Below are 72,089 nucleotides of genomic sequence, written 5' to 3' on the forward strand. Positions count from 1 at the left end.
TTAAGGGCACATTCTTTCTTGTATGGCATTTCCTCAGGAGGAGTGAAGTAAATCTGACTTCCCCAGAAGAGGACACCCTCCATGGTGTACTGGCAACAACCACGACACCCAGACCTTCTCCCACCTCAGCTCTGCCAGAGCAGCTCCAGCAACACCCTCTGGGGTAAGCCAGCCTGCCCCAGGCCAGCAACACTGGCTCCAGAGTTGCTGCAGCATGTTAGGGAAAAGGGTCTTAAAATCCATTTTTACAAACCACGTGAAGCAGCAAAAATACCCAGAACTGGTTAGCAGAACAGCAACATGTTCGTGCATTTATTCCTAATGGTCTACACAACCCAGTCCTAACTTGAAATTTTATTGTTTATGGGCACAGCATGTTCATTTTATGGGAACAGACCTGCTCTGTGCTGGACAACTTCCTGCAAGCAACTGTGGTGTTAATTTAGAAGATGGCTTTCTTCCCAAACAGTCATCATTAAACCAATAACCCTGTGTTACCTCCAGCATCAAGGGGCAATGTGCTGTTGGAGGCAAGACAGAACAAAGGTCCCAGCAATAGTAATTGCAGAAGGGCTTAGGGGGCTGTTCTCTTCAGAGAAGGGAGAGAGATGCAGCCTGGCCAAACTCCAGGGTGTGCGGTTTTAAAGATCCTCACTTGAGTTGTATTGTGTTGATGTGCAGCATTACAGAGCTGCCACTTCTGTACCCATGCCTGGCTGAGTTACAGGAACTATTTTCAGCATCTCAGCCAGAAACTACATCTCTCATGACTTTTATCGTGGAATGAGTGCATGTTAGTAATCAGCTTGGAAAATCTGTTTCTGAGCTTAATCCTACAGCTCCATCTTTGCTACAGAAACAACTGTACTCAGTGACACAGTGTACCCTCCCTTCAGCAGCATGGGGAATGATTTGCTGTCCTGGGAAACTGGTCACAGCATAAACCCACAGGGTTTTGCAACCTCAGTGTTTGATGCCTTTGGTTTAAGTGCTGAACTGTATAAGCACAAGTGGACAGCCTGAGCTGGGAACTCTTCTGCAGTGCTGAAATGCCAACCATTTGGGTAATGCTGTAAGCTAATCATAGTTTGTGCAGTAATTTTATCAATTCACAGAGGGAGGCAAGGGATTAATGCCAGGGTCAAAATCACTACAGAATTTCTCTCAGTTCTTTCAATTTTGGTAATCTTAAGGATCAACTTGCATGTTCCTACAGCAAACTTGCTCAAGAAACTTTTTATTTAAATGCCTTCATAAAATGTCTTTCTGAAGAAACAAAACACCCAGGCTTTGTAAGGGCATAGATGTCAGACTCCAGCCTAAAACAAGGCAGACCAGTCATGGATGCATTGCACGGTGGTTGGCCCTGCTGTCACTGGAGAACGCAACTGTTCGTGCTGTATCTGTAACTGAACTGAGGCAAGCTGTTCCTCAGGGCCTTTTTTACAGGAATCCAAAAATTCAGTCCTCCCAAGCTGCTCAGGATGCAACATATCCACATAGCAGTCTGTTTGTCTGTACTTCTGCAAGCAAATAGGTCGATGTATTTCTAATCATTTGGTTTGGCTTAAATGGAGCATCAGCAGTTGTCTTGCTGTGTTTCTTCAGTGTGGAGATGACTAAGTAAACAGCTCGCCTAGAGACGCTGAACTTCCATCACTGTCTAACCCATTTTAATATTGACAAACATCTGGCAGGAATGAGTTTAGGGAACCTTATTTCTGCATGAGGCAGTGTGACAGGCTTAAAGACGGGTTGAGGTATCTTCTAGTCCTGCCCAGACTGATGATGATTTGCTGTCTAAATCAAATTGTGCTGGGATCACACATTAGAAACGCATTGACAGGGCTCTGCCATGCAGCTAATGATGAGACTGCCTCCGCCTCTTTAATCTTTCTACATGACATAATTTCTGCATGATTTGCATTTTTCACAACCATTCAGGCATTCTACCTCCCTTAAAGAATCCACAGCTTATAGATAGGAAATATAACTGTTTTCAATATCCTTTACCCCAGGTGACGAGAAGGCTGTACCAAACCTTAAAGTAGGTCTCAAGTCACAGGTTTAGCCTCCTTCCTTGCTTTGGACTGAAAAGCAGTGCCATGCTCCACAGTGGCTGTGAGGCCGGTTGTTGCATAGACAGAGATCCCCTCACACTGGGTGACACTGCCCAGATAAACTCCCCTCAGCCCACTGTCACTGTGCCCTATGGCTCTGCTACCGGCACTGAGATCCCTCAGCAAATCCAAGACTTTTGTTCTGGTGTTTAGGATCACAACCCAAAGACTCAACAGAAGCCCCATTTTTCTTGTTCTCAACAAGCTGCAGAAGTTACACTTGGGACTGTCAGGTTTCATGCTCAACTCCCTGTCTTGAGAACTGAGAAGTTTGAAAGCCAAGATCTTCTCCTGCAAGAAATGAGAACGACAGTCAACACTACAGCTGTAGAAGCACCTGCTTTGTTTAATGTGACTTTAAGTAAAGGCATCACAATCTAACCTACTGCCTTCATGTAACCATACACCACAAATTTCTCTGCACAGCCATGGAAACATGATCTACAGAACAGCTGTTTCTGTAAGATTTTTATTAAAAATGCAGTCCACAAAGCAGAACCCCCATACTCAGACATGGTGTACAGTGCCTGGGCATCCTGCTTTGCTACCGGAGAGGGCAGCTCAGGACTGCAAAGCCATTTACATAGCAGCAGAGAACCTTTCACAAGTGCCAGCACCCTCCCTTATACCAAGAGGCTTGATACCTGCCCAGGAATGCCATAGTTCTGTATGTGTCATTGGAAGCAGTTTCCAAAAGGTCAATTTATTGGAAAACTAAAGGATCTTTACCAAAATGAGTTACAGTGGCAGCAGCAAACAGAATGGGCAATTTCCTACTTCCTCTCATTTTAACAAACACAGGTTTTTCTTCCAGGGCCATACAAGTGTTCTGCAGAATTTGATTAGCCAAATAAAAACAGTGGTAGGTCATTTAGATTGTGTACGTGAAAAAAAAAAAAGAAAAATTATTCTGAAGTACTGTATTCTAGTGTTCTAGATAGAAACCATACCTACAGAATTTACTGGGAGCAGCAACTCATACCTCTTCCTTCTTAAGAGTACAGGCACCACAGAACAAGTTCAGCATAAGGTACTTGAAATCAGTTTTTACTATGCAAACACACTTTTCACCCATTAAAAAAATAGATTAGAGGAAGATATAAACATCTTATTTATTAAATCAAATAGAAATGCAAAATATATTTCACATGCCTTACATGGAAAAGAGATGAACTTCCAAGACTTTAAAGCAAAACTGTGTCAGTTGACACGCAGGAAATAGGAACATTATAAACAGTCACAAAGAGGAGGAAGGACTCAGGGGAGGTGACATGGGGATGCTGGGCAGTTCCTCCCCACACTGAGAAAGATCTCCTAAAAACAAGAATGGAGTTTATGCTAAGCAAGCATTAGAAGCCAGAAATTAACTTTAACATACATTTATTTTGGAGAAAATTGTCTGAAGAAGTACAGTTGGCTACTAACTAGTCAAAAAAGTGGTCTAAGTTATGTGTACCATACTCATTAAGTGGACATGGGTTTATTTTTTGAGTATACCATAGTTGGGTGAAATAGACATGGATTTATTTTTTGAACATCAGTAGGGCCAGCAGGAGAATCAGAAACACCAAAAGCACCTTTTAAAAACTAGATCAATACACAGCCACATTCTGTGCGACTCTGCTATTAAAAAGGGGGGAAAAAGATGAAAAATAGAACTGTTTTTCTAAATATTTTAATCATTTTCTGATCCTCCAACTCTTCCTCCCTCCTACACAAATTTCTTGGAAACTGAAATGACACTCAACAGCAAATACAAAGCATACACCAAAAGTATATTCCACAGTTTTTTCTAAAGAGTCAATAGTCCAGCAATTTTAAAGTGATCTATGTGCAAAAAATAAACAAATGAAAGAGTTAAAAAAAAAAAAAAAATCTGCTGCAGCCTTAACTTCTACTTAAAAAAAAGAATCTGAGGATTAGCACTAAGTTTCCCAGTGGAGGACAGATCAGTAACTCCAAGTACTCTGCCTAACCTGTGACTTTGTATTGCGAAACTGTCAACAGCCCAAGCTTACTACCAGCTGGCAAGTGGAAAACAGACTGTATCCCCATGAGAAGTAGGAAAACCACTACTCATAAACTGGTCTTCTGATATACATAAATATATGGGGCAGGTATGTACTCAGAGACCGCTGCCTACAGCTAAGAACAGTCCTCCCAGCATGACTAACAGTAAATTATTAACAATAAAATGTGCAAGACTTCTAAGAGCAGTATTTGAAAAGTTCCTGCCTGCTCAGTGCCTCTAGGCCTAAACTATCTGCTTGTTAATAGTGGTGTAAGTCAGGGCAGCTCTGGTGAAGTTACAGTAGAAATCACTGTGCATGAGGATTTCTGTGTGAGAAGAACAGTCCCTTGAACTACAGACTAGTTCAGTCCTGACCACACTACAATAGGGAATTGTGTTTAAACCATGAGTAATCATGCAATCATCTCCCAGCATAGTACTTCTTTTCTGCACACATGGAATGTAAATGACTGAGATTTACAACTGATGATTTTGCAGATTTAATGGATTATATTTCTCTAATGGTTCTGGCAATGCAAATTCAGTTAAAAAAAACACCACCAAGAAGACCAACAACAACAAAAAAATCCCAAACTCACTGCTGTCTGCTTTTTTCTTTACTGGATGACTTATCTGACACAGGGTTTTCTAACAGTGAGTAAGTGTTCAGACATCAGATTAGTTGGGCTGGGGTACGGCAAAGTCCAGGTGCGGAAGACACCACAACAGATGATAAAGCTTAATCACAGTTGAGTGAAAAAGCAGATTATATGTCTGTTATTAGTCTAGTAAATGGAGATGATGCCCCACAGCCTAAGCAAGGGCTGTGAAACAAAACAATCACCAACTCAAAAAATGCCTTGAGTATTCCAGATAAAAACTCAGAAGAGCAAAACATGAGCAGTAAAGTCACTTGGTGTTTAATGGCTTTCAAAGTCATGTTCCTAAAGAGTCCAAACATCAAAACTATCTCCAACTTGAAAGCCACATGGCAGCATTCTCCCAGTGCTACCCACTGCTGCATGGGGCAGAGGAGCATTATGGAGGCTGAGGGGGAGACCAGCTGCAGGAAGGTGATGGGCCTTTGCCAGTGTGAAGGACTAGCACACTGGACCACAGAAGGAATCTCACCCAGAAACATGAGGCCTTGAGGAGAAGAATGAAGGCAAACACAACCTGGCCTGGAGAGTGTACTTGAAGTACTGGAGAGGGTCCAGAGAAGGTCAGTGAAGCTGGTGAAGGGTCTGGAATGTAAGTCATGTGAGGACTGGCTGAGGGAGCTGGGGGTGTTAAGCCTGGAGAAAATGAGGCTCAGGAGGGACCCTTATTGCTCCCTACAACTACTTGAAAGGATGGTGCAGTGAGGTGGGGGTCAGGCTTTTCTCCCAGGTAACAAGCAATAGCACAAGAAGACACAAGCTGTGCTAGGAAAGGTTTAGATTATTAGGTAATATTTTTTCACTGAAAGGGTGGTCAAATATTGGAATAGGCTGCCCAGGGAAGTGGTGGAACCACCATTGCCAGAGGCATTCAAAAAAAGCGCAGACATGGTGATTAGGGACATGGTGGACCTGGCAGTGTTTAGGTTAATGATTGGACTTGATGATCTTACAGGTCTTTGCCACCCTAAACAATTCCATGATTCTATGAAACCACATACCTTAATGCAGGAAAATGGTGGTTCTGGTGCAGTTCAAATCACACCCAAACTGGTTTCATTTGCCAAGGATAGCTAAACACTAACAACACAATTCAATATGTGTTTCATGTGCTGTTAGGCCCATATCACATACAACATTTAGCCTTGGTTTGCCTCCCCATAATGCACTAAAGTAAAACCAGACCTTAAGGAATAACTTGCATAGTAAGAAAAGGTCATCAATTTAATCATTTACTTTAAGCAGACAAGCAAATTTGTAAACATTCAAAAGCGGCAGCATCCAAGTTACAAACAATTTAAGGAAAAAAGAATTGAGATTATTAAGGTTTTTATCCTCTCAAAAATTTTGGAAATGAACTTTTAAAACACTGCAAACATTGAACACACAGTTGCACTTCTTCTAATGCTGCTAGTAATTCTGCCTTCCAAGGAATTCTGCTTTTTAAAACCATGATCTCACAATTGCCGTATTTTTATCTAGCCTTTGCTGTTTTGGAAGCCAGCTACCAGAGCATTTCAGTCTAAATCCCATTAGCAAAGGGAATGCTTGTGTCTTGATTCAACACCTCTTTAACTTCTGAGGGTAAAGTGTCAAAGAGGTGATCTTCCACTATGAGCCCGCTTTTCCTGAGAAGCTGACACTGCCCCAGCATAGCTGGCAGACGGTCCAAGCAGTTTCCCTTCAGTTCCAGGTAAGTCAGCTGCAACAGTTGACTTACTTTATCTGGGATTGAGGTAATGCAGTTTTGTCCCAGACTCAAAGTCCTCAATTTAACACATTTAAACAACTGTTTTGGCAAAACGTCGACTTTGTTTCCTGTGATGTGAAAATGCTGAAGATTTTGAAGCAAACCAATTTCCACTGGAATCACCGCAATTGAGTTGTAGCTTACATCTAAACACCTAAGTTTCTGTAAACTGAACACTGCGGCAGGTAAGGTTTCAAGTTTGTTATTGGAGAGATAAAGAGACTCCAAATTTTTTATGTGGGTAATGGATGAAGGAATGCTGACTATTTTATTGTGCCACAGCTTTAAACAAGTCAATCTTTTTAAATGCTGGAAACTGATGATTTCTTCAATTGTGCGTATACTATTTGACTTTAAATCCAGTTCCTGTAAGTTAGAGAGACTGAAGATGGCATGGGGAATTCTCTCCAGTTCACAGTTCTGCAGTTCCAACTCCGCAACATTAGTCATTTTCTTAAGGCTATTGAGTACCACAAGCTTAGTGCCATCATTATGAATGACTAGTTTTGTTAGATGTGGTGCTACATCTGTGATATTGGGGGGAATTTTGGTCAAATTGCTCTTCACATGGAGAATTTTAAGGTGTCTCAACTCTCTAAGAGATTCAAGCCCTATCATTTTATTATTTTCAGAGTTCAAGTTGCCTATCAAATACAATTCACGGAGGGTTTTGAGCAAATACACCCACGCAGGAATTTCTGCAACATCTGTGAATTTCACATGAAGGCATCTCAAGTGGTCTCGGAGGAAGCTAAAGGCAGTCTGCTCGACCTTCGCAGGGCAGTGGTACAGATGAAGCTCCTGAAGATTCGTCATCTGGGAAATTTTGGCTGTAATTTTCGCTTCAGGAATGAGCTCCAGTTTCAACACATCCAGATCTGTCAAATCAAACACTGCATCAGGAACCCCTGACAGCATGAAGAGATGCAACTCTTGCTTGTCCTGGGCATTGCGGGAGACGTGCTGCCGAAGCTTCTCGTAAGTCCACTCATGGTTTAAACTAATTCCGCGCAGTTTGTTCTCGCTTACCTCTGACAAAAAGACACCAAATCGCTTAGAATACAGCTGGTCATACTGATCTACCATGTGCAAGAGAAACGCAAAATCATTTTTGACGTCGGGGATATCGCTGAAGCTACTCTCTTCTCGGACCTTTTCAAAAGAGTACTCTTTTAAAGGTATTCGGAACAGCCAGAACAGCGTGTAGAGGCAGATAAAACCATAGACACAAATGAGGGAAATGTAGCTGATAAGCAGCTTCTTCAACATATAAGCCATATTGTGTGTACATTCAAACTGTGTGTAGCCAATCAGGTGTTCCACTTTTGGGTTGCAGATGTGTTCAAAACTGATGGTGTTGACAAAGTTTGCAGTATAGCAGAGAATAAATATGAACTTGACAGTCTTGATGACAGTCTGGCCAACATAGAGCTTATAAATCAGATCACTGTCTTCCACGTGAGCCCGGAACTTACGGACTTTCTCAAACAGTGCTTTGGCTTGTTCTCCATCTTTCTTATCTAAAATCGTGACACTGGGAATCTCAATCATCGGCTTGTCAGCTGAAAATTTGAAGCCAGATTTGGTTATCATGGGAGTGCTAGCACTTGGGCTTCCTTCATCACTGCTAGTGGAAACATACTTGGGCAGGGACTGGGCACCAGTTAACCTCTGTTTGTTCTCCTCAGAGTCCTCACATGCCGTTTCAGACAATGCTTTTGTAGTCCAAGGAGACTCAAAGCACTTCCCCAATATAGACACGAAATGCTCAATTTTTGAGCAAGTCTTGGGATACTTGAACCAGAAATTACTACTGACTATTAAAATGATAGTATGGATGAGAACAAGATAGGGAAAATACTTGGAGTACCAAGGAAGAGCCAAATGATAGCACATCTGGTTAATAAATACGTACTGCTGAAAATCCAAATTTGTTTTACGGCCCGAGGAATCTTTCTGCTCCTTCTTCAGCTCCTGGCCTGATTCAGTGGGTTGATACTGAGAAGAGGTAGCTCTGCTCAGAAGAATGTCAGGTGTTACAGTAGGGGCACTTCCCAAGGAAACAGTTCTCGCTGATGATTCTTCTTGACCAGTGGTTGTTTCAACAGTGGTAAAGTCGGCCTTCCCTGATGTATCAGGCTGCACTTTTGAATTTACAGTAGACTGCAGAACTGGCAAGCAGACCACCTGGTCTTTTGTCAGCTGCATGGTTCCAGCAAAAATGGCAACCATTAACATAACAACAGCGAGATAATCCATAAATACATCCCACCATGGTTTCAAGATACGGTAAGTTGGCTGGATGTCATTGAGTGATGCAACTTCTGCAAGGGTGAACATTCCTACAAGAGAACAAAGACAAAATCAGTATTGTTGACTGGGGACATTAATTTTACCATTTAAAAACAATCCCAGCATGACATACAGATCCTCGGAAGGTTTCACTTTTCCTTATTTTTCGTTGCCTGTCACACATTGTCCATCATCCTGCTCAACAGTTTTCTCAAAGGATATGACCAAAACAGTGCATTACTTTAGCAAAACAGAAGGCTTCTCACTTCAAGCTAGATCATGTTTATATCTATCTTTGCCACTTCACAGCACCAGAGCCTGCTCTGTGCAAGTGAAATATCTGAAAGGTAAAATGCTGTAGCTGATATGTATTAATAAAAAGAACAACAATAGACTACACAATACAAAATCCAGTTCTGTAAAAATGATTGCTTGAGTCTCAGCATATAAAATCCAGTACTAACAGTATTTTGTGGTACCTTGCATTTAAAAAAAATAGCATTTTTCTAAATGCTTTGCACTCTGCTCATGACTTGGACAGCACATTTTAGGTCTTGTTATGTTGTCAGCAAGGCCTCTCATTTCTTTCCATCTAGCAAAACACAGTATCATCCACGTGTCTTATCAGATTGATTGGCTCCCTTCCCTTTTAAGTACCACTGCACAAGTGAAAGCCTTGCAGTTACTATGTGAACATTTGGCACATATTTTTTAACATACTTAGCTGTTTGAAAGTAAAAAACAGTTGGATGGGGCCTTAAGTAACCTGATCTAGTGAGTGGTATCCCTGCCCATGGCAGCAGTGTTGGAACTAGATGGTATTTTTAGGTCCCTTCCAACCCAAAATGTTTATTCTATGACTGGACCAAATATTGGTACTGTATACATATTTTTCCCCAACTGATTCAAGCCAGCTAACCAAGAACAAATCCCACAACTCTTTCTTAATATAATGGGGAAAACATTTTTTCAGATTATCATCACAGCCTAGTGATCACAGGAAGCTGGTTGGTGCAGGTAGCACAGGAGCCGACTGCACAGCTTTCATTTTATCTTAAACATATGCATGATGAGACAAAGCAGCAAACTGACCACATGAGAATCCAAAACCTCTCTACAGCTTTAAATAACTTGCTTTGCTTTTTGTTTTGACAAAATATGGAGGACTCAACTTACCAGCTTTAAAAAAAATAAGCTTCCTGCGCAAGCAGGATGTGGTAAAATCATCATATTAACTGCTGAATGTGTGACCCAAATTTGCCATTTCTAAAGAAAAATATCTAGCTCGTGTGCACACATGCAGCAGGGAAGGAGATAGTAGGTACTTTATCCCACAGAGTCTGTCTCTCTTTGCTTGGGAGATAAACAGCTTAGCAGAGCACAAGGAGATCAAAGCAAGCAGTAACAAGATGCATTCGATTTATTATTTTTAACTTGTAGCATAACAGATCAGACAGACCTGTACCTTACATACCCTGAAGCACAGTGTCACAGGCAACATAAATACAATGCGATGATTCAATTAGTTCTAGATAAAAGGCATTTTCTACACACAGAACTCAAATACCAGCAATTGCCTATATGGTCAAAGTCATGCACTAGCACCCCTCCTTCCCCACACCAGTGCAAGCAGCTCCCACATGTCTGTGGGAAAGGCCAGCACTTGTCTTTACTACCACAGAGCTCATGATCAAAGTCTCTCCTCCAACACAGGGAGATATCCAGTCCCTGGCCTCCCACCCACTCCTCCCAGAAGCTTTTACCAGTCTTGCATACCAAGCCCGAGATGTGGCAGAGGCAGCCAGAGAGGAGAGGACTTTATCTCACTGCAGCACTCATCTCAGTGCTCTTGGCACAGTTGCCAAAACTTAGAAGTTACAGCTCAGTTTCTCAGGGAACCAGCAGAAGGAGCTTCCAGTTCTCGTTTTATTTTCCAGTGGGAAAATGAATGTCAAATACTCCTCCCTCATCAGAAGTTTTTGATGTCTCAGTCCTCCCAGCAGCACAAGGACCTCCTTCCAGCAGCAGGGTTCCTGAGCCTGTCCCCACCCACCTCCCAAGGGCTACAGCTGCTGTAGAAAGTGCTGAAGGACACCAAGCAGTAACACACCCCAGCTATCAAAGCCTCCAAGTGCCTTACGTGGAAGTTAGCTACAAACTCCCACCTTTAATGTCTCCCAGTGCTTTACCTACACCGAGTCACAGCGTGACTGCTTGCCCTAGAATTGCTACCTTGGACATTTAAATAACAACAGTGTGCAAATGAACAGCATTAGCCATTTGTGCTAAAGTGAACAGATTGATATAAAATGACCCTCCTAACTCCTCGGGCTCAACTGTGTCATCTGCCCAGAACAGGAAAACCACAGAGCAGCAGTAGAGGTGATTTTTCCCCCTGAATGGATTTTTTTCTTTCCAGGAAATTCTTTGGAAGGGATACTCTCGATCTCCACACCGTTTTCACTGTGGTCTCACCTACCTTGGCTGCCACAAGAACTTCTTGCCCACCAGGTGAGTTCAGCAGGAGAGCACAAAGCCAAAGGTGGAGCAAGGCCAAGTCCTGCGGGCGCCCGGCAGCCGTGCCCCAGCTCGTGCAGCCATGCACGGTGCAGGGAGAGCAGGGCAAGTGGGGTGGGAAGGAGGAACGAGATCACTGCTGGAACAAACACAGGTAGCTGCTACTGCTTGTTCCTCTGGGGCTAGCCTTTTCCTCAACTTTGCACTAGCTAATTACGTGGGAAGTTACTTCACTGCATTTTGGGGCATGGCCTCCAGAATGCCTTTCACAGAAAGAAGGTGATTTTTTTTGCTTCTGCCATGAGAACATGTGGATTAAGCACTGAAACCCAAGTACTGCAGACATAACTGCTCTAAACAACTGAAATAATGGAAAAGAAATGACAGAGCACAAAGTGGCTCCAGCTAAAGACTTAGAAAAAACAGCAAAAGCTAAAGATTGCCTCTACCAGACCTCTGTCTTGCACACACAACATCATTTCCAAAAAGGTTAGGAGACACAACAGAGCCTGAGTAATCCTCTTTGTGGAGCTGTAGGCAGCATGGTGTAACAGGAGCTTTACACCAAGAAGTAGCACATTCAGTGTTCTGAACACATCTTTTCTTTCACGTTACTGATACTCAGAGAAGAGCTGTTGTTCTGGCAGAGATTAGCAGTTATAAAACACAAAACACTCCTCTGTGGCATTACTAACACTGTCTCATAAAAGACAGTCAGACCTTTTCCCAGCTAGCAAAAATCAATTCCGAGAGCTGAAAACAGGTTTGCCTCCTTACATGTCCAAAATTTTTAACGTTCTGAGTCTTAAAAACCAAAACGAAAAACTACGAACCTACACACAGTATAAGACACATTCTGACACCCTGCAAATAAATTTGATCTTTTCTCTCTTAAATCCATCACAACATGTATTGGTGTTTGATTTTACTAAACTAATAACCACAGAAGTTAGCTTTTATTATATTTCTGCACACACTTAGAAATCAAACTATTAAGAGGCACTCAGAACAACAGGGCTGTACAGTACTGTAATGGGTTTGGATATCTTTATTCCACAGTTGAATTTAAACTATTCAAAGCTTTTAAAACCTACTGTTTGAAATATTCCTTGGAGTAGGTGGATAGTATTTTCATCACTAATTTTCAACTCCTTTTAAGAGTGCCAAATTGGGCTTTGGGTTTCATTATAAGCTACAGTGATAACACAGAAGTAAGGAAAAAAAGAAAGAAAGAAAGAAAAAAAAAAAGACCCAAATGCCAGTCTTTGTCTGGCAGGCAGAGCCTGCACCAGCCTGCCATAGGTGGTCTCCCCTCAAGACCAGTCAGGGCGTGCTCTACTCACAACCCCAATGCAGAAAACATCTGTGAGCAGATAGCTGAAACTGAAGAACAAAGTCCTGTGCAGCTGAAATGTTAAAATACCTGATTTCTCATGGTGAAAACACACACTTCTTTCAGCTCTTTTCAGGGTTTACAAGGCACCAAACGGACCTTGAGGCTCAGCAGAACATGGGGTTTTGACACACCCAAGATCCAAAGAGACCCACACTAGGAAAGTGAGGTTCTTGAAGAGAAATGTTTTTTAATTCCCAGTAAGGAATTTTAGGACAGACTCCTTTTTCAAATAGCACATTTCTGTTTAGTTTTAATAATATATTTTAATCCAGGCCTATTGCAGTATGATCCTTAGGGCTGCACAGTTACATTAAGACTTCTATTTTAACAAATAACCTTTTTTCCTCTCAAACCCTGTCTCCAGCTCTGTAACATGGATGACATTCCAGGATAACATTAACTTCTTTCACTTCCACCTATCACTTCCAGCTATCTACTGGGTGTAGTCTTTCTCCTGAAACAAACCCAAAATCTTTAGCCTAAATAAATGCAACTGTTCTAAGCACAGCTGTTTCTTTGCTACCTTCTAAGATTTTAGGTGGAAAACCTTGAAGTTCTGAAAGTACTGCAATAGCATGATTTGGAGCTCTAGAATTAAACTTACTTTGTTTATTTTGCAGTTATACAAGTTACAGTGAAAATGGAATATAAAGAGAAAAAAATTAACAATGACAATACAATTGCTATAGGCCCACATTAAATCAGCAAGGGTAGCAACTAATTTAATAAATCGTTCTTTTTAACAATTACAATAATTTCATTAGTCTTAAAGAAAAGGTGTAATAGAAAGAGGTCAGAATGTGATTCGCCTGGTGAATTTCTGACCCATTTCAGACTATAAATGCTGAAATACAAAATGGACATATTTGGGATATTTCCTAAGAAACTGTTCTAGCTGAAATACAGAAGTTAGCGGAAAAGGAAGCAGCAGATTGGTATGTCACTAATGTTTATTTACATCCTACTTCTTCCTGTACTTACAGATAAAAGCTGTCTGTCCTGTAGCTTACTGGCCCTCCTATCTTAAAAGCATATTTAAAGTTAAAGCAAATTCAAAGTCAGAACAAACAAATATACCGAGAATCGTAGCACATGATACACTCCTTTACTGCCAGGTTCCCAAGACTCCAAACAAATCCACTTTGTTTCAAGAAACAAAAAAATTCCTCAATTTGCATTGTCACTGCATCTGGTAAAGAATTCCCTAAAAAACCTCAACATTTCTAGCTGAAAAGAAAAAGTGCAACCATGAACAATATTGTTTTCTCCCCACAGGAAATTAAGGAAAAGAAAAGTTTTCCCAAGGCTTTGCTAGCTTGTTTTTGATCAAGTGACCATAAGTTTAAATTTATTTCCACTGTATATTCTGCTGTCACTTTCCACCAACCATTTCTACTTCTGCAATATCTTATTAAAGCAGACTACTAGATCTTAATGTGATAAGAATGCATTATGAGATTCCTGTTAGCCAGGACCCTGCCAGTATCAATTGTTCCATGGAAAATCTGCAAAGGTCAAGAAGATGGCATTATCCTTTTCTTTTTCCTCCTTTTCTTCTCCACAGAAGCAAGTATAAGGAGGCCCAGAACCCTTGTGAAATAATGCACAAAGACATACAGGAAAGTCTCTGAATCATGACGAGTTTAGGCATTCTGAGCATACAGACACATCCCATACCTGCACTGGTTATTCAGTTTCTGAGACGAGAAGCTTAAAACAAACTGAAGGTTTAATCACCACTAGGCTTTGGGATCAAGTAAAAGAGGGAAATTGCCCTGCTAAAGTAAGTGGGAATATTCCAACTATCCCTAGCCTGGCTTGCAGCTCCTAGTATGTTGGCCAAGAGGACTTAGCTCTCTGCTGCTTTATTTCACAAGGGATTATTGTGCTTTACTCTACCTGAGCCCACTCAAGCTACAAAACCAGCTGTAGGTACAACTGCAACTACAGCCCCTCCTCTCAACCATCCTGCAAATTGACCCCTAAAATTCAGCCAAACATGGATTTGAGCACTGTCTTGTACTGCCTGAAAAGTCCAGGAAACATTTCACAGGAAAATACAACATGGGCATTTTTATAGTGTTTGTCTACTATAGGAAATGTTTTGCTGCTACTTTAGTGATGGAAGGCATTGCAGAACATTAACACCAGGATGGGGCTTATGTTATCAGATACTTCCTGATCAGTGCCTTTATCTCTAGAAAATCAGAGAAAGATTTAACATAAAAAGCTGCATAGAAAAAGATTTCCATTATTTCTTTCCACCCAATTAGAATGACAAGAATTCCCACTTACTGTTTCTTCCCTAAACATCTGACAGCAATCAAATATACCCATTTTAAATCAATCTGCAAGATCTAGTTTGGTTTATTTTTGTTTGGCTACCCTGTAATGGATCATGACTGGATAAGGAAAAGCAACGAACATAAAGCTGAAAGGATATTTCCTAGAGAGAAAAACATTTCAACTAAGGAACAAGAGATCCACAATAGCTTTTCATGAACTCACATTAGATAAATATATATAGAAACATATGATGCTCTTATTTGATAACACACTTAAATGATCAAGGAGGAATAATTAGCACGACTCATACACTCATTATTTGAAAACCAAAACCAAACAAAACCCCCCAAATCTAACCCATCTCCCCAGTTCCCACATCCCACTGTCCAAACTGCACAGCTATAATTTTGGACTTTCCCTTAAAGGGGATATATAATCTCCCCCTCTCTCTCTCTATATATATATCTCTACATATTTATATACATAATATATATAATCTCCAATATAGTCCGCAAATACATTCTCCAACTAAGGAAGCATCACCTTTATGAACAACATGAACTTCACTGACAGTAACTTGCAAAAAAAATTATCAAAATCTAATTTCTCTTAGACTGCATAAAGAAATATTAGGCTTCAGTAAGCTGGAGACAAAAATAAGATTCTTTACATAATCAATATCAAATTAGTACCATTTACAAAAATGAAATCTATAAAAAACCACTTTTTTCTTTTTTAAAATCTTAAAAAATGCTGCCCTTCAAAGCTGGGCTTTTTCAGGTTGTGTAACACTCTAACCTACTTTTGGATGCTGCTATTTAAGTGTTTACACTGAATCTTCCTTGTTTACCAGTTCTTTGAAGGTCTAGTGCCATACACCAAACTCCTACACAGATGGTTTTGAAATCAATGTGATATTTAGAAAGCAGTATTAGCAGCCATTATTTCCCTAACAATAAACTGTCAAATCTTACCTCATTCTTGCCTTACTGTAAATGACCGGAGAGGTCTGTTTAAAGATGACTTTCAAAACAGGAGCCCATTGTTATATTTCTGAGTAGCTCCCCAAAGTACCCAAAGATTACTAACACAATTAGAGCTCCCAAAAAAAACCCCAAATTATTAACACCATTAACTCTGTATTTGCTGCATGCAGATTCTGTGTCTACAGAGCACAGAAAATGAACAACTTCCCACTTTGCCTACTGCAGTACTCCTGAGCATGCTCTTATAAAAGAGCCGCTTTGGCCAAAAGTGCAAGCTTCAGTTTTTATTGATATTTAACCCCAGGCTTCAGAGTGCAGAGCAGATGCCCACTACACTTCAGAAAGCTCGGGGAGACCCTAAAAGCTGGATGTTCAGCAACACTGCTCCATCCTTACTTCTCACAGGTTAGCAGGGTCAGAGACCATGAAGGGCAGGAGAGAAGAGATGGGAGAAGCAAACAAGACTGGAGAGAGTGGTCCTTGAGCATCCCTCTTCATTGGTCTATATATCTGGTAAACAGCTCAGGATTAGATATGTTCCAGTTGAAGTCAGTTAACCACGTGTGATTTTACAGTTACAAAACAAACCACCTAGCAAGGCAACATGCAAGAAACCAAAAGAGATGGTTAATGAGACATTTACCAGTAGGGTAAATACTGAACTTCAGATGCTTTTCATAGCTGTAAGCAACAGTCCATGAATGCACAGGCATTTCATGGGCACAGCTGCCAGAACAGAAATCCTCCAGCAGAGTGGCAAGGACCTGGCACATAAAGGCAAAGAACACGCCTTGGATATACCCCGGCACATGCACTCCCGCCCTTACACTGCTGCTACAACCACTCTTATTTACACAATGCCAATTCATCCTTCTTTTATCTGAGGCAGCACATCCCCAGTGATCAAACTCGCACCAAGGCTGAGCAACCAAATTTCCAACAGCATTTTCTATTTCACCCAACCAGAGAGCAAAAATAGTGAGCAGACACTTTGTATCTCATTTCACAGGATTCCCAAAACAGCCAGACCAGTAATCTTGAAAAGACAGCCTAACTTGTGCGTGCAGTGCTCCCAGTTTAACACCAAGCACTTTTACTCAAGTGCAGACTCAGCTGAAAACTACTGAAGTTGATTTAACCTGTGCTGGCATGGATGTACAATGTACACTAAACTAACAGCTGCTTGCGCTTAAGTATAAATATTTAATCCTTTTGCCATTTCTAAATCTGTTGTTCCCCTGTCTTTTAGGCCGTGAGGTTTCTGCAGTGTTTTCATGACCACTATCAGAAGTAGAGGAACACACAGTAAACATCTGTCACTTCTACTAACCAGAGCACTTTGGGAATTTATCAAGTTGCAAAAGCAAGCTGCAACAAAATAAAAGCACATCTGGTAGCTCTTGTCCCTAGAGGCTGCTTTTTATCACTAAAAACAACCCAGCAATACAATTAAAAATAAATTAAAAGGATTGGAAGATGAAAAAAAGTAAAACAATAAAACAAACGTTTATTTCCTTTTTAGTTTAGAAATCTGAAAAATAGAACAGTTAAAAATGGTTTAGACCCAAGTTGTTTAAATTTGCTTTTACATAGATAAGTCCACATGGCTACAAAGTTTGTTACATGAAATTGCTTGATTTCAGATACAGATAGCACTCAGCAACTCATGCAATTCCTCTGAAAAATACTCCTTTCTCATGCACAGCCACACACACTGCCAGAGTCTGTCTCTCCTTCCGAATTCACTTGGAACTGTGGCAACTTCAAAGTGGTAAGAAATTTAACCTGGCATACATCGGAGCTGATAGTTTGGTGGTTTTAAGCCACAGAATGTAAAGATACAAATAATTTACAAACATATTAGTAGCTCTAACTACACACCCTAAATGTACCGAAATAAGGAGTGCCTACCAAAGAGAAAGGAATGTGTTGCTGTAGATCTTAATAGCGCCTCTTCAGGGCAAAATGACCTCTCCACCTTAACTCATGGTACTGAAGTCTTGTTTTACTTAATTTCTAAACTGCATTCCCATCCATATGGAAGCAGGTTTACCAAGTAACTACAGTAAACTATTTTCAATGAATACGTTCTCCTTCCTTTTATTTTTAATGGACATGTAAGCAACCTTGCACTGGAACATTAACAGCAACCTCATGGAGATCTACAGCCAAGAACAGACAAAACTTTCACTAAAGAACAGGCTCCATTATTCCCTATCTGAGCAGGTTCATCTCTTAAGCCTGCAAACACAGTGACTCTCACTGGGTTACATGCTGAACAGAAGTTTCATAAAGATTTGCACACATATAAGCTACTGTATTTTCAAATATCTGCAGTGACACTTTCATTATACCCATTATTTAAAAGCAATCTAGGAAAGGCCACACTTAAATTAAAAACTTAAAACAACGAACACAAATTAAACATGTGCATGCCCACAAAAAAGTGCCCAGTGACACAGGCAGCTACATGTAAACACAAGCCTCCTACTCACAATCAGATTTCCTCTATTTCTGCCAAGATCTTTTCTGTGGCAAGAGCAGTAGGAAGGTGCATTAAGTGCAGCTGAGAATCAGGATATGAAAAAACACACCTGAAGTCCACCTTTCCTTTTACCCACTCTGCTGCTTTGATAAAAAAATTAAAATGCTAGTTTACAGCTCAGTAAATAGGCTGTACCCTCAATTTTAAAATACACAGTCTCTTCGATTCCGTATGGGACAACAGTCTAACTTTGTTCCTATTTAAATGTCACACAGCTTCTTTTATCCCCAGGGAGAAGGGGATACTTCCTCACTCAAGCCAAGGTCCAGCTGTAAAGCCATGTCACAGAAACTACTCAACATAACAGCCAAGCAGCCCCTGACACCCCCCAGCATCCTGTCTCCCCCAACCCAGGGCAGAGACTACAAAACTGATAGCCTGCTGCCAACACTACCTGCTCTTTATCAAGCAGAGAGATCTTCTACACCTCAGACATCCTGCCAGATGGGTAACAACTATGACTTCTCACATAAAACTCTGATCAGCAGATGAAGGATGGGTTATTAATGGTTACCACATTCCTGCCAAGCTTTTAATAGCTGAACCTCCAGTGGTTTCATGCCCGGAAAAATGCCTGCAGCTGAAGCATTTATCCTCAAACGGATTTATTTAAGTTTACTATAATTCTTTTTCCTCTTCTAAACTTAAGCTGCTTTCTGTAAGAGATAAGCTATTTGCTTAGTCCATCTAGTCCCGTAATTGTTTGGTTCAGGGTGTGTACTACAGTACTTAAGCATAAAAAGAAATTGTGCTGCAACATGTATTTTGGGGGCTCTTTTGAAATTTTGCTGATGAGTTCAGATCACCTCCTTCCTTTTTATGCTTTATTTTCTCAAAACCCCATTCAAAACACTGCCTTAAGAACAGAAAGAATGTTCTAAGACTTGCTGTCCTCCCAGAGATTGCAGCACTCCTGCTCTAACAAGCAAGCTTTCAGCTCTGCAAAAAGGTTCAGTAAGGTTCCATTGTGCTGCTTGATGCCATTCACCAGCACCAGCAGATCCATACAACCTCCAGTTCAAATATTTACTATTGCTAAATTTATATGATTATTTGACTCAAATGCTCCAGCTGGAATTGTAACCTCTGCACTGAGGGCCCTCCAGCAGGGAGTGGGCAGACAACCCTTGCCCCTGAAGGCTCACAATCTAAAAGTGATTATTTGTTAGGCAATGATAAGCATGTTTATGGCTGTAACATTCAAAGCCAAAAACCAAACTCCCTCAGGCTTCCAGAAAAAGATAAAAAAGTGGGATAACAGCATGATTAAAGTATAATCAAATTTAATGTTTTAATGCACTGCCATCTTTGAGAAGGCTTAACATTATGTCCAAATAAATCCCTTTACAATTACGGCATTCCTATATACTTAGCCATACTCCTTCCCACTGGTTTGAGTATGATGCTATCTCAAAAATACGGTACTAAAAGTAACAACTCTTGCAACCTGCCTTTCCAGTGAAATGGACAATGAAGCTTTCCTTTCCAGTCAAATCTGTTTTAAAATAGATAATGAAGCTGAGTTTATACTTCAACTCGAGCAAAATAAAAATACAGAAAGGAGACACTTTATTCAATCCCATCTACAGATACCACTCCTGCTCCAGCACTTAGGACTTTTTCATGATTACTACAGGCTTACACACACACTTGCACTAAAATTTTTGGTAGCCACCTTCACAGACATGCATCCATGTATCATGTCACTGTCTGTCTTTTACAGCCAACACCTGCCTGGACGGCCAAATCAGAAAATCAGTGCAGAAGCAGCTTTTTTATTCTGCAGGCAGCTTCCCCTTATCCTAGGTACTTGCCATTTGAACTTGTTTTAGCAAGTTTCACATCACTTAAGGGTAGCACAATAGCTGCTCCAAAAATAAAAGCTGAGTCCCCTCTGACTGGAGGAAAATAAAACAGGTTTTGTTGTTGCCATTGTAAGTAATTTTCACATCCTTCAGCAGACCCCAGTCAGGTCCCCAGGAGATCCCAGGAGATTCTGTGCAAGCATGGATAACCAGCAAGGCAAGTTCAGGACACAGCACTGCATCATATTGACCTGGCAGAAGAAGGGTCCTTACCTTCTAAATCACCTTCCAGTCCTTCCACCAACATGCCAAGATTTCAAAAAAAAGGGGAAATGTAAAGTCTGAGCTTGCGCAAGTACATCAGTGATTTCAGCATTCTGGCTCTCACTGTGACTTCCATCTAGCATAATGCAAGGCTTTCAGAAAGAGGTGCAATCCAGCCCCCCTTGCTGCCCTGGTGTCCTGAGAAGAACAAGGACTTGTCCTAAGGCAAATTCTTAACATCACATCCAGCAGTATTTCTACAGGCATGTGTGATGCACTAGGCATCACCTACTCAAAGCAGGATGGAGCAACTGATGTTTTTATCTTGTAACATGTCTTGGGGTGACTTTATGATGTGTATCCCATATCGCTGCCCTATGCCCAGAAATTAATTTTTGTGCCTTTCTATGCCTTTAAACTGAGCCTGAGAGGGGGAAGGAAAACCTGAGCAAAATTTTTTCAAAGCAGTTTGCAGCTTGTTCAAGGTCACACAGAGACTTTTTCTCAGCTGCAGCAGGAGAGCGAGAGGGAAGGGAAGCACCTGGCTTGCTTTTCTTTCCAGCCAGCTTTCAGCAGGTTTTGTCCCTCAGCTCCTTTTCCTCTGGAGAGTTGAACTTTTGTTTTCCTGGGACTTTGTTTTTCCCCTTTTCTCTCTGCTGGATGGTGTCAACATCAGAATACATTGGGAGGACCTTCCACTGAGGCCTTGGCCCTGGAGGTGGGCCCACCACCCCATCCCAGCTCCAAGGAGGGGGACAGAGAGATCTACAGAAGGACTCTGAAATTTTCCCAGGTTTCTCTCAGCAGAGCGAGAGGTTTTATTATTTAGCATCATTATTCCTTTTCCTGTGTGTTTATTAAATAAATTGTTTTTATCTCTTTCACTTTCCTTCGAGGAAAATTTATTTTTACCCGAACCTTGTGGGGGAGGGGTGGTTGTGACCTGCCTTCTCTCAGAGGATATATTTCTAAATTTAGTCAAACTGGAACATAACACCACCAGAAAACACCAGTTCTGGAGCAGTGGTGGTGGTGAGAGACTGAACAACTACAGTGCTCCCCCGCCCAGGCAGGCAGAGACCTCCAGGCACTCAGAGTGATCAGGTAGCATGGCCCCATGAGCCTGCAAACACCCCTCTCAGAACAGGGTAGCCTGGAGGCATCCTGCAACTACCAGGGACAGCAGGCATTATTTGAGCTCTTGGTTTGCATTTCAAGTTGTTGACTCAACACAAAATAAAACACAAAATGGCCACAATTTCCCACACAGTGACCTGTATCACGTCATAGCTGAATGCAAGTCATCTTCGATACAGACCTATTTTTAAGTCTGTCTGGCATTATTTTCACAAAGATCTACTCAAGAACATTAGTACAACTAGCCATCCACTTTATTTACATTTTCCTGTTATCTCATTGCACACTTGGACGACTGCCTGTGTGTGTGGGTGTACAGCAATAATATACATATGACTACATAACCATCAGTCAAGACTTTAGGATTTGTCATGGCCAGACCAAAACACGAACGAAACCACCCATTTAATTTAAGATAAAGTTTTGTAACAGCCTGTCTTTGACCAGGAGTTCTGCCTGCCAAATCATGCCTGAAGTACATTTTTTTTAAACATGAAAAATTTTATCAAGGCCCAGAACTCTATGATAGTTTTTGTTCCCTTTTAGACTAAACAGAAATTCTAATCTCAGTTTCAAGTTCCTCAAAGGCTACAAGAAAAACTCTTTCTCTTAGATATAAAACAACCAAGCACCTTTGGATTAATGAGAATTTAAGTAAATTATTCACTGGTTTCAATTTCCCAAGAACAGATTTGCTCTGGGAAGCCAAAGTGAAGTACTGTTCTCTACCCCCTTCACAAAGCTTGGGACATCCACACACAGCACCAACTGACCTAGCAGGTAAGGCCCAAAAGTGTGATTTTAAGAAGGCAGGTGATGATGCTATGACTGTGAGCTCTAAATTCTTGCATATGGGCATAGCCATGTCCATGTTCACTGTGAAGAAGCCCTGGATCACAATACCAAAGCCGGATCCTTGCTCACCACACATAAGCAGGCACTGTTGTTGCAGCCTAGTCCTGAAATATGGCTGATAGCTTATTATGCTGCTTGCTCTGTTCTGAGAGGCAGAGCTCCCGTTGGGTTAAAACATTCTGTATGAGACAGACCACGACAACAATCCTGCTCCTGGCTCAGCAGGGGCACACTGTCTCTGCCTCATCATGCCACGCGTCAGGTGCCACTCACTACCGTTCACAATACTTGAATTGTATGTTCCAGGCACCTTGCGTTTCCATCTCTCGTGTCCTGATCAGTTTCTTCAAATTGAAATAAACAAGAAAAAAAAAGTGATTTTTGGACAAAGACTCTGCTAGCACTTGATATTTATATTGCATAAAAGGTTCAATTCCCTAATCTATATCAAAGCCTTACTGCATTATACAGTGTGTCATCCTGTTTCAAAAGGCTTATGGCCCAAAAATTCAGTTGAATTGCATCAGATTTCCTACTATATAATACAACAGAGAGTTTGAGGAAGGCAGAGTTTCAAGACTGACCAGTTATGAAAAGGAAGAAACTTTAAGTTTCTGCCATTAGCTAGAAATTGGAATAAATCTTTTATTTTCTACATTAACAACGCTTTGACTTCAGCAGTAATCACAAAGTAAAGTCATCCTAAAAAAAGTTTTCAAGTATTGGCAGTGTGTTGGAATTATTCTCTACTATGCAACTCTACTATGAAAAGTGATTTAACAAATGCATCATTGAAAGACACAAGGCAGCAGGAAATTTTGGTATTTCAATGCAGTTTACAATTCACAAATAAAACCATTTCTCTCCAGTCTCTGAAACTCTTCCTTTGGAAGTGGAGCTAAGTTTTCCACATAGTTAATCTGGGTATAGTGCTTCTTAAGTGTTCTGCATAGACTTACTTGCTGAAGCTGGCCATATTCACTGATACTTGCTTTGTCAAATTACAAGAAGCAAGTTGTAAATAAAGCTTTGTTTCCACCCCTAAAGGAGGAAGAAACAATTGACTGTATGAAATGAGTAATCATGAAGTGGTTTAAAACAGAAACAAAATCCCCATCAAAAATTAAAACAGTCATGGAGGTAAAGGCCAACAGGATTAGACTGCAAGACCTCAAATTATTTATATAAGAGCAATAATGCTATTATGACTCATTTATTACAGAATCTTTATTGCCCTCAGTTAACAAAAAATAATGTGACAATGGCATGCTTGAAATTAAGTTACATAAAATGATTTCTTGCCTCTGAGTTGCTGTTTGTGAATAGCTGCAATTTGAACAGAGATCTCAATAAATCTCCCTCACTGTAACACAGACTCAAAATTGAAGTTTTTTAGCAATGAGCAAAAGCATAATCATATTAACATAAAATATTCAACTTTTCCCCGTGAGAATTGAACTTAAGCTTTTTAATTACAAGGTCTACACCTCTATGATCCAAGGCAAGGATCAGCAAGGAACAATCAACCACATCGTATCACCACAGCCAGCTACTATAGTTTTCTCCAGTCCTCCTCTGTGACATCTGTCACTGTCAAAGCCACAACAGACTACAGGGTCTGACCCTCTAACTCCTAGAGAAGATCTCCTTGCCAACTGTAACACCATCTCACCAACCACTTCAGGGTAAACTATATCTTCTCAGTAATTTTAAGTCACTGAAAAGCCACAGGACATAAAATTATAAATTACCGTAACCATGCCAAACCCAACCATGGCCAAAACACAGCCGCAAAGTGTAGCTATTTCTCTGTAGATGAAAGCCAAGGGATTCCTAGTGTTTTATTTCCTCTAATGCACAAAACCTAAATGCCAGCAGCATGTTCCCTGGTAGAAGCCCAAAGACCACTTAAAAGTCTCCATTTTCAAGATGTCTTAAACTACATAACTTATTTCATTACTTTCCCCTCCTCAAAGTACAAATGCAGCTTCAGTTTCCTCTATGATCCCCTCTGACTCTTGGAACTCCTGTGGGCAGACAAAAACAGCAAGAGTTATAAATACAGCTCGTATTTGGCATTAACTGAACATCTTTAATTTATGGTTACAATTACATTACAAAATGCACATATACACAAATGTGTCTTACAGATCAAGCCATCTTTCCACAGTCAGCAAATGATGCAATTTATTCAGTCATCACAGTCCAGATCAGACCAGTGACACTGTAAGACATCACACAAACAATACAATAGCATGTACTGAAGAACTACTGAAAACTCATTTAACAAATAAAAGCCATCTCGTAAAAAAATCCCATGAGAGTCTTTTGCTGCAGTATATCATCTGTGTTTCAGACTCAGCATTAAAAAATATTTAGCTTTTTCTACAACAAAGAATTTAACTTGTGTTGGAATGACTGCATGCAGGGAAAAATATGGCAGTCATACAAAAGCCACAAAATATCACAATTTACTGTGCTTCTTGATGCAGCTCTTAAGAGCCAATTCATAGCGTCTATGACTTCAACATCGTATTTTCTTCTGTTCACAGCCCAGTGTCCTTATTTGCTTCTTTGCCAGATTAGCGATATATTAAGCTAGAAAGGCAGCCTGTGGAGGTAGGGCTGATGTGTTCCTTTTATGCTTGCAAAGAACTTCAAAGGAAGTCTGCTCACTGGTCCCCATCTTTAGGCCACAATGGCCTGACAACAAAATAACCATTCCCACCTACAAGGACAGCGATGCTAAAATGCTTCATCTTTCCTACCTGCTCAAGTTTTAAAACTTTTACTGCATCACCGTTTTTCTCATATTCTTGTTCTAAGACTTCTCTCTCTTTATAATCCTGCAGATTGCTTTCCACCAAGACTCGGGCGCTGAACAGACGTGGGTTGCAAGACCCATCCCGAGCTGACTGGTTTTCTTTGAGCATGTCCATGTGCTTCCTCATGGACACAGTGACAAACATAGAGGAGCTCTCTGCTCTTCACGTAACATCTCAGGAGCACACTGAGGTATACACTGCTAACAATGCCGAGCAGCTATCCCAGGGCTTGGAGACCATGAAAGGGAAGCAGCAGTGAAACAACCCTCACGGTCATTATCTCTGTACCTGCATCTCCCCATCAACATTTTCTGTCCACTTGTATTTACCAAATGCAATTGTGACACCAAATAAAGTTGTGGGTGTGCCTGTTTCACCTACATGTAACCTTGAGAAAGAAAAAAAGGGGAAAAAAGTAATGAAACTTACAACATTTGTAACTCTCTATTTAACAACAGAGAAGCTTTCTCCAAAACAACTGTCAAGAGGTAACTACAAAGGAAACTGAAGACTTTTGCCTGAGAAAAAACCACAGCTAAACCTTCTTTCTGTAACTTAAATCTCCTTGCTCTGTTCTATTTCTCTCTCCTCTTGATGGTATCAATCCTCAACAATGCTTCATTTTCCCTGCAGATCAATTAATTTAATACAACAGAGAAATACTGTACAGTTATCATCACTGAAAAGCTGAGTGCTCAAAGCCAGCCTGCTAACTCTGATCCATGTATATTCTATTTGTAGATCAGCATGTATGCCCTGCAATCAGAGGCACAATGACACATTTTAGCACACAGGGTGCGTTCTCCCTTTATCGCCATCTCCCCTTCATACACACACCCTCAGTGTTCCTTCAGCCTGAATTACGCTCCTTCTCATATTAAATTTAGAAACAGAACTCTGAATCACCAGTTCCTGTTGTGGAAGTAGCTAGAAACAGATACAGCAAAAGAAGTTTTCTAGTAAACAGCTATAGAATAATCAGTCCACCGCATTAGACCCCACTGTTACCAACTGTTTTATAAGCCTAGGAGAAGAGATTACATCCATTTATATAAACAAAATAATTTCATTTCCTGCACGTCTAATCCTTCCTAGAATCACATCAATTCTTACCTGTTATGGTATCATGCAGCAGTGAGTTTCAGAAATTAACTGTCCACTATAAAAAAGACAAAAAAAACCACACCCAAAACCCCTTCAAAAATATTACTCAAACTCATTGCTTGTGAGCCTGCTGCAGCACTTACTCCATTCCATTCTACCTTTTCTCAACCTTTCTTTAGAGGCACCTTCAAGAGGAGGAACAGAAAGATCTAAGCTGCTGCTTTGCAAGACAAGAGCAGCACAAAGATTTCAAAACTGATTATATGCAAAAAAGGTCAGTTCCAGAGAGAGAAGAGTTCAGACAGCATTACACACAAGTTAGTCCGCCCTGCAGAGAACGATTACTTCCTACCATAAGCAGCGTGGAAACGCACTCATGTCTGCCAGTTTCAGTCCATGAGGAACCACATGCATGGTTAGGAAACTCTTGGTCACCAATTGTGGATTCCAGTTTCTTCAGTTGCTCTTGAAATATTTAACAAAGGAGCTATGTATCTCAGGCCAAGAGGCACCACCCACGTATATGCCTCATGTAGCATGCATACACACACACACACACACGCTATATATAGATAAAATTTCTAGCAGAGACGCAAGCTGATGCTCAACTACACAGCACACATGAAGAACATTTTGGTTTGCAGGTTTGTATAGTCCCATCTATGACTTACTGAAGTCAGTGGGACACCACATAATCACTACACTCAGTAATTCCTGTATTTAGCAGGAAGGACACTTTCAGAAAATCTTTCAGGCCCTGGGAACATTTTGGGTGGAATTCACCCCTTTTCTCTGTTATTTATTTGTTCTAGCACTTATGCTCTCTTGCCATTACAAATGCACTTATTTCCAATTGCCTGACTGCAGCTCCCAGCCATCAGTTCTGTGTCATGCCTGTTTCTGTTTGTGTTTTAGCCTCCAGTATGCTCTCCCTCAGAAGGTGCTTCCCACCAATTATCAAGTTCCTCCATTCATCTATTAGGAAACAACAAACCCAGCAACAGAATGAGCCTTTCAGGCTCTCCTTGTAGAACATCAGTCAGCCTTCAAATATCTCCTCTGACTTATGTGAACTCACTCGATTTTCAACAGGCTGTTCATGACCTCAGAATTCTACACGATTCACCTTCCTTTGCCCATTGCCCCTCCTGCACCCAAAGTTATAGCCCTTTGCTGCCCTGTAAGACAGCAGTCATGTTCAGTCGTCGACTCACTGTAACCTCAGTCTTCTCCCCAAGCTCCTGTTCTGTCACTACATTGAAGTACAACACCTGCAGGCCCCATGATATTGCAGACTATATTAAAATGCACTTTTGATTGATACAGTTCACCAGGCTATGCAAATTCCTGTGTACAAGCTGCCTTGTCCTTGTTTACCACACTGCCTAGTGTGATATGGCCTGCCAATTTTATCAGTACAGACCCTATCCTTGTCTCCAGCTACTTGATGAAAAGGTTCAATGGAATCTGGCCTCACCTCAGTCCTTAAAACAAGACGTCTAGAAGCATTCCCATTTGATAATGATTCACCACAAGTGACTAACTTTTAAACATCAGTTAGTCAGTTCTTAATTCGTTTACTTTTGCAATATCCCAGAGCCATAACATGTCAGGACAGAAGTCCCCAAGGGGCACAGCAGTCCTCACTGACTACCTCTGCTGCTGCTGAGAAAGGGAACGAGAGACAGGACTTGGAAGGAGCTAGGGAGCAGCAGAGGACCACATGGGTTGAACTGTCTCCCTCCCCCTTACATGAGATGTCTTCGAAGACACAGCTTTACCAATCTCATAGAGTCCTAGTTGCTTTAACTTTTCCAGTATTTTGGTGACTCTTAATGTCAAGCTAGTTGGAAGATGATTAAGTCAATCTCCCACTCTTTCCCTGTCTATTCTGGCACAGTTGGTTTTAAGACACTCAAAACCAACAGTTACTAAAAACTGTCTGCAGGCCTAAAGACTTTTCATCAAGGTCTTTAAAACAATCAAGCCACAGTGCTGCTGATTTACACATGTGCATCCCTAGAAGGAATCTTAATTTATTAAATCAGACTTACTTCTCTGTTGGAATTGCATTGATGGTATCACATTCTACACCTTCCCAAATATGGAAGAGTATTAACAAATCTTTCTACTTTTTTGCATGAGCTACTTTATTATCTCTGTCTAGTAACTGGAATTATTTCTAACACAGCTCAGCTGAAGAAAATATTCAGTTAATTCTCTTACTTCCTAACTTCTAACTTGCATTCCCATGTATCCATTTCCCCCTTAATTACTGTTTTTTCTTTGAAATTTCTAGATGTGTCCTGAAACCAGAGGGCTATTAGTAGAGATGTCTTCTTTCTTTAAACCAGAATTTCAGCTTGTGGACTATTTAGTATCTTCTTACAGAGACCTGTTTTCCATTCACCTTTTTTTTCCTACAATAACATCAAGTTCTCTGTGATGACAAATATGCTCTTTTGAAGCATTAAGTATAATTTCTTTGGGGCTGTTCTCTGTTTGTCTATCCTTTACATTAATGGGTCACACTCAATGGTCCCATGGCAACCACCAACTTTTAGCTGTGTGATACCAAAGTCCACAGTAGCTTTCTCAGCTGAAGACCTGAAACAAGAATTGACCTGCAGTGGCCTAAATTTCCATGGCACTGAACATGTTTCCATGATGCCAATAGGATGTTCAGCACTCTGGAAGCAACCAGAACAAAACTAAACAGAGTGTACAAAGGGAAACAAACCTGTACATTTGCTGATCAGCCATTTCAGACACCTCTAAAAAGCCCTTCAAAATCTACTTCTTGAGTGTAAAGATGAGGTATTTACCAAGTAAGCAACTTGGTAAGTCAACCAGACTGGACAATATCCACATTTTGACTCCTCTCCATCAGCCTGACCCTCAATCCAGGTAACAGCTTCTGCACAGCCCAGCCATCTGCTGCTTGTTTGATGAACAAGACAAAACGAACCAACCTCAGTCTGATCCCAGTGGGACACTGCCACAGAAACTGCACTGCTCCTCAGTCAAGAAAGGCAGTGCAAAGCACATGCACTCAGAGTGTAGACAAAATATCCCACATCTGCTCAAGGTGAGAGGCATCTGTGCTCTACTTGGATTTGCCCATCCAGTCAATTAAACTTTAGTACAGAATCAGTCCTTAGCCTCTAGGACCAAGCCTTTCACAGGGCAATAAAACAAAGTATTCAGCAAGAAAACTACAACATTTGACATTTTAACTGCCTCAGCAGTAAGAAAAACATTCAGAACCTGCCATTTTCACAACTTTATTTAAATAATATTCTAAGTATTCATACACAGTGATCTGTTATGTGTTCTAGAAGCATGGCAGTAGCAGTCTACAGATAGAATTCTGCAGTTCAACATACACAATGGAACTTCCACCTAATCACACATGGCTGCTGAAACACATACTTGCATGAATTCAGTTAAATTAGAAATTCCTTACGATGTTTCACAAGCCTAAATTCAGTAACTGAAAAGGAAATAACCTGTGTTCTTCCTGCACATCAGCCACAGCAACTTATTTTGCAGAACTGAAAATGACTAAGGAAGAATACCTACAGTGGTTCAAACATTCCTCTTTTTATTAAAATAGGAAGAGAAGGAGAAAAAAAAAGACTGTAGCAGTGCATTAAAATGCAAAATGGAGAGCTCTGCCCATAACTTTTCCAACAAATTCTCCCTGAATTAGGCAGCAAATGTTCAAAACTGCCAATCTGCACAGTTTAGTCTAAAGTGCACAATCCCTGTGCCAGATTCCTCTGTCCCTTTCTCTCAGGCTTGAGGCAAACATAACTATGCAGGTTGCCAAAAGCCTCAGATAACAGAACATTCAGCCTCTTCCTACTACCCAGATTTTGCAAATGTTCCCTGCTTCGTACACATACCTGAAAAAACTTTGTATGGGATGGGAAGAATTTCAGTTTGGGGCGGAAGTCCAAGATTTGCTTGGAGGGCTTGTACTCTAACTTCCTTCACCCTCCTCCCATCAGCTTAGAAAAATCTCAGAAGACAGCAGCTTTACCCACTTAAGTGCACTCCATTCACCATAAAAGATTCAATATGTGAACTAGAAGTTTCTACTGAAATTTTCAGTCATTACACGGTTAGTGATAGCTTTAAAGGATGCTATTAGCAGCATTCCAAAGGTCTATTGCAAGGACTAAAGTCAGTTCACATCCTCTCATAATTTCTGCTTAAGGTTAGCAGAGTCAGAAGCTCAAATAATGAATTCAGATGAAAGTACAGGGTGACTTTAAATACAAGTGCTATTCCTGACTAGTAATACATCTGCATCCATATAAAGCTTCCCAAATCCTTAAGAACAGCCTTCCTATATAATATAATCCACTTTGAGGCTCTGTCTGCATAAGGCACTTAGGATTAATTCTTAAAACAAAAACCATGCAAATTAAAAAACTGATTGATTGAACTGCTTGAGACCTTCTTCAGATGTTCTTTTTCAGAATCAGAGTGACTCTCAATTATTCTGCCTCAAAGATGTAGGACAGTTGAAGCAATTCACTTGAAATTCACACCTTCAGCTGACTTGAATAATTTCTTAATGGCATGTGAAGACAAGACTTAACTCCAGAATGACACACAGAATTTACTCGGGAGTAACTGTCCAAAATATCTCCCTTGGGAGACAGGCCCAGACAACACAACACATCAGGACACTGGTTCAACACCAAACCATTCTAAGAAGAATGCAAGAAGCCACATAATCAGAAAAGCTTGAATTCTGGTAAATTGAATTTCTGGCTGTGTATTTGCCAGGTTTTAGAGAAGCATTTCCAGCAGGTGCCTAGCCTTAGCTTGAAAAGCCTCTTATTCTGACAATTATCCATGATTCTTCTCCATTCCTTCCCTTCCCTTTCTCCACAAACTGCATTCCCCAGCTGCTCTCCCAAACCCCAGCCTGTTGTCCTGACAGCTGACACATGGGGCACAATATAAGACAGAATGTGACAGCCCCTTCTTGACAGATTTTAAGCATCACCTGCCTACAATGCAAAGCAGCTTGGAACAGAAACTGCAGGTGCAGAACCAGCAGAGAAGTGCTTTGACTTTGGATGCTCCCTCCCCCACAGCCAGGCTCTCATTGTTTTTTCCTGGGGATACATCTTCAGATCAGAGCCACAGCCTCCTGCAGATATAGATCAGCATTGCGCATCCCACCATTCTCTGTCACTGACAAAAAATAGCTCTGGAGGGAGAGGAGGAGGTTTTCAGCTGTTTTCTTCTCCAGTCCTCTCTCTTCTCCCTTGCAATGAGGGAGGAGCCATTTTCTCATGTTCATGGCTTGATGTCAGAAGTAACTGTTTTCTTACTCTATGGAGCAGTAAATCCCCAGATGTGCCTGTAAAAGAAATTTAATAGTAGCCACAATGTTCCAGCAGCATCCTCAGCAACATGACTACCAGGCTTTTCATGGAAGAGCTGAAAGAAGCTGGCTGGCATATTACTTGTTTCCTTACCAGAGGCAGCCCAAAGAAGTGGCTGGAGCCAAAAGGAGAGGTCTGCATAGATGCCTCTCCTAGGCACCACTGATACTCTTACAGGGTTCAAAAGAACCACAGGAGAGGGACATTTTCCTAGACAGGATCAAAAATAGATGGAGGAAAAGCATGTAATATACGATTCTTTAATTTTCTCATAAACAGTAACTTTATTCTTCTTGAAACATTGATTGACATTTGATCCTGTTATGAACAATTGAGGCCTCCCCCACAGAGCATCTAAGCTGCATCACATTAAAGCTGTTCCTTTCTCCTTGCCTCTAGCATATTCCTAACATGTAAACAACTCTGCTGTGCACACAAGCAAAGGCAGAGCTAGCTAGTGAAAGCTGCAGCACTAAGGGCACCATAGGATCTCATCCAACCCTAATAACCCATTAATTTCACAGGGCACTGTATTTATTAACTAGAAGCCAACTGCTATTAATGCAAATGTACATGTGAAAAATTATCCCATTGGAAAAGCTGAAGGAACATTACAGACTGATTTTTCACAGACTGTCATGTTTCACAAGCTTTGTTACCCCCGTAACCCAAACATACAAGAAACACCAGTCTGAATGGTAGAAGAATTGTGACAGACTAGGAGAAAGGCAAGAGTCGGGAAATCCAGCAGCCTTACTGTCTGAGGATTTCAGCTGATGTGACACCACATGATAAGTAATGTTCTTGTGGCCAAGCCTCAAAACCCATAGGGACTATTTCCAGTTCAGCTTAATAAAAAGAAAAAAAAAACCAATCCTACTTCTCACCTATTCAACAGCCTTACAAAAGTTACCAAAGTTAATGCAAAAGGATTGCCCAGCCACATATTTTGTGTATGTTAACTCCCACTTCACAGGCTCTGGACCAAGACACTCAGGGGAGCTGCCCTGGTGAGTCTGGTTCCTTAGGGCAAGTTCCAATAGCTAGATTCACCCGCTCTGCCATGGAATCCTCTTACAGCACCATTACTCAACTCACAAATCTCTCTCCGCAGGCAAATCTGATAAGGTCTGGAGGAAACACCAATCCATCTCTGACCCCTGTCTCATTCATCCAGGGGTTCTGCAGTGGTCCCAGGAAAAGCTAATGTAACTGCAACTACTTCTCTTTAGGGACTTCTCCGCCTTAGGAGGTTTCCAATGGCAGGAATCCAGAGCGAAGTGGTGCTCAAGCTGTGAACTGAAAACAGCTGCACTGCCAGGCTGCAACATCAGGACTTAGAGCAGGCCAGGGTGCCTTGGGTGACCATTCCATTTGCAGATTTTGCCCCTTCAGATAAAACAAAACCTGGTGATTTCTTGCTGTCCTTCTGATTTCTGCTGTCCACACCTACTTTGTAAACTGGAGCAAATCAGTCATGTCCCAACACCCACTACCTTCCTTTGGCTTCTTTCTCACATTCAAAAATGTCAAACTATGAATTCCAGTCCCTGCTTCTTCCTTCCACAATGCAAAGTATCACCCTAGTCACACGCATCCTTCTCCCCTCCCACTTCTTGTCAAATTCCACTGCCCATACTGACACCAGAGCAAGTTTTATCTACTTCAAGCTGTGAAATCATCCACTTCTTCCCAGCACCCCTCAAAAGCAAACTGCTTTCCTGTCCTACTCTCTCTACAAGCCAGCAGGTGAACACCCACTCAATCCTGCATATGACGTTTACCAAAGGAGGTTTTACTGGAGTAAAACAAGCATTCAGGAAGGTCTAGTTTTATAAATAAAATTGCATATTCTTCCCTGCAGCTAAAATCTCATTTCCACATTTCCCACTTTCAGTGCTTTTAACACAAATTAAAGAGGCGGGGGGAGGAAGAGCTTTCTCCTTCCATAGTCTGTGCCCAGGCAAATGGCAGTTTTACTACAAAGGTCAAACAACCTCTTTTTAAAAAACTTACTAAAGCCTAACTCCAATGCAATCCTTGCAAAGGCTAAATCCCCACTCATAGTAACTCTGCAGTATGAAATAAATGCTGTTATACAGCATTTATAAAGCAGTACAACTAAATCTTAACTTTTGACTACAGCAAAATAATGGTCACAGCTAAAGGAAGCCAAAGTATTTCATTATCTGCAGGCTGGAAATTTTAGACGAATCTTCAAAGACTGAGGCTTTGCAAAGTGCAAGGGTCAGCTGCTGTACCCTACATACCTGACAACATGCAATGTCACGAACACCAACACCGGAAGGTCATAGCTACACCATAGTGCCAAATACCTGGCAGCCTTTCTCTTTTTACAGAAGCCTGATTAGAAGACTACAGCCAAGCCATAGTTCAGAATTTAATGATTAAGGGAACCACTGTACTGAAAATGTGAAGCATTTCAAGTTTAAATTATGAATGATAGCAATAGCTCAAGTTAAGATTATTACACATTTTCATTCACCTTTCACTCTTATAAATAAATAAAAATGAAAGGTTGGGCAGTGGCTTTTTGTACACTGTCAGCAAACAAATGCCTAAATGGATGTTCACCATGCACTAAACATTCACGATTCAGTACCAAAATTGCCCAGGATTGCACATAGCGTGCTTTTAATTTACCAAAAAGACAAAACACAGCTTATTACCTCTTCTAACATCAGAGTCACAAGACCTATCTTGTATCAAAGGTCTGCCCCAGACAGGAACACTCAAGAGGGTATCAATTAACCTCTTAAAGGATTCCAAAAGGTTGCTGAAGCTTCCATGTCTTTCATGGATTGGTTTTGACTGACCTCGCATCTTTGACCTACTACAATTGAACCCCCCCTTAAAACAGACATTATTTATGTTAATTTAACTGAATTCAGAGGGCTCATTTTGAGTCATCCCTTCAGGGTCACACTGCAGTCAGCAGCATTCTTCACTTTTACCACTATCCCAGCATAAAGGCAGAAAGCACCCTGGGCCCAGGGTTTCCCATTAGACACTGAGCTCAAATGCAAACCTGTAGAAATACAAATCCTTGACTGACAAATGTCTATTGAAGAAAAGTAAAGAACCTGTATGTGAGAATTCCTGAAAATCAGGAATGCCATTAGCCATGCAGCATCTGGTGTACCAGTGCACTTCAAAAAGGTCATGAGGTAAGCATAACCCTAACACACCAAATGGGAACATTTGGCTCCTTCAAAGTGCTATAACCTCATCAAAACACTTGAATCAAATTTGACATTTATATCTCTATAAATAATGTGTGAGCAAAAGCAAAGACAAAGCAACATTTGCAGTTCAGGGAAAGACATCAAAACAAATACGTTCCTAGTACTCAAATGTTAAACTACATGTGGGAATCTGATGATCTTTTGAATGCCTGAAAGCTAGGACACAGAGGAAAGGGCATCTTGTTTTTAAATTAATTATTAATCAATCTTTTCAGCCATCAAACCCCTGCAATGACTCATCCACTTGCTTTACCAAAGTCTAAACTGTTATGGGAAGACTGCAATTCCACTGGAACATTATCCTCCTGAGTGCAATACTTAACCCTATATACAAGAAAGGATTTTAGTAGATTCATTTCTCTTCCACAAGATCATCAAGTCCTCATTACACCTGGAAAGAAAAATTACAAAAAAAAAAGAAAAAAAAAAAGGCAGAACAGTATTTAGAATTTTACATTGAGAGAAACAAGAGATTAAGTCTATCTCAGTTATTCATTGCAAAGCCAGTATTCTTCCAGTGACAGTATACACTGTAAATAATAAAAGAATTCACATCATCAGAAGTCCTCAATTATCATGTCATTGAATGATAAAATTCTTCTACACTCATTCAGACACAGTTTCTACTGTCTGTAAAGGAATTTAGAGAACTGTGGATTGATAGGAGCTACTTTTTAAGTTTATGAAATTATGAACTTGATCCTATACCCCACATCCATGAAAATCTCTTTTCTAAGTTTGACAGCTCTACTAAATAAACCAAGCTGCAAGACTTGAGCTCAGTTGGTGATACCTATGTACAGAGCTTGCTCTTTTCCTCTGCTAAAATTATATCAGAACATTACAACACATTTGCATATCTCCCACACATGTAACTTTTTTCCAGCAGTAACAAGATGACATCAAGGCTTTTCTAGAAAACGTACCAGAGACAGAACGAGAGGGTGGAGTTTCCTGCAGGAACACCCAGGCTGAAGCCCAGCAGCTGCCACGGAAGGTGCTGCCTTTCTACCAGCACCGATGCCTTCCCATCAGGCTCCCACTTGCCAGTGGCAGATGTGGAAGCTCCACCCAGGAAACCAAAAGCTTCCTACTGTTTCTCCCCTCTCCACGGCCTCCGGGCTACTACCAGGAAAACCGGTATCGCTCCACCCTTTTTCCATACGAATGATTTACATCTTTTCCTTTTACTATGCTCAGCCTTGGAGCTACCACAGAATACAAGGAATAGGAAAAAAAGTCTCTGCTGAGTTATCTCCCCTAGTCTCTCCCGTATGGTTTTTCTGGAAATATTTCTAGTAGCAGCCCAGAGTCCTGCTGTTGATTTTAATCAGGCAGAAGTAATACGAAATTCACATGACTCCTGTCAGTTTTCCAGCCACACAAGTTTTGCAAAAACATCAATTAAAACAATCTGATCTTCCAACTTTTACCTAGGAAAGCTATAAAAAAATTACAGAAGTATCAGAACTTTGGCAAAAGTTTAATTTATGCATTGGTGCACATATCTTTTCAGAAAAGCTTTTCATTAAAAAATAAAAATTATGACAGCACTGAAGATTTTTGGCACTTTACTTCCTCCAAAGATGCTAGTGTGGAAAAAAAAAAAAATCTAATTGAGCCAAGTAAAAGCAAGTAATAAAAAGTCACAGGAAAATATCTGACCTGCCATGAATAAAGTGTTACTGAAGTGTGAAAGTGAGTTTAAGTGATTTTGGAAGTCAGTAATGGAACCCAGTGTTATTCAAGGTATGTACACACTAGAAATTCTAACTCAAATGCTCAAGTTATAGGGAGCCATGGCCTTCCTTCTGTATCTTTACAGCGGCCCATTTTCACCAGTCCCACCCTACCATGACATCCCAATAGCAAAGCTCAGTTAAAATGCAAATAGAACAAGACAATTAATCTGAAACTCAAGAAAATCACATATTGTGCAGGAAAATTTGAAAACAAGCCCGTACAAGTGCGACAGTGTAACAATAACTAACAGACCAAATACAAGTCCCCCCAAATCATTAATACTTGTTTTTTAATGACCATGTTAGCTGCAGGGAAAGTGCCTTTGTAACATAATGTAAGGCCCAACTAAAAAAAAGTGAAATAATCAAAAATTATTTTTGTTAGTATCAAATTAGGCCAAGTATACACCACATACTTGGGGATAAGATTACTCCAGGAAGCAGGCTTTTTAACACCAGCACACTTAAGATCTAAATTACCATGGACTGTGGAATGGAAAAATGCAGAACCGCATAAAAGGAAGGCAAACCCTGCTTACAAAATAGCAGTGAGTCAGCTCCTGAGGACTGGTCTATGACTGCTATGAAAACAAGATGCACATTCCTTATGTGCACTCCAATTGTAGAGAATGAAAACAAGCCCATCCCCTAAACAGGCTGTTAATAGGGCAGATGACATTGCAGAAAAGGTGTCAAGAAACATCAGTAACATCCTTTAACCCATACAAACCTCAGAAAACATTTTCAGCCAGTGCTGATCCACAGAGCCTTTTAACCATGCACTCATCTATTCATGTTTGAGGCATTTAATAAGCAAGAAACATTCGTATCCCTGGCCTCGATCAACCAGTAACAGCCTATCTTGGGGACACCTCTAACTCTAAAAAGTCCTTGAGATATTCTTTAGAGAGTCTCTTTCTAAAACGCCATGACCCTTTAGCCTGTCTAGTTCCATCATCTGTAATCAGACTACCTAGAAAACCAAGAATAAACTCCAAGGCCTTTTGTGACATGCTGTGAAACTATTAATATTAACAAGCCATTCAATATCATAAGGAACACTAAGTAACATAACTACTCCAAGCATTTATTTAGAGAACACAACTACATTTGCCCTCATCCAAAAATCAAAGGTAAATGGTGGGTTTTCATAAGTGTCTCCCTCTTAGCAAGTGCCCTTGGCTACAGGCAGCTCTCTCCTTGACCACATTATAGCTCATTTTGTTGGTGCTGTTTAGGGATATCTGGGGGTTTTCTGGTCTTCTGCTCATTTTGCTGTTTTCTAGATGTTATGGGTGAATGGGGCTTTTCTTGGTATATTTATTATTTCTGAGAAAAAAAATACATTCAAAGAATTAATCCAGCACACATGCAGGGGAAAAAAGTCTATCAGGTCTATCAATATTATTTTGTTGACAGCTATTAAAACAAGGTGCTGACCACCGAATATCATGCCAGCACACACTGAATGGAAGCACCCTGTCCAACCTCTCTGAAAAAACAGAAACCTTGAAACCAGCTCATTTCAGGGAAAGGATTAAAGGTTGTTTTTCCAGGTGTCCTTGCACATTGGATCCCTCTGCCAGACACTGCAGTTTATCTTTGCTAAACACTTACACTGCAGAAGTACCTAGAGACCTCAAGTAGGTCAGGACCTCAGCATGCAAAGTACAAAATTGATGCATAATACTTGACAGCCCCTGCCTCATCATATTTTTCCATTTCAAGTGTTTGCCTTCCCACTAGCGCAGCTATTTGAACAACCTACACAAGGAAAAGAAACTCAATGACACTGCAAAAAACCCACCCAAGTTCCAACACCAACGTATGAAAGTGCTATCCAACATACAAAGAAAACAGAAGCAGCCCTGCCCCTCATTAGGATATTATATATAAAGATCTAGGTGAAAGTCAAATCAGAGCAGGTTTGGGGCTTTTTAGGTTGGCATACCTCCAACTATTCTAACAAAGACAGAAGAGGCTGTTGAAATAAGCTTTGGTAAATGTTTATGGATGAGAGCTCCAATTCTCATTTTCCCATCTCCTACAACCTAGACATACTCTTTCAGTGAAGGGAAGAGTTTCTCAGTTGCTGCCTTCAGACTGAACCCTGGTTGAGACAGAGCAGGGGTGCAAAGGCAAATTAAAAGAAAGTTTAAATGAACTGCAGGGAGTAGAACATGAGTGCTAAGCCTCGTGTTTGCATCCCCTGAATTAGTTCCCTTAAAGGCGAAAAAATATGCAGTAAATCTGAAATTAAGCTTAACAAAATGACAGAGTTCTTGGCAACCTGATTATTTTAACAAGTTGACAGCCAGTTATTCCAAATTGTCTCAGTTTAAATACACATACCAGGACAGCACTATCCAGAGGAGAGGGCCAATACACTCCTGCAAGATCAGCAGTGCTTTACATTCCATGTTCTCCCTTCTGATATCTCCCTGCTCCATCATCACCCACCTGTCTTCACAAATACTCACCCAGATCCTGCAGCGGTTACCTGCAGCTCCCCATCCAGTTTCCTGAACTTAAAAGGAAAAGCTGGTATTGCTGTGGACTTGACTGCAAGTTACCACCAACCAGTGACTGCCCAAGGATTAGGGAGCACACAGACTAAGGAAAACGCAGCCATTGCTTATCAGCCAAAAGGTGGTGACTTGACAGGTGATTGTCTGGTTCTACCACAGCCCACTGCTTCTTGCATCTAAAGAAAAACCCATGCAGCACCACAGCTCTCCGCATCCCACCCATGGCAGAGGAATGTCTGCTGCTTCCAGCCTTTGGCAGCACTATCAGCATCTCAGCCTGGTGTCATGGGACGCAGCAAGTCACCAAAACACACGACCTGCTAAAGCATGGTCAAAGCATGTGGGACTGCCAAACCAGACAGCCAGATGCCAGAGTGCAGCTCTGGTGCAAGCAACAATCTGGTAGGATTTTTGGGGGGAAATAATAGGGTAGCATTTGAGCTCTGTCTCTAAAGCCCCAAACTACAATGCTTCCTTCATAGTAAAGACTGGAAAAAACAAACCAAACCCAAACCTGGGCAGTACTCCCCTTTACCACAGAACTTCAAAACAGCACATGATGGGGCCAGGGGGAAGGGGCTGTATGGGGGGCTTTACTTTCTTAAAAAATTTATTTTCATAGAAGTGTTTTTTCCCCAATGTTTCAAGTATCAGTAATACTAACAATCATTACATTCCTTAAATAATTATTTGAACTGCCCATGAAAATTGTTTTGAAGTCTGCCTGGAAAAACATTTTACCTCAAAAGTTAGCAGATTCAGTTTATGAGCAGAAAAAAAAAATATTGCTTTTTTTGCCCAGCTCCTGCAGAATATAAGAGTTAATGGAATGGAAAAGAGATTGATGCTTTATTGATCAAAACAATTCTAATTACACACAGAAGACTTTTCCATGTTTCCAGTAATACACTGAGCAAAAGCTACTTCATGAAATGCCGTCAGATAAGCAGAAAGTGGGAGCCCATTGCTCAGTAACAAAGGCCAGAATTTTATATATCCAGTTACTGGAGGCACTGGAATGTTATAATTGTAAGCACATTCTAGCACTTGAAATAATAAATAAAACTAGAGAAACGTATTATTTATGTAAATTTAAAATTTTTCTAAAAGAGGCCCATAAAAAGCTGTGGACAGAGTAACACAATATAACAGCTAAACCACAGCAGCACTAAAATAATTGAGCAACAAAGAGCTGTTTGTTCATTTTTCTCTTGCAAATCTCCCTCTTCCCCCCATCTTTACTATCTGAGGTGCAAGGCAATAATGTCACCAACATCTTATGGTATGTCCTTTTCACCACCATGTGCAAATACAGCATTCTGAGACGTGTTAGGCCCATCTACACAAGGAAAACCTGGTGCTGGAAAGACCAGCTTTTCTCCAGTCCAATCTCTCCTGTGGTTTCTCAGTTGCTGGAAGTGTTTCACCTCTCCTGAAACCAAACTGGGTATGGACAAGGAAAGGCAGACCTTACTCTTTGATGCTGCACCTCACTACACTGATTTAGTGCTCCACTGTTTGCTCAGCCTCTGAAAGAACAAGCACTCTGTGATGGTGCTACCTTCTTCAAAACAGCATCAGCTACCAAAGACAACAGACAAAGCTTGAGGGAGCAACACATTGAGAATCACTTCCCATCTATCCAAAAGGCACCTCCAGAGATTCCAGTCATGAAGTGAGAGCAGGTAGGTATTTCAAAACAACATTGTAATATGTTGAAACACACAGCTAAGAACACTGCAGCCTACTGAATTTGATACATGTCCAGTAGGAAACAGGTCTATGCACACAAAACCATGCAACAAGACATTACTCCAGGGAAGGTTTGAAGACAGCAGTGCTGCATTTTGACCCTGCTCAGATTTTTCTCTGCTATAGCAAGTTGGCGACAAACCCCGCCAGTGCTATCTCCTTCCTCCCCCGTGCTGTGTCGGTGCCACCGCCCGCGGGCAGGCTGGGTTCAGGCTCCAGAAGGACAAGCTGGCTAGAAGCAGCTCAGCTCACTGACCCGTGGCTGTGGGGACTGGCTTTTGCTATCAGTAGTGGACAAGTCTCCTGTCTAGGCAAAGAAATAGGAGAGCAAAAACAGTGAAAAAACCACCAAAGTAGGGCTATTTTCCAGCTATTTTCCAGTTATTTTTTAGTTTCTGTCTCTACCGATAACATTGAAAATTCTGCTGGGAGGACAGGAAAAAAGAAAAGATAAACCAACACAAAAATTGTAACAATGGAGTTAGATACACAGAAGTTCTTTTCATTGCAAAGAAGTACTCAAAATGACATCTCCATCTACACTAAAGAAAACATTGCTTCTGCCTTGAGGTAGCCTTGGCAATAACATTGTTGCAAGCAAAAGCCAGTTAATCATTTTGGAGGGAATTTCAATGAATTTAATTCATTTGTCAGTTAATAAGCTTCTAATTACTGCTTCTGGTATTGAACCACACAAGGCAAACGGCCCTTGCTCTCCAATCCCCTCACCATACCTGCTCCTGGTAGTGGGGCAACAGGACCAGCAGTCATCCTGGCTTCCAGATGAAGGTCGGCATTGCTGCTTTTTATGTGTGTGTAGTAAACAAATAGCTTATACAGATAAGTTGTTCTTAAAACAAACCAAAAGCACATCAAGTGAAATGCGATCTAAAATAAGCCAGCAATGTTTCAGAATATCACTATTTCCCCTGGCACTTCAGGATGCTGCAGCTGCAGATATTCCTCTAAAACAATTCAAGACTTACAAGTTTATGCTCCCACAAAAAGAGGTTTCCAGACAGAAATGTATTATAAATATACACACACACTTCATCACAGTAACCAGACCAGAACATTTGCACAGAAAAGGCCCTAGCCACACTTCAACATTTTGTTCACTTAACTGTATCAGCCAGTATTTTTTTCCTTGCTTCCCAACTGTGCCAGCAAAAACCTTACTGCAAAAGCCCTTCTAGTGATTGCAAAATTCTTCTGCCTGCATAAACCATTCCTTTCACAGGACATGGTGTATGCAGTATTAGCAAAAAAAATTCCTTCCACATGAGTAGAGGAACCTGAGAAAAAAGTGGTGAGACCAGGTAACAAAAGTGTGCAAGTGGGAAGGGTGAAAGCAAAGGAGAGCATTGCATCAGTCCAGCTTATGTGTACAGAAAAAGGCAGGAAGCAGTAACTGCCCTCACACCACTTTGTGCCAGCAGAAACTAAACTGCAAATTCACAACGCTACTACAAGAAGTAACAGCAGGAAAACACTGCATGCAGGTCAGACTGACCAACTTGACTTTGACAGACCTGGCATTTTGTCTTTTATCTGGATTTTTGTGTCATGTTTTGTGTAATGTATAATCTTGAGAAACAAACATTACCTAGAAACTTAAGCATAAGCTATTCCATTTATGTCAAGTGGATACTAATCCTATTCCCCCCAAGAGTTCAAGTGTCAGTTGTGTTAACTGTTTCACTACTGATAAGATACTTAGCACAACTTCTTTGCTAAAACCTATCTCAGAACTCCAAGCCATCTGTAAAAGCCTCTTATGAGCAAAACCATCCACGTATTCCCCATCCAGGAGTAAACAACTTTTCCACTCCTCCTAATGAGCATCCTTGTAATACAGACTCATCCTGGCTATGTAAAAAATACTCAATACTAAGAATAGAGAAGTGTGGGTTAGAAAATAAAAAAAAAATTTAGGACAGATTCAACACACTTTTAAGGACTTGCCTGTCTGTGTTTCCACGCAAATATAAATCTTCTCTGTACTTCCCCTGCTTTTTTTTTTTTTTAACCCCCAGATCTGCTGCAGGTTATCCAGCCTGCCACATCACATCAACACAGAAACCAGCAAGGCCTGGCTGCAGAATTTAGGTCAGCTTGTCTGTGGAGTACATAAGGTCTTCCACACAGCCATGAATTTCCTAGTAATGCTTCAGTAATCCCTCTTCATCCTGCTATGCAGCTATTTCACTAGGAACTGCTAGCTTCCCTCTAACTCCCCAACAAAGACTCTCCACAGGAGGGATGTTTGCAGGCGAATGAGCCACTATCTCTTCCTTGGGAAGCAGGAAGCTGGTTGTTGAATCAAATAATGCTGATTCTTATTTCACGAGACAAAAAAAAGAAAAAAAAACCAAAACAAAACCACACACACAAAAAAACCCAAAAAGCAAACAAACAAAAAAAACCACACCAGGAAAGATATAATCAGAGCTAGAAATTACCTCTACAAGATTAGGAATAATTTTCTTAATAGATTTTAAACAAACCCTCACTGCTTCCACCTAGGTCAATAAATAAAAAGATAACAAAAATGTAACTAATAAATTCAGGTAGTCGAAGCAACAGATACTGGTATTTCTGGAGAGAAAGCATCCCTTGAGGTGAAAAAACATTGTGCCTCTTCAAAAAATGAGCCCTCTAAAAGTGAATTGCATGCCATTGCCATCCCAAACGTTGTACGAGCCCACAAAAGTAGCAGCCCTGTTCTTAAGGGATGTCTAAAGGTACTTTGCATTAAAATATGTGAAGTCTTTTCAAAACATGGTCCTCAGAGCAGGAGTTCCACATAAACTAGAAGGTACAGTTATGTAAGACAAAAACCCCAAACTGAATACAATAAATCAAACCCTTGAACTTCTGTCTTCATACAAGATGAACCTAACTAAATCTTCTCAAATATGACAATCTGAAAGATATGAATGCAAGAATAAATACCAGTTTCCAGGAATGGTTATGGACATCTTGGCAAATAAAAACACAGCTAGCAAGCTAACAGTTGTTTTTGTCTTAAAACCCATCAGTCTGCTACCTCTCTGTGCTCTATGGTTCCCACAGAACATTGTGCTCATCGAATGCTAGCACTTAAGTCTTCCCACTAGAACAAAGAATAAAGCTGAGGAAAAACCTTCCCTCAAGACATCAAACTGCTCTTCAACATTCAAACATTTGTTAAGAGTACTCCTAGCCCATTCTTTACAACTTACATGGAGCCTGAAAATGGTTGTGCAAACATGTACTGAGATGTACTGTACATTAGATGTGCAAATCAAATACCCCAGGAAACGTTGCATTTGTTTATGTTCACCTCAGATTGGTTTCAGAACTCAGATATATAACATGCACCCATGCCAGGCCCACAGATGTGGCTGTCCTTACTGGACCTCCATTGCATCACACACGTTAACAAGACCTTCTAAAGAACGTAACTTCTAGAACTAATGGTCATCCATAACTTAACTCTGCATCAGACAACTTTTCCCATGACTGGCTCGGTACCTGATCAGGCTGTGCTTCTCCACCTTCCTCCTCTGGCTTCAGCTGGGCTGAGCGCTGGCTCCTGAAGGCTCCAGCAGCAGGAATACCAAGCCAGATTCTGATGATCACTTTCTCATTTTGACAAGCGCCACAGACTCCTCCTATATAAAAACAAACTGCTGTGAATGAAACTGGCCAGATAAAGCAGTCATGGTAGCGGGGGTCAGAGGAATGCCACTCTACAACACAGAAGACAAAGGTTACTCATCCTTTTGCTGACAGTGCTTCATCTCTGGGGAAGACTGAGCAGATCCTTGTTTTAATGACTTTGGAACTACTCTAAATGACTTGTCCTATTCTTGAAGAGCGCAGATCCCAAATGAGCAATTTGTAATTTCCCACATTCTTGAACATATTGGCTCATCCTAACTTAACCAAGAGCACTGCTATTTCTACATCATCACCTCCCTACACCACCACAAAAGCCAGACCAGACCCTAGTGACATGGCAGCTGCACAGTGCATGTGCTCCACACAGACACTTTGATGACACTTCAACTGCTGTATTACGGCCACATGCCAGGCAAGCAGACCACCTTGAGTCAAATGAACTACTTGGAAAATCCCAGGAAAACACCTCTATCCTCTGGGATAAACAAAATAGAGAAGTGGGATTGTCCCTCTCCTTCTTCAGCCCAAAACTTCCACCAGCCAAGACCCAGCATGGCTGCCTTCACCTCCAGAGACGCAGAGGCTCCAGGGCTGTGCAGAGCACACAGATGGAGCAACAACTCAGCAAAAAGACTCCAGCAGGTAATTCATGAATATTTATTTTAGTTTGCTGCTTATTAAGTATGCCTTGTTATAAATCAAGTATTTTACAGTAATTGCCTCCAATCAACAAACACAGGGAAAGCTGCTATGTAAACCAATGCTGTTCCATATCCAAAATGAGTTCCTTAGCAACAGGCAGGATTCTACAGGACTCTGGGTGCACAGCCGGCTGGCTGCCACTGCCTCCCTGCCCTTCTCTGCCCCTGGGGCTGCACCCCAAGCAGCACCACTGTGTGCCCAAGGCGTTCCTAGCACTGCCAACCACAGCACACTGTGCCAGGGTGCCAACACCAGGACAGCGGGCACTCACTGCAAGGATAGCAAACCCCAGGTACATGGTACAGGTACAGGAGCAGCCCTCCAGAGCAGAAAATGCTCCACATCAAGGGACAACCAGCTGCATCCCCTGCTTCAGACCCCAGCCCATTGCCTCCATCCCAGCAGTGGCCACAGCAGAGATGCTCTACCACAAGGGTCTGCGCCCAGCACCAAGAGCAGTGCAGATCACCCACTTCAGCTGCTCCCAAACCACTGCAAAAAAAACCACAATCCAAGCCCCCGCCATGTCTCCCCCTAATTTTTTTCCAAGCCTTTTTCAGGGTTGGCACCCACTGGCACTCAGAAGCACACAGGAACAGCCCTGTGTCAGGCTTTCCACTGAGATCATTTTAAAGGTCAACAGGAACCTGCTATTCCAGGTTTCTTCATAGCGGCAGAGACTCAGGATAAGGAGATGTGGAAAACTCTGTCAAATCCTCAAATAAAATATGCCTCCTAGACTTTTCTTCTTCAGAGGGCTCAGGGTGGTCAAGTGGTCTCAGGAGAAGTAAGTCTCTTTAAGCAGAACTAGACTTTTCAGAGACTCTTGTTTTTAAATACATGGAGGCAAAAACCTGCAACTAGATACTTTCCAAGGTCTATTGCACGCAGGTTCAGAACAGACCTTTGGATCATACTTGAGGTCTAACAGAAAATGTTCTCATAGCCACGGGGCCATTCACCTTGGCTGCTTCTGTAACCTTTTTTTTTATGAGTTCAGAGAGACACGCAAGAAGGGCCTAAACAGAGCTCATGCCCTCCAATCCCTCCTCAGCAGCCACTCCAAAGGCAACAAACCATTTCTGAAAACAGCAGGCAAAGGCAGTTCCCACCTTCAAAGTAGGAGCACTGTGTTTTTTGAGAATGTATCAGCATTTAAGGAAAGGGGCCAGGAGAGCTGAACAGCACCACCACCACACTTGGTAAGGCATGAAGAACAGGAGAGCTTGTCTTCAAGCACTGAATCACAATCTGAAAGACTGCTGAGGTCCATCACCACCACCCTCCCCTTCCCAGAACAGGCTGAGCACATGGATTGGATCATACCTGGAGGAGATGTAAAGGGAAACAAATAACAAAACACTTAAAAAACTTTCATTTAAAACAAACAAAAGAAAACAAAAACCAAACCAAAAATCAATCTAAAAGCAGAAAAAGCAATCACAGCAGTGCATAAGTAGATGTTTGGGCAGTGGCAAGACCAGTGAAGGGCTCTTCCCTGCAGTTCTTACCACAAAAACTCTCATGCATTTTGTTCCAAATCCCATTTGACAAACTCTCACTTTATGCTACTTCCTTCACCTCCCTCTCCTACTTTTGAAGTGACAACCTCAACTTATTAAAACAAAGCAGCATCTTTCTTACAGAAACATCTGCTTTGATACAAGAATACACACCCACTGATGTAGTCAGTATGTGGGACTGTGGCTATGAAGGAGATTAAATAAGGAGCACAGGCACCACCTCTCTTTTAACCTAGTCACCTCTAGCACTCACTCACTTCAGTACTTTTCTTTCAGGGCCCTACAGCATAGGGAAAGACACCAAATTTACACTGGGGTGTTGGCATCAACCAGTGCCAATTTAATCTGAATCACAGCCAGGCACTTGGCACTTCAGGCATAACACGTGCAACCTCCAAATGCCACGTCCCATATACAGTAGCCTACATGTGGCTGCCTCCATTTGTACAGTCACTTGATCAAACATCTTTTCCATTAAGGAGAACAATACTTCTGATGCTTTTAACAGGGAAATAATCATTGTTGACAGAGTGAAAAAAACCCAACAATGCACTCAGAACAAATCATAATGAACTCTGTAAAGAAAGGAAAAGGAAGGAAATCAAAGTATTTTGGGGAAGAAATGGGAAGAAGTAGAGATTTTGGAAAAAACCCCACCAACAACCTCAGCTAATTAAATAAGTGAAGAAGTTCCCATCATTAGGGGTTTAATTTCAGCACAACTGAATAATTCTCAGTTCTACATATATCTCCAAGTACCCAGACAACAGCAGACATTTGACAATCTCTTCAGTTAAAATGCCATCTTCCTCCCTTACTGCTGCATAAGAAAAACAACAAACCATCAGACAGGAAAAGTGTCATGCCATCAAGAGAGAAGAAAAACCCCAGCACAGATACCTACCGTAGAAATACTGTCAAAAGTAGCATGTAATCTAACTGGATAAATACCTGATGTTGCTGCTATCTCTGAGTCAAGTTTTGCAATCAACTGAAGCTGATTTGTGGCTACCCTGCTACTTAACATTCCTGCTCTCTCCATGGTGTGTGCCTGGGAGAGACATCTTGCCCGAAGTACAGGGTGGGCTGGGAGGCAGGACTTCCCCTTTCAACAGCAGTGCAAGCTCAAATTTGCTCCAGCTGGTCTTGAAACCACACTGCCCTAGGAAAGCACCGTAGGCATTGCTCCTGCTACATGGGAGCCTACAGGATCCCACTGCTGCTCCCTGCAGAGTTCATTGTCCATTCTAGGGCCTTGCTGCAGATTTTCACATAACACCCAACACCCCCCTTAATTGGCAAGCTCACTGTAATTCCTCCCTTCTCTTGGTGACCACCTCCTCTTCCCCCATCCATGAGCCAGAGGCTGTGTGCAAACTTCTCCCCACTTCCTCTCCTCTGCTGCAGAAAGCAGGAATAAAACCAAGACATCAACAAATCAAACCTTGCTGGTCAAGCAGGCAAAACTTCTCACTGCTACAGCTAACTCATTGTTTGACCCACAGGCAGTAAGAGAGGGGGCTGCTGCTGGTAGCTCTGCTGGTATCTCTAGCAGATAAGCAAGCCAGATCTAAGATTTTACAAGTTCAGACAGCAAACAGGTAAATAATCAGACACTGAAGAAGTCTTAACATGGATGAGGTGACAGAAAGCAGCAGCTATCAGTGTGGAGGGCCATCATCCTCTTTATATATAAAAGAAACAGCAGAGAAGGGGCACTCTGCTCCTCATACTGACCAGCTGCACACTGGTTGTTTCCAGGCTGCTCCAGGCCACTGTGCACATGGACAGACTACAGCCTTAAAATACAAATGAGGCACGTGCAAAACCATTAGTCAAAACCAGGCTTGTACCAATTCAACCTGTAAGGTTCAGGTACCCATTACACTTCCTGCAGTGAATTTTTTCAAATAATTTGCTTTCAAAGCTGACTCCAAACAGCAAAAACTTGGCCATTCCACTGTGAGCTTGAAAGTCTTGTTTCTGGAATGAGGCAGACTCAAACAAACAGAATTCATACACTTTCCACTTGTAGAACAGAATATATAACCTCATGCTTTATGATTTTATATTTACTCACTTCTCTCCACAGCTTTGTTATCTTCTTTTCTTTGCCTCACTTTTACTATTTTCTTTTGTATCTTTGCATGTTTCTCATGCTTTTATTTTCAGGAGTTACTGTCTGCTCTCCTGTAACTCTGGCCTCAGTGGTTTCTTTCTTTAAAATTTGTTTGGGCTAAACTGATCAGTGCTTATAAAGACACTCTTAAATTCACTTTTCAATCTAGGTACATCCCTAATTAACTTTCACTAAAAATAAACATAGCATAAATACAAGTTTCAAACACTAGAAATAGAATCTTGTCCAAACCTGTGCATTTTTCATTTCCTGATTTATTATTAGCACGATTTTGTTTCAGTCTACTCCTTTTTTCAAGAACACTTTTCTTCTATTATTCTTCTGTTAAGACACTTTCCTACCCACTTTTCATTGGGACACCAGCACTGGTTAAACTCACAATTTCTGCAGCACCAACAAGCATTTATGTACCTGCATTTCTTCAGTTCCTTGCTTCCAGAACCAACAGATCTGCTGTCAGGATAGAAAAGGAGAGGAGCAAATCTATCAAGCCAGTTTTCCCTTTCTCTCTGCTAACAGTGCTAATAAGGGAAAACTGTGAAGAAATCTAGTATGGGTTATAAACCAGCAAACATTACTTTAAAAAACTCAAGCACATGAAAAGTTTCATTTCCCTTTTGTCAGTTCCTCTGCTAAGCTAGGTAGGTTAGGCTTTGTTTCTTCATTTAATTAGTCAGAAAGTACATAAGTTTCTGGATGGCAGCCACTGAGAGGAACCCTGTATGTGGACTTCTCAGTTTGTATTTTTAAACACCAGTCAGATTAACTGTGAAGGCTGGCTCCTCCGTGCATCTTTGATGAAGGCAATTGCTAATGCATGCGGAAAGTGTGTGTAACCACAGTGGTGCTTGGAAACAAAGCAAGCCAGTGCACTACCTCTAACACTGCTCACTCAAGTTTAATGCAGAGACTGCCATTGCTATCCTGCCTTTCCATGATCTGTGCACAAACCACCATTTACAAATATGCAATGCAGACTTTTTTTTTGCCATTATTCACTGATATTTGCATCGGCTTAGGGGACAAATTTATACCGAACAATCCAAACGACATCAACTTAACACTGTGTTCCTCCATCCAGGACTGCAAAGGCAACAAAATGTCTATTACATAACACTTCTGTATAAAATATTAATTTTCACAGAGGAAGCTCTTGAACCGAAAGGTTATTTTCAATGATTAACAAATCAGTGTTGTATAAGCTCAGTTATTTAATCAGTGTATATGAGACAGACAACAAACCATACCTTTTATTGGCACAACATGAAAAAAAATGAACTTTCTATGTGCACACATCAAAATACATCTGTTCCTAGCACACAAAGATTCAGCAAGCCTGCACACTGGGGTAATTGCAGGCGTCAGCATTTTTTATACAAGTTCTCATACCAGCTGAAAGCATGTAAGCTTCCTTTCCTTCCAACAGATGAAGAACAGGTAGATATTCAGACATCATATTCATATACTCATCCCATGCACTTCTTTTCTCCTTAGTGCAATAATCCCAGGTTGGACAATCACTGCAGTGAAAGTAAAGTTCTTCAAAATTTTTTCCACACAAAAAATCCTCATTTTTAACAGGCATGCTGGTATCTGTGCCACTGGCCAGACTTGAAAACACTAGAGGTGTGGCAACCCTGGCTTCTATAGGACCCAAGAGCAATAATGAATACCTTTTATAAAGAAACTTATTTCAATGATGACTCGTAAAGAATGAAGTTCAAGAGAGGAATAAAAGACAAACCTATCTATACCTTGGCTGTGACTTTGTAGCCATGAGGTTGCATGAGGACAGGGAGGAGCCTGACTCACTGCTTCATCAGAAGGACTATGAAGGGCCTTCATGTTGGGTTTTTTTTCCTTTCTCTGTGTATCTTTACATACTGAATGCAGGGAGGAGGTTCATCCTGAGCATCACTGGTCTCCAGCAGATGGTCTCATCATATTTACCAGCTCCATGCGAGTGTCACAGGTGAGACATCTAAAACAGCAACAGACACTTTGGTCTGCCTCATCCATGGTCCATCCCATGCAGGGGAAATCAACAGGAGTTATGATTCAGACAGAAAAATCCTGAGCAAATTAACAGAGAGATTTTGAAACTCCAGTTTGAGAATTGTGCAATTTTTTTTTTTTTTTTCAAATTTATATGAACAGCAAACAGTTTGGAGAGATATTTGACAGGAAAAGGTAACAATAGCATTTAACTATTTGTAGCGCCCACCCCTTAGCTCTGAGAAATGTTCCACTGCAATTTTCTGGTCTTCAAAGGAGAGATGCCTAACTGACAAAAAGACCACATACAGAGGGTTCTTTTTTTTTAACACGAACAAGGAGCAAGGCAGATCTCAAGAACCAGACTATTCCTTCTTCTACTGATCACACAATACAAAATGCAAGACCACGATGAATAAACACAAATGCTAGCCTCACCCACTGCTGGATGTCACATGATTTCAGCCTGCGTATTTCTTTCTGCTGCTTAATCAGAGTTACCTTCAACAAAAAAGGGCCTCGGAAAAGAAAAAATATCTGAGCAACAACTATCCTTCCTCCTCCCCTAAGGGTGGCTGTATTTTACACCACGATTGCTTCTCAAGTCTTGAATGTCGCAACTACTTCAGTCTCGGAACAAATCACTTCTGAGGAAAGAACTCAAGTGGAAAGAAGGAAAATTAGTTTTGAGGCTACATGAACAATGTGGTTTTGTATCCTGATTTATACTTGAAAAGGAAGAAGAAGGAAAACGAAGGTTTTTCTTTTAAAACAGTTCTAACACACAAGTCCTTGGCGCAGCCATATTTTCTTCCCATACTACTGCTTGCCTCCAAGTGTTGGGCAAAAGTCGCATTTTGCTGGCTTGATTTCAAGAAAACAAGTTTTCTCCTTCCAAGGATATCCCGTGAATATTCTGGCGGCTGCTACGTGAATGTCTTTTCACTTCTCTTCCTCTCCATTTCCTGAAGGGGGACAAGAACCTGTTCTTGCTACGGCTGAAGAGAATATAGAAATAAATGAAAAGAGCTTCAATTCTTTTAATTAAATAAATTTGTGGTGAGAGAAAGATTGAAGCACTGTCAGTTAAAATTAATGATGTGGAAATTAGTACTACTGACAGTATTAGGTGCCAACTTGACTTGTGACGCACTTTTTCTTTTTAACGTGCCAAACCTAAGAAGATGCTCAAGAAGTTAAACACTAGAAATCCTGGCTTTGTTCTTTCCTAAATTTGTTTGTAATCTCTGAGGAGAGAAATTGTCTGGCAAGCAATTGGTACCTATTCTTTGTTATATGCTTAAAAGAAAATTGCACTCAATTTGCTCGGACCAAAAGATCTTGAGCCAAACCCATCCCCAATGCAAGCAAGTCACACTTTTAAAAAACATAGCTCAAAGTGTTCTCAAGGTGAGAGGCACAGGATAGCCTTGAAAGAGTGATTACAATTGCTTTCACAAACTATAATGCTAGTAGCTGCTAGAAAACTGCATTTCACAAACATATTTCTTCGTATTTCAGCCCTGTGTAGACCCACAGCACCTCATCATCACAGCCAAGAATAAACACTTCCAAGATCAAGCACCACTAGCGTGACCCCAGAGAGCCTCATGCATGCGTGTGGACTCATGGAACTATACATACATGGAAAATCAGTCATGGACACAAGTCTTTGCATGGTGAAGTCCACCGACTTTTCATTGTTTGTTAAAAAAAACATGCTTAAAATGTCAGTTATGAAAAAGCACAGACAAGTCTTTATCTAAATGTAAGGTTTCTGGGGAAAAATGTTTCCACTTTTCTTAACAGAGCAATAGCTTTTTCTTTTTATGTTGGTTAGGATATAATCATCCCACCACCAAGAGACAATAAATAAATAAAAGCAGGAAAGAAAAAAAAAAAAACAAAACACCACAAAAGGAGAACTGTGCAGCCCTATTTCAATACTAGCAAGAAATGGAAAAATTTAAATAGCAAATAGAAACTGAAATAACAGGTTTTGTTCTTTCCACTTAATGTTACTGTGCTATTATATGCAATATCTGAGCATAACAAATATTGCTAATTGTGTTTTATGATATTTAGGGATCTACAGCAACTTCATGAATTAATTTGAAGATAAACATTGCTTTTTTGAAAGGAAATGAAGACCTTCTGAGTTCATTACTTTGTGAAATACTAACTCTGGAACTCCCTTTTTTTTTTTTTTTTTGGCACCCAGTTGAGAAACTTGTTTACTGAGTTCCCCCATTTGTGACTCAAGCTACTTCTCAGCAAAACAGCTGTCAGCAGCCCGACACAGACTAGGTGCTGTAAGCCTCAGGACACTAACTCAGTGATCACAGTGTCCATGTACCTGTATCAAAACTCCCCTCTGGCTCTTCGGTGTGCGGGAGAAAGCAAAGGGAGACCCTGGGCTGCGGTGCTGAGTCAGCACTCTGCCTGCACAGCATCCCCGGCCAACCCTCAAGTATGCTGCAGAAGCAGGACCTGAGACAGCCGCTGGTGCCATCAGAGAACACACAGCAGGTAACAAAGTCAGTCAGAAGCACAGGGCCTGATTCAAATTCCACTTACTCCCACTGGCTTTAACAGACTTTGAATGGGACCTCAATACACAGGAGGAATGGGAAGACCTAGAGAATTTAAAAGAATCAACTTCAATGCAGGAAACTTCAGTACAGTCCCTTCCTATAAAACTGCGCCAAGCCACAACACACGTAGCTGCAAGTGCCTTTGACCACAGGGATGGACATACCCTTTTCTCCACTGCCTTTTATTCTCTTATCCTCCTGTCACTGGCAGGACCTACTGCAATCCCAGCACAAACACCATTAGCTTTTTTCCTCCCTGTCCAGGCACGCAGTCAAGAAAACTGTCCATAAACAGGAGGCAGAGCTGTGGTATCTCTGTACCACCATCTACGTACTGCTACACAAGAGGAGGCAACAGGCACAAAGGGCTAAGAAAGAACTGGAATACAAGAACTGTATTTCAGGTGTACAGCTCTGTGTTAGTACAGTGTTCACTAGTTAATCTTTCCAGGGCAAGCACCCAAGTGCTTTCACTCCCTCTGCATTGTTATTATAGGGGTTGGTTCCTATTAATAATTACCTTCCACTGACTGCAGCACACAGACTTTCTCCATTGCTGGTACTGCTGCTTAGAAATGCTTTTCCAGATCTCAACACACCAGACAGATTACCATCCCCGCAAGGATGTCAGGACTGGTAGAGATATCTGTTGCTCATACCTGGATCTTACAAAACAAATGACAGCTTAATGCTGCTCCCTTCCCCACACAACCTCACATAGCCATTGCAAACTTTCAATCTTTTGTGCTGAAGTAATCACAAATAACAGCATCTATTTAATATTCCCTGCTATTATGTGCAAGAAAACAGACACAGCAAACAGACAAGTGTTTTTGACACTAAGCAATATACAGGCAAAGCACCAAATGAGTTTACTATAAAGGCAATGCCTGCCTAGAGACACAGGAAAAAATTGTGTAAAGAAGATACGGCCACAGAAGCATATTCCTAGGTCAGGACCTCATAAATCAGTTTCAACTAACAATAAAAGGTTTATAGGGCATTTGTAAGGCACAAAGAACGAATAGGATCCTGGCCCCAAGTAAGGCTTGGTAAATTAATTTAAGATGGCAATCAAGAGCAAATAACACAACACTAACCCTACCCTAAGTTTGAATAAAAGGGGTTTCCTTTGCCTCCAGGAAGAAATGAGGGGAAAAAACAAAACAAAACACCACCACCAAAACCAACAAACAAAACAGAAATAAAAGAAGTAAAAACAACACAGAGAAAGGGACTTAGCTACCCCATCTGGCATGAGAGTGCTTTTTTGATAGCTCAGATCTATGGGTTTAAAATCTCAGCCCTGTTCATGCAAATTTCTCACATCCTAAAACCCTCTCTTCCAAACAAGGGGGCATAGCCATTCCCCCACTTCAGTTTTAGAGGCAGAAAATATTATCCTTTCCTTTCATGGTGACAGACATAGTGCTGAAAAAAACCAAAATACTTCCCTATAGTGTTTGGGGTTTTTTTAAAGCTGTAATTGGCCAATGCTTACGAGTGGCAGGTACCCCAAAGTGCTCCCTGCACCAGCAGCTGAGTCAAGTAAAACATCACTTTCAGCACCACCATTACAGGAAGTACTGCTAAGACTTAGCCACCAAACAACACCACCACCACTACCGTCCTCCATTTTCAAGTCTGAGTAACCTACCTCATGGCTTTTACACACTGGGAGCGTCCACAGGACAAAGTGTCATGGGCTGCAGGCGTGCTGCAAACGCAGAGCCTGAATCCCCCCCAGTGACCGCAGACCAGCTCCCCTAAAGGATGCTAAGCAAGTCACAAGCCTTCTGCGTCTGAATTCGTGTTTGTTTAAGAGCAGTGGCAGCACTTGTGACGGGGGGAAATGGAGGTTACAAGACAAGAGCTGCTGTGCCAAGCTCAGGGATCCTAAAGGAGCAGGAATCGGTATTGCCACGTACTGGGGAGCAGGGGGAAGGGAGGAGACGCGCCTCGAAAAAACAGATTATTATCTGACAAGGACTAGTTCTGCCCTGAAGATGTGCTTTATTGACTGGCTGGGGCCCCTTTAATCTGCGTGTGCTGCAACACGAAGCACAGCTGACCCCACACAAAAGCCACACAGCTGGCGGCCCCCACAGGGGCCGGATCCAACCCCAGTGGCCTCGAAAGGGGCTCGCAGTTCCAGCCGCATTCCCCAGCACCACGCTGTACTCCCAGACCCGCCGCGGGGCCAGCCCCGCTCTGGCCGCTGGCCCCCCGCCCATGCGGGCACGTCCTGCGTGGATGCGCATCCCGCGGGAGAACACCGCGACGAGCGCAGACGCCCCGGGTCCCGCCGGCAGCTGCGTCCCCGAGGCACACCGGCGCTGGCGGCAGCACCAGCGAACCGGCCCAGGCCGGTCTGCACGGAGAAAAAGATAAAGAGAAGCGCGACGGAAAGCGCGGGGATGGAGCGGCAGAAGTGCCGGTGAAGATGCCGCCCCCTCCCCGCGGCCCCTCCGCCGCCTGCCCGACCGCCTCCCGCCGGCCCCATGCTCGCCTCACCTCAGGGACGGCTCTGCGGGCTGCGGACCCCGAGAGCCGCCCGGCCGAGCCGAGCCGTGAGTGCGGCGGGGGCGCAGAGCTTCTCCGCGGCGGTCAGTCCCGCGGCGCTGCCATGCGGGCGGGCAGAGGCGGGGCGGGCTCGGCTCCTAGCAGCGCCCTGCAGCGCGCACCCGCATGGCTCGGCGTGCGGACAGCACCGGCTGCCGGCGGCGGCGGGGCCGGCGGGGCGGCGGCCAATAGCTCCCGCGGCGCCGCGCATGTGAGGGCCGGGCTGGGCCGGCTCCGCCCGCTCGCCCCCCGCGCAGCCGCCGCGCTCAGGTGCCCGCGGGCCGGAGCCGCCGGGGCTGCGCGGTAGCGCTGGGACGGGGCCGAGCGGCGCGGCGGGAGCGAAGCGCCGGGCGGTAAAGCCCGTGGGGCGTTCTCGGTGCGCAGGTAAAAGGAACGTAGTGCGTGAGCCAAGTAAAACAGCGACAAGTTCAAATTGCGTGGCTTAATTATTAAAGCACCATATTGGGGAAGGAGGAAAGTTACATTATTTGTCTGTCTTGAGCCCTTGAGGGAACCAAGAAGTCGAAAGCAGCTTTAGCTTGGGCAACACCGCTGGGATCGCAGGGACGGATTCCTCCACGGCGGTTCTAGAGGCTGAACGCAGCACACTGAGGAAGAAGGCGAACTGACCCTGATCCTCACCCCGAAATCCATTAGAATTTTTTTTTCTCCTTTAACTGAAAAGCCACCGATATCCTTAAGTATTTCTTGAACACTGAGCCGACAAGTGACTAGACCTGCGGGTTTTTTTAACTAGAACTGGATGTAATCTCTTACCTTTGAAAGTATATTGGTCTTAATCAAGAATGGAATTAAAAAAAAAAAAAAAAGAGAGAGAGAGAGATATACGAGCTCATCTTTCCCGTATTTGATTTCCTCCCCATGTCTTCAAGAACTGGAGGAGATGGGAAGTGATCTTTTGGTGCTTGTTCAGAATAGCTTTATGGCCCTTTAAAGATTGAGAATTTCCCCTTTATATTTTTAGATGCATTTTTAATCAGACCTTCTGGTCTAAATGACTGTACAATGTATCTCAGGTTACAAATGAAAGCACTTCTTAGCAACAAGTCACTTCTGAAACCAGAAAAAATCAGGCCAGCTTGTCCTGCTCTCAGCTGTTCAGCACTATTTTCATACCAGAGTTTTCATTTGGTGGGGAATTTTAGCAGAGCTCAGATTTAGTCTAATGAGCTGTCAATTATTTTAAGCTTTGATTTTTAATACCTTCATTTGGCCTTTTAGTTATTTTCTTCCCTGAGATCATCACTTGTGTTATTTTTGGCCAGCATTTTAGACCTCACTGTTTCCTCAATAAGGCGATTTTATTATCTCTTTACTTATTTCTGCTCTGACCCAGTGGCCAAGGCACATAGGGGGTGTAATACTGGGGCTCCACAGTGAGGGAGAGTTAATAGAGATAAAAGCAGCCCAATCTGGTAAACATAAAGGTAAGTGAAAACAGATAATAACAAGAGCTGCTGTCTGGGAAATCCTGACCCGAAGGCAGCTGGCAGAGAAATTCAGGCAGAAGAAAAAAGGATATTTTCAAATGCCAGAGCTGGTCAGAGCTGGCTGAATCCACATTCACTTAGCAATCAAGATACTTTGCCAAGCTGAGGCACACCAGCAAAACAAACAAATGGCTCTGGGGACCTGAGAGAGAAGACACCTGGAACTGGGCAGATCCAGATCCAATTAAGATTCCCTTTTTGACAGGGCAAACACAAGTGTGAAGGACTTACCTCCTACAGAACATATGCTGGGTTGCTTGTTTGGTTTTTGTTTTGTTCTTTTTCTTCACTTGTTTTGATATGTGTTTAAAGGTAACGCAAATGGGTTTTAATTTAAACCTCTCTACACCTTCTCTTTCAAGCTTCTCTAGTAGAGACCTCTCCCACTGTTTCAGGTTTGGTCTTCCCCAGGCTCAAGTCTGAGTGTTTTGGGCAGCTCTTTCTAGATTGGTGTTTCTGGCTCTGACCACCTAGGATATGCTGAGGCGGGACAGAAAAGAGAGGAGGGGAATTTTAAGTGTAAAAGAGCTCAGTTTGGGGCAAATACAAATCCCAGTTGTTCTGTTATCCTACTATAACCTATAGGCAGAAGCACAAGTCAACCAATTCCAAGTTACTCCATGTGATAAAAGAGATGCCAGAAAACAGAGGCTGTGGGGGGAAAATGGTTTTTTTCCACTTGCAGAGTTTTGACATTGGCCCTTTACAATTAAATAAACTAACATTGTTATTTTGATTTGTGGCTCAGAGAACTGAATTAGTGATTACATTAACAAGCAATAGCAATGCAGCCATATGCCTCACAGGATAAACCAATCCTGTTTGGTTTTACAACTGCATTTTAGTTTCAATTTTTCAAATTCCATAACCTGGCGTAGCCAAATATGTAATATTTTTCATCCTTATTGTTATCCTTATTCTCATATCATTAAAAATTTTTAGAAAATATCAGCCCTCCAATACAGTCATGGTTTTGGCCAGGTTGAAAGATGACCATTTATTCTGAGATGATTTCCAGTACTTTCCCTCTTTCACTCAAACAGCCATATTGTGCATCTCATATATGCCTGTGTGACATTGTCCAGCAGGTGTCCAAGTTCAGTCCAAGGGAGCCAGGTGCAAAAGGAACACCAGCAGAAGGTGAACATAAGAAAGAGATGGTGTCAAAAATAGAGTGCACCAGTGGTTCGTCAGAAAACAGTGAGAAGATTCCATACTGGGAAATACTTCCGTCCCTTGAGCGGGCTGACAAATTTTTCTCCTAAGCAAATTTAAGATGAAGGGGAATTTTGATATTGTGGATTGGACAAGATAAGCTTTAGAGGTGCCTTCCAACCCAAACTATGCTATGATTCTATGATTAAGAAGCAGATGAGGTAATTACTTGGGAAGAAGTGTGGATGGGTACATAAAAGAGAGAGACAGGCAGGGAATTGGCTTTCCCTTGTCCAGAAACAGGGCCATTTGGCTTCATGAAATGGGCAAAGCATGAAGGGGAAAACTCCAGTTTAAATACAGAGAAGGGTGCACATGAGTCACTTCTCTTGGCTACTAGCCACTGGTTTTCAAGAGTGTTTTTAAGTGCTGAACAGTTCAGCCTGTGGTGTTCACCCAGGACACATGGGCAGGAAGATGGGGCTGGGGATGCAGTCAGGCTTGTCAGCCCCAATCTGCCATTGCCACCCCCCATGCCCCTTAGTGCCACCGCTGTGCCATGTGCCCACCGGAGCAGCGGTGAGGCTGACTTTCCAGGCAAAACTGGGCTATGTGTTGGCAGCTGGTTTATTTTCCTGCAGGCAGATGTTGGCAAGGGCCTGCTCTGCATATGCCCACAGCTGGCTGTGGAGAGCCAGCCATGGGCTGTGGGACTCAGAGGCTCTGCACTCGCAGAGAGGAGAGGGAAGCCTGTCACCCAGGGGCTGTGATCCTGCACTACCAGACTGCTGCAGTTCAGTCTGCAGCCCCATCACCAGGACAAATTGTCAAAGCTTTCAGAAAATCTAACCAAATTATCAGACAATCCTCCTTTAGATACATTTCTACTGACAATCCCAAAGATATTGAAGAAAAAAAGCATGTTTTTCCAATATAAAAAGCATTGCAAAACTCTGTCCCTACTAGGTTCATTTGTAATTCCATCTATTTTTTTTTTAATTCCTGCTTTTTAAAAAATTCCTTTGCCACTATATAACTCTATTATAAACAATTATCCAGACACATACTACCACTTTTTCTGAAGACACTTCACTATTATGCTTGTCTTCAAACACCTGGCACAGCAGCCTCTGTATTAAAAGCACAGTGACTCCTGGAGGCCTTGCAAGCCAGCCTATTCTGGCTGGGATTCTCCCAACTTCTGAACTTCTTGGCTGGAGAAAAGTCACTCCTTACCTTGTCTTTGTGCTGAAAAAAGGAGGGAATGACTGACTGTTCTAGATAACCAGCAGTTTCTAATTACATCCAGAACTCCACAATGTGCTCACCAGTTCTTTTATTTCATTTGTGATAATATGTCAGTCACCCAATGTGCAGTTCCATTTCTAAAAACTTGGGGGATGAAGCCTCATTCTTAGCAAGTACCTTTGTATTTTGAAACAAGAACAGCAGCCATGATGGTGTGCATTGTAAGCAGCATGTGTTGTCACACTGCAGCTCAGCAAAGTTTTTCAAGTAATGGCAGGAACAACACATGCTGGCGTCTTCTGATTACACAGAAGACCTAGTTTTCATGAGTACTCAAATATCATCCAGTGGATATACAAACAGATGGCCAATCTGGTTCACTCTCTACTTATCAATAAAGGACTATAAAGTCAAAATACACAGCATCATATGAGATGGTAGGAAGGCCATAAACTGAACTGCAGGCAAACCTGCCCTTCACCTGGCAGCTTTCCTGGGCAGGGCTTTATTTTAGCAGAAACAAGAATAAGGTTGTGCATTACTTGGCCAGCTGAAGGTAGAGCCTTGTGTCAGTCAAATGAAATGGCTGGTAATGTGGATCTGTATACTCAGAGCCCAGCTCAGCAGAGCACCAGGTAGGAATCACTGCTGAGATGTTGAGTACCTTCAGATCTTTAAAGCCGGTGGGCTGGGAGCAGGGGTTAGTCTTTGCTAGTCCACTTAATCTTTTTAGCTCTTCCTATTTTCTTAATTTTGCACTTTACTGCTTCTATGATCTCTGCCTCTTCTGCTCACCACCATTTCCACAAGCATGAAATGTTAAGCATGGAGACTGACTCGGAAATAAAAATTAAAAACCTGTAATAATCAGAATTAGCAGGATAAGACCAAAAGAAGTTTTCAGCTGTCACACTTTGTCCAGCCCTGCTCTCTGGAACAATCTCCCTGCTTTTCCTGGGACATTTCAGTCTGTCATTTCTTCCTTCAAATCATGCCTGAGAGCCCCTCTTTCCCCTTCAGATCTCGATTGGCTTTCTCAGTGAAATGGCTGTGGCTCCATGTGCAGATGGAGTGATACAAAACATAAGTGCCCTACCTGGATCTAGGACAATGGTGGCCTTTAAAGAAATGGCAAGCCAGTTATCTTCAGAGTGCTGAGCTATACCTGTGCTAGCACTTAACCTTTACTTCCCCAATCACACAGGTACAACAGTTAGAGCTTGCTGATTTTGTTACTTCTTTAGAAGAAGTTTCCTTAAAATAGCCTAGCCACAAGGGCATAATGAGGTGCACAGCTGGGCAAAGCTTTCTGAGCAGCGGGAGGAAAAAGAAAGAACATATGTGGGACCAAAATGCTCTGAGCCTGCAAATGACTGATCTCCAGTCATTCACATGGCTGAAGATTAAGGACTCACCCAACTAGATCAGAAAAAAAAAAACCCAGACAAACAACCCCCCCCCCAAAAAAAAAAAAAAATCCCAAAACAAACCCAAAACTGAAACCCCTGCCCACCACCACCAAAAAAACAACAAAAAACCCCAACCACCAAAAAACCACCAAAATTTGAGGAATATCAGGCAAAAACAGCAGGGGAAAAAAGGGATAAAGGAATAATATATCATTTATTTCTTACATGCTGCATTTTCTTTTCTGCCTTCCTATTTTACCACAGAGCAAAGAAACCACCAGTCATTCTGTAGAAGGAGAGTATGGAACTCGTATTTTAAAATGGAGCTCCTTAATCAGGGGCCCAGAGGTACTTGGAGCTCGTTTTCCACATCAAGAACTGCAAAAGGGCTGCTCTTTTTTTGTGCCTGGGAGCCTGGGAACCCAGACTTGCCAACACAGCACTAAAAGAAGTTGATTTTGCTTGAAATGGGCTATATTAATCTTTTTACTTTAAATGCAGCACATTCTGCTAGTTATGTGTACATATTATAGGTCAAACAAAATCAATTCTCCATTCTAGCAATTCTACCGAAGGGAAAACATAGCAAAAACATGATATAAATTCACCTCTGAAATCCTCTTCCCAATACTTTTTCAAATACAATGACAGTAAACTGAAGTATTCTAGTCACTAAAAATTCTACAATTAAATATCCACTGTCAGTCTAGCATCACACTATCCACTCTAACATTACACACCTTAAAGATTCCAAATATTCCTGTGATTCCTATGCACAGCCACCATGGCATGCTAATTTTAAAACCTGCTTCATCTCCTATTCCAAGCACTGATACAAAGCAGGAGTGTTGCACACACATGCAATGACAGGGAAGAAGGTTACTGTAATGTCCAAATAATTTGTTTTCTTTGCATTTAACTTGAATATAAATTAACTGGAGAAAGCACTGGTAATATTTTTATATATTAAAGGGCATACAGAGCAGCAAATTCACTGCCAATGCTGTATAGCCACCACAAAACATACACCTCCCCCAGCCCCAAACACCTTCAACTTATTACCATTTGGAAATAGGTAGAGGGAGAAGGAAGATCTGATCACGCCGTAACCCAAAATAACGTTTCGCTTTGTCAGGTTAATTATACGTTCTGACATCAGAAACTGAAATTAGCAGGCGATTTTCCCTTGGGTTGCCCAGAGACTGTAGAATGAATCATGCCTGCTCTTGTGCTGCACCCGGGACCACAGAGAACAAGGGATGGAAAGACCAACACACTTATTTCCTTCCTCAGATCTCTGTGGCTTGAGAGCCATAGCCACGACCCGGCTTTGTAGGGGCTGTGATGTGGCTGGCTGGTATTGCTGTCATCCCAAGTGTGGCAGAAAATGGCCATCAACTTCCAGTGGGTGCATTTCCACTGCCACAAAGGCATATTCACTGCTTTCCTTTGATCCTGGTGTGAACCCATGGCACTAGAGTTTCCCAAAATGTCACTGAGACTTTCTGAAATTAATTTGACATGAGAACAGTGTTCAACACGGGGCATTCTCCTCGGAAAAAAATTGCAGCCAGACCTTTTAGCACTGAAATACACAGAGAACACTCTCCAAGTAACTAAGATACCCCCCTCCTCCTCACAGCTATTTAGCACAGGATACCCTGAAGTTAGCCTAAGGCTTAAATCTTAGAAAGAGCACCCAGACACATCTTTTGCTTGTCTCGTTCTTGTCTTTTTATACCTAAAGTTCTCCTGGCATTTTGTTTCCATGGTGGCTGCTTTTCAATTACTCCCGTTCTCAGGCCCCTCTTCCCCTCATCCCTTTATGCTTTTAAAAGCTCCCTACCTGGTGCGGCAGAGCAGCCTGCAGTTACCTGTGTCGAACCCCTGCCCGCCTCCCTCCTTCCTGGGGCTGCTCCTGCCGGGCTTCGCCTGCTCATTTTCCTCTCCCGGAGCTCCCTCTGCTGTTGGATGCAGCTGCGAGCGCGCGGAAAGCCCGAGCGCTGCTGCGGGGCAGGATGGATCTCCGGCGGGGCCAGGATGGATCTCCGGCGGGGCCAGGATGGATCTCCGGCGGGGCCAGGATGGATCTCCGGCGGGGCAGGATGGATCTCCGGCGGGGGCAGGATGGATCTCCGGCGGGGGCAGGATGGATCTCCGGCGGGGGCAGGATGGATCTCCGGCGGGGGCAGGATGGATCTCCGGCGGGGCCAGGATGGATCTCCGGCGGGGCCAGGATGGATCTCCGGCGGGGGCAGGATGGATCTCCGGCGGGGGCAGGATGGATCTCCGGCGGGGCCAGGATGGATCTCCGGCGGGGGCAGGATGGATCTCCGGCGGGGCCAGGATGGATCTCCGGCGGGGGCAGGATGGATCTCCGGCGGGGGCAGGATGGATCTCCGGCGGGGGCAGGATGGATCTCCGGCGGGGGCAGGATGGATCTCCGGCGGGGGCAGGCAGCTCCCGGGATGAGAGCAGAACGGATAGCATGGCCTGTCAGGGTCAGCCTCCCTCCTGCCAGCTACCTCCTCGTAAAGGCAAAAGGAGCAGCATCCTTGCTGAACACTCTGCAGAGATGTTCTTTCTGTCCAAGTGTCAGAGCATTAAGAAAATTGGCCCTTGTGTTTTGTCTCCAGCTGTTTAGCGTAAGACATGAGCACAATGGTGTGGAGTAGTTGCAGACCCAAACTGCTGATTAATTACAAGAGATACTACAGGAAAGGAAGGGGAAACTGCCAAAACTTAATGAGTGAAAAATAAGGCCTCAGCTTGTGACAAACGTGCTTTTTCTGCCTACTGTAGGCAGACAGGCCTCACACTGACAGCCCTGTTGGAGGGCACCTACACACTGCAGGTACCTGGAGGTATGTGCCAGCTGCAGCAGGCCATGCTGAGCCAAGACATGGGAGATTTAAGCCCCCAGCCCCATGGCACATGGGCATGAGGGACAGGAAGGGGAATGCTCACTGTCCCATTGCTCTCTGCAGAGCTGTCCGCTCGCCATGTGGCACACAGACACCTCACTGCTGGCAAGATGCTCAACAGCTCTTGGTCTGCTGGGCTTTGGGATGCCTAGGACCGGAGAAAGAGAGCACAAGACATCCATTTAGCAGCAGTGAGAGGGCCGGGCCTCAAAACCTGCCAGTAATTTGTGCTGGTTTCTGCAGGGGCAGAGCCCTGCTGCCCTGGTGCCCAGGGATGGTGCATGGCTCCACTCCCACCCTGAGGAGTGTGACACAGAAATGCACAGAGCTGTCCCCTGCTAACGCTGCCACGTTGGCACACTTGTTGCATTTTCCTTTGTGTGTTGCCATAGGAACTGTAGCACCAGCATCTGCTCCTGCTGCTCCCTGCCACGCTGCCTCTGCACCCCACTGGGCTCAGCACACCTCTGCTCCTCTGCCAGCCCCAGCATGCCTCCCCCTCACTCACGAACTCCCTGCCTCATCCCCTTTTTTTGGGTGACAATCAGATTACTGCTGTAGCAGTTAATTATTGCATTAGTTATAATTTGCCTATTCATTTGTCTCTCCCCTTCCCTCCCACCTTGGAATAATTCCATCTCTCCATCCTTTCCACCTTCACACTATCTCTGCTGACTCCCATCCCCATTTCTCTTGCACTCCTCAGCCACACACAGCTTTGCTATACTGCTATACCCTTTCCTTCCTTTTTATCTCCCTACTACTCACATCTTCTGTGCTCTCTCCTAGCACCTCTTCCTCCATCCTCTCTCCCAGTCCTCCTACAGTTTCCTTCACTTTAGACCCCCTGCCCACCACCTCAGGCTACTGCTTCACACAAGTCTTCTCTTTCTTCTACCCTGTGCACAGTACTAACAGCTTCTCCCAGGTCTGAGCCAGGCTTGTCCCTCTCCTGTACTCTCCCTGGCTCTTATACAGTCAACAGCATTTCCCATTCGCTGCTCCTGTTTATCAAAATACCCCAGAAACTGTATCTTCTACCACCTTCTGTAGCCTTACTCAATCCTTCACTGCTCCAGATCCTCACTTTCCTCCAGGCTCCTTTATCAAGCTCTCCAAGGCAAGCACCTTATAATTTCCCCTTGTCCCTAAACCCCACCCTTACACACTTTTTCTTCTTCCTTGTCCTCTGAATGGGAGAATCCAGCCAGCACCACAGATAACTCTACCCCTCAGCCTAAAAACCCTGATCTATACCTTTATGCCAGTGCTTGCACCATTAAGTTTCACAGCCTCTCACTCCTCCATCTCTATCCCCATCCCTCTGGCTGTGTTGCTGCTTCTGACACTATTAATTGCAAATTCCCTTTGAAGCTGTATTCCTTCCTGTCTTATGGAATTGCTTTTCTTCTCTGATGCCTTCTTTCTTTCCACACAGACCCTTGGACCAGGACCCCAGTGTCCGCCTTCTATTCCCACCCCAGGCAAATTATTCATCCTTCCTTGCTACCATCTGTTCCCTGCCCTCTCCACATGGGAGTCTCCAGCAACCCTGTCTACTCCTTTCTCCCATGTGAAGGACACAAATGTCTCCTGGGGGACCTTCTGGAGACCACCTCATCTGCCTGCAGGGCTTCAGCTAACACCTACAGCTCTAGTGGTGCCCACTCCTGATGGCTGTCTCTCCCCCTTGCATCTCAGCCAACCCCTATCCTTTCCCAGTTAAACTGAGTGCTGCTAACACCACCTTCTCTGATTCCTTTACTTTTCCTTGCAAGTCCCTTGTATTTGCACACTCTGTTTTCCTACTAAGAACATCACTCTTTCTTGCTCTGTTTCTCTTGCTTCCACTTCTCCAGCCTCATTTCACCACCACAAAACCACCAGTGATCACAAAATCGTAATATTTAAACTGTTGCTGCAGGACATCCAGGAGGTGTGCATATGAGAAAGCACATAAGGATGCTCTAAAGGCAAGGAATTTTCCACTTGTATTATATTTTCATACATACTTCAGACCATCTGTGGAAAGCTGTTAAATGACTAGTTGGAAACATAAAATTGTGCTATTTTACTTAAAACATTAATTTAGCAGACTCAGATCTAAAAGCTCAGCAAAACGTGAACAGTTTTCTTGCGCTTCCCAATTTTGCTCATCTTTTAACAACAAGAAGGTCTCATAGTTTAATGTGACCCAGAGTCTTCCCCACCCTCGATGACTCTTGAACCCACATTTGGCTGCTGGCTTGGCATGTGTTACATATTCTGTAGTCTCAGGTCCACATGTGCTTGTTAATGCAGCCTGGAGTAATTTGCATGTGTTCTCAAGTCAGGAAAAGTGAGGTGACACTTCATTATTTTGTAATGACACCTCTGGAACCCGAGATCAGTACATTACCAAGTCTTTTTTAGGCCTGTTTGCAGTGTTCTTTTAGGTGCTTTTTGCACACTGTGTTGTCCTGTTATCTATATATTTGGACTCCAGATTTCCAGCTCTGTACACCCCCTGTCCATTTGAACAGCATCCTGGATACACTTGAAGTTAGCTTTGTGACCATCTCTTTCCTGCTTCCCAGTATTTGAGAAAGCTTCTAATCTCTATCTAGTTTCTAAATACCATTTTGTGGCAATTCCGGCCTGGAGGAGACTATGTTCCTGGTTTTCCTTATATGAAATTTCTATACTTTAGTTCCAAACCTCTGGGAAAAAAGAGACTGACTGTGATGTTAGCCCTCAAATACCTTTTTTTTTTCCCCCTGCATAGAACAGCTTGTCTTACCTGTGCTTACTGCAGAATTTCTTCTTCACATCTGAATATCAGTTGCTGAATGTGTCTTTAAACACTTCTTGCACCTCCTGTTTGTGCCTTTTGCTATCAATAAGTTCTTTTGTCTTTCCACTTCAAAACCAGCCATTCATATCTTTCCTGTATGAGTTCCACTGCAAAACAAGTTCAGGTTAGTGTAACAGAGGGTGAGGGATGAGTACCCAGACTTTCAAATTACACAACCCTATGCTTGATGGTGCTGTGGGATGAGCTCTGCTGGTACTCACATACATTGTCCTCCTGATCTGCAGTTGCTTCCATTGCAAACCACTTTGCTTGGACGGCTAATCAGTAAATCTGAATATTTATAAAATAACAATTAAATGTTACTAAATCCACAGAAAACAGCCTAACTTTTCCAATTTAAGCCCACTTACTATGCCACTTTTTCTAGGTTTCCTGCAGTGACAGTGGTCCATCACAATACCTCCAGAGACACAACCTTCACATACATCAAGTTCCTACACATTAATTGTGGTGGGAGTAGCTGGCTCAGCAGGCAATGTTTTTCACTCAGAGCTTGTTTGCAGAACCAGAAATTAATCTCCAGGGGTTTAAGACAGTCCCACAGCCTCATGCCCAACCCCAGGGAACCCACATTTTTTTCCCTTCTTTTATAACTATGTTTTGTTTCACACATAATCAGGACCTCTTGATAACAAGCAGCAGCTGCACAGAGCAGTGACAGCTTGTGAGTGAACTAGGACGTTTCTGGTGGAAGAGGAAAGAGCCAAAATGCACCTAAGGAAGAACTCCAGGAAGGATTGGACAGTCAGTGTCTTGTGTTTAAATTGTAGTCCACATCAAGACTACTCAGACTTTAAACGCTGTCTAATTTTGGAAGTTTGAAAATTGGGATTGGGAATAGAAAACAGGGAATGACTAGGGGAGATGCTGTGACTGGTACCCTCCTCCAGGGGGAGGAGTGTGCCGGAAAAGGCTGATGAATTGGAGCTTATGTTAGGGAACAGATAAGCCCTTCGAAGCACAGGTTCTATTCCTGCAATTTCCCCATAAATTTTCCATCCTAAGTCCAATATTTCTATGTGTACTGGCCAGCTCTTTGTGGTAACATCAGACATCAGGCAAATGTTTTCTTCTATTGTCTTTGTATCTCCCAAAGGACCTTTGGCTTGAGTTTCTCTGCCAGCAAATAAGCAGCAAAAGCAGTTGACAGATCAAGACCAGTGATGATGGCAGAAATTAGCTGACTGTGTTGCTGTTTATTCTTTTCTGAACAAAGTACAACCAGTTTTCCCAGAGCTGCATTAACAGGGAGGAAGAGCTGATCTCTGCTTTAAGCATGTCATGAAAATGGGGATGAAGTCCCAGCTTGATAAACTGGGGCTAGGGGTAGCTGAAGATCCCTTAAATTAAGACCCATTTCACTCCTTTTGTGTTACTTACTCCTGTCTGGATTCCCTAAATCTAGGTGAGCAGAATGTGTCTCAGAAATTGTGGCTGGTTTGCTTGGTTTGCCAGGGGGAAGGACAAGGTGAGCTCCATACTGCTCGTATGCAGGCTGTTGGAGACAAGCAAAGGAGAGTGCTCTCCTCCCCTTTTGCTTGTCTGCACACAGGAGGTAGGCTGTGTTCTTACACCCTCCTTTTGGGCTTGGAAAGAACAGGAGGAGCAGAAGCAGAGAGGAGATGGTCTTTCCACTCAATTAGCAGAGCCACTAAGTACAGCAAAATTCCTAAATCATTGAGCTCACATTAGTGCTAGACCGTTATATTTTCCTTTCCCAGAGCTGGAAAAGAGGCAAGTCACTATACCCATTGACAAGCTTGTTGTGTTCTCTGTAGCAATCCATGGCTGGATTAGAGTTTGCAGTTTGTCTCAAAGCTAATACAAAATCTGCCTTTGACGTGCAGTAGGTATTACAGTGGAGTGGTATGTGCACCTCTGGGATGCCAACCTGCCAGATCTCACCTGGTTTGGACACTGCAGCTGTGTCTTTGCTCAATGTGCTACAAAAATTTTTAGAACATGGTATCAGTAGAACATGGAAAAGCAAAAATTGATCAGACACACAGAGTTGCTGGATCTCCACTTTGCTCTTTCAAGATTTTTCCCCAGTACATTCACTCGAGTTTTGTGGTTGTTTTCTTACTGTTCCAATTCAAGTGTGTACAGGCTTGAAAAATGCTTATTCAGGTCTTTGAACCCCTGAATGCAACCGAAGGAGAGGACTGAACTCTCCCACCTAGACAGACAGGACTGTGCATTGACACCTGCAGACCAAAGCTTATGAATTAATTTTCTGTCTCTAGGAATTTGAAGGTAGATTGCAGCATTTTACTGCATCTCTGGTAAATCAGTGGCTGGCACAGCTTCACAAAGGACATGGGTTAGCAGCCAGAAGGGCTTGCAGATGTGACATAGAACCCTGAGAGACCTCTCTTCTGGAGGTGAAGTAGGATATCGTCAACAGCAAGACTTTCATGATCTCTGTGGAGGTAGAGCAAACCTTGAGCTGCTCTGAAAACATCCCATGACACTGTTGTTTATGAACTGCATTTGCAGAAGCTCTACCTTTAAGGAACACAACAATACTTTTATTACAAACCTGGAAAACCCCATGCTTTGAAAGAATAACTCTTTTTAGGTCAAGAAAGATGAGAGTCTTTTACTTCACTTGTGGCAGCTGTATGCAAAAGAACCACAGAAAACTGCATGGGTACATGATCCAGACAGATCACATGGAGAGCACTTAAGGGAAATACAGGCCTCCCTTTCTTCCCATCATTGTGTTTGGAATATGTTTCCAATTGCACTAGTCACAAAGTAATCAAAGAAACTTGTCTACAGTGGCAAACTGAAGATGCCCTATTACACATTACAGGGTGCTATACAGTATTGAATCCTTATTCATAACAGAAAAACCAACATCCACATGATTGTAGGCCACAATGCACTCAATTTCCATATGTCTTAACAGAAAAGAAAGCACAGATCTTCAAAGCAAATGAAATCTGTCTTTGGAAGATGCCCATTAACATGTTCCTTACCCCCTCTTACATCCTTACCCAGCATCCCACCCTCCCTTGCATGAAATGGGGAAGAAGGGAGGCCACCCCCTGCAACACCCAAGAGGCAAAGAGCTCATCACACAGAGACCCTTGGTCCTTCCCAGACTCCCAGCAAGCTCCAGTTCCTGCACCCCATCCTTCATCATCCATCACCTGTGTTAGTAGGCTGTTCCCTAGGTTTGAGGGCAAACAAATGCTTTGCTCATATGGTTTTGAGTGTGCAACATTTAGCATTCCCAGTCTTGGTCTGCTTTGAATGTCTGCTGGTTTTAACAGTTCTGCAAAGGAAGACAAAAGCAAAATTATTAAACAGTGCAGTCATGGCCTCATGGTAACACAACAGCTGGGGCTGGCCCCTGCCACAGGGAGCAGTCTGGCCTAAGTGGGCTCAGGACCTGCTGTGGGAGCCCTGGTTATGAATAACTTATCTGGAAGAACAAAGGGAACCAGTAACAGACTTTCAGTCATGCTCCAAAATCCATCAGAGATGACTGCAGCCTGTTTACTGGTATCTTCCAGTACTTGTTATAAAATGAGTGCTATATCTAGCACTGAGAAACACTCTTTTTTTTTCACAAGGTCACTCTTGCAACATGAGTAGAATAAGTAAAAAACTGCAAAGGAGAAATGTTTCCTTTCTATTACTGCAAAGATATTTTGAAGATAGTCAGGCTTGGGAAGTAAACTCTCCTCAAGCTACAGCTGTTCTTGGACCTGAATGAGGGCTCCAAGGAGACCACCCCAGTGAGTGCTGCACAGCCGTCTGCTGAGCCTCTGGGACGGTGTCTCTGCAGAAATTTGTCCTTTTGGTTAACGGGCCAAGGTGCTCAGGCAGGCAGAACTCCCTCTGGAAGGGTTCGCAATCCAGCCGAAATCCCGTCAGGTGGGATGGGTAGAGCGCGCTAAACGGTGCCGTATCCTGGGCAAACGGCGCTCAGACCCCGGCGCTGCCCGGCCCCGACAGCAGGTGCCACTGCGGGCCCGCGCCTCAGCCCCGCACACCCCGGGTCCCGCACGCCCCGGGCCCCGCACACCCCGGGCCCCGCACCTCAGCCCCGCACACCCCGGGCCCCGCACCTCAGCCCCGCGCCTCAGCCCCGCACACCCCGGGCCCCGCACCTCAGCCCCGCACCTCAGCCCCGCACCTCAGCCCCGCACACCCCGGGCCCCGCACCTCAGCCCCGCACACCCCGAGCCCGCACACCCCGGGCCCGCACACCCCGGGCCCCGCACACCCCGCGCCGGACTGCGGGGAATGACCCGTGCGGGCGCCGGGAGGCCGCGCCAGCAGCTTTGGCGCGGGGCTGCAGCCCGCGGTCGGGCCCGGGGAGCGGCCCGTCGGCAGGAGGCACCCGGGTGCCGTGCGAGGGCAGCGATACGGGGACAGGGCAGTGCTGCCTCTCGGCCCCCCCGGCAGCCCCCGGCCATCCCGCCCCGCTCACAGCCCGCGGGCACGGCCGGGCTGCGCCAGGGCCGCCCCCAGGGCGGGGGACGCAGAGCCCGCACAGGGCCCGGCCGGGCCGTGCACACCCCGGGCACCGCCTTGGTCCCTG

General features: G+C 42.8%; 1 protein-coding gene across 1 annotated transcript; it reads right to left on the reverse strand.

Annotated features, from left to right (window-relative positions):
* Positions 1 to 6,312: 6,312 nt before the first annotated feature.
* On the reverse strand, positions 6,313 to 56,474 carry LRRC8D (leucine rich repeat containing 8 VRAC subunit D; the record flags this gene model as incomplete). The annotated part of the gene is made up of 3 exons (XM_082287631.1): positions 56,383 to 56,474; positions 44,765 to 44,904; positions 6,313 to 8,882 (listed from the first exon to the last, which is right to left on the reverse strand). The coding sequence occupies exon 3, from the start codon at positions 8,878 to 8,880 to the stop codon at positions 6,313 to 6,315; it is 2,568 nt and encodes an 855-aa protein (XP_082143757.1). The 5' UTR covers positions 8,881 to 8,882; positions 44,765 to 44,904; positions 56,383 to 56,474.
* Between the last annotated feature and the right edge of the window lie 15,615 nt (positions 56,475 to 72,089).

This window comes from Coloeus monedula (assembly GCF_965178545.1).
Source record: "Coloeus monedula genome assembly, chromosome: 9".
Taxonomy (NCBI): Eukaryota; Metazoa; Chordata; class Aves; order Passeriformes; family Corvidae; genus Coloeus; species Coloeus monedula.